Genomic DNA, 72,089 nt, shown 5'->3' with positions numbered 1-72,089 from the left:
CCCGGCCGGCGAATGTCTCGGAGAAGTTCGTCACGTACTTGACTGCTTTCTCCACTTTCTTATCCTTGGGCTGGGCCCTCACCACCGCTACAGGTGTCTTTGTGCCAGACTAGGGAAGCAAGAAAATCAACAACAACAGACATGACATCATAGCTTTTCGTAATACTGCAATGCATGTATGTGAAGCTGAAAACGAGATACAATAATGATATATAAAGATGTATCATGTATTATGTGTTTAAAGACACACATTAATTTGGGAATCTCTCCATAGTTTGGGTTGAGATGGGGATTTAGGCTTTAACTTTTACAATGTAATCAGAAACCACTTATATGAATAATATGAAAGAACATAAAATTCTCAGAGGAATTCACCCAAGTTCATTTTTTTTTTTTTTGGAAAATTGATTTTGTAATGAAACAAAGTGGTTCCGATAAATGGGCCCCACCTTTTATTTGGACTTCTTTGTTTCTGGATATCTCAGACATTTTAAATATATAGTAGAGTATATATACAATTCTTATTACCTTGTAAGAAGTCTGGATCCCCATCTCAACCTAAATTATATACCATCCCTTTAAAGCGAAATAAATAATTAATTACATTAAGCGATCTTCGTTATATCGATAGACCATGTGGAGAGATATAGGAACCAGTCTGGGCCTCGAACCTGCCACCTGCTTTAGAGTAAACGGCCGGGTAACCGGGCAAGGCGGGGATGACACCGTGCACTAGCTGCGTCAACGTTAATCCTAAACCGGCATGGACGCGATGAACATGTCTCAGAGTCTTTTACCATCTTTCTGATCTTATTATACAGGCTTCTGAAGGTAATTATGAATCATGAAGTTGTTATTATCATTATTATTACCATTATTATTATTATTATTATTATTATTATTATTATTATTATTATTATTATTATTATTATTATTATTATCATTATTGTTGTTGTTGTTGTTTTTGCTGTTTGGAAGGTTCTTACATTAACACCAATAGGCCCATCTATACTATGTCCGTTCCTACAACAAATTATTCTTCCATTCCTGAGATTTCTTGAAAACAACATAGTACTGTCCCTGATCATCATGTTGACTTCTATAAATATGTATGCATGACAAAAATAAATACACATTTATGACTCGTGTACTGCAACACGTGGAAACCACTTCGCAGTGCTATATCATGTTGCAAGACTGTGATATTGTTTGTTTGTTTGCTTGCTTGCTTGTTTACCCGTTCTTTGGTTGGAGTGGGTGGCGCGCTATTACCCTGCGCCCGCACCTTGTTTTTATTTCAGCAACAGGCGCTGTCGAGTGTTGGCGACATCGAATCACGTCACATGTATCACTCAAACGAACTGTAGGTCGCTTGGATGCACGAAAAAGACAAAAATTTATACCCCACTGCCCTTTTCCATCATCTGCGAACTACATGGCAGCTCGGAGGCGTTGGGGGTGTCACTTCCATGACGTTTTCACTCGCTTATTATGACGTCATAGTCAACATCTCAGCAATGATTTTTTATAACTATCTTCCTCGCGGTAAACGAATGACGCTTTAGAATTTCTAGTCGTAAACTAAAGGATGATGAAGTATCTTGCTAATTGCAGAATAATTCAGATGCTAGCTATTTTTATTACGTGGTTTACCCCCCCCCCCCCAAAAAAAAAAGGAATAAGAAAAAAGAGGGATATTTACTGTTCACACGCATAATTTACGACTTGCTGTGACGTCAAAGATGATATGCCTTGCGGCTGCATAACGCCGTCATTCTTAATAATAGCTCAGTTACTGCCTTCTGGCTTTCGAGTTGTCACCTTCAGCATTATGGAAATGATAACTACCATCATAGAGCTTCTATTGCTTATGAATAATTCTTGTGGCACAGATTGTTAAACTGGATACCTACTTGGCCCAGAGAGAGAGAAAAAAAAATCCTGCAATCTAGCTCTGAATTGTTCATGCCTTGAGCTGAAATATGATAGTTTATGTTTCAGCAATTTCGATAAAGGTCTCGCATTCTCGTGTAGTTACATTATTCCCTAATTATTGTGCTCGCTTTGCAGAGTTCTTTCTATAGCTTGACTCACATGTTTTGTTTAATATTTGTCTAATCTACTACTAGTATTTGTCGTGTGCGCGCGCGCACGCGTTTGTGTTGTGTACAGTAGGCCTGCACACACATGATCACCATCATCGAACCTGCTGCAATTGTTCAGCAAGCCATGATTCCAATCATATTCACCTCCAGTTACAAACAAACAAACAAATTGTAGTACCAGCAAAATCGTCGGTATATGCACTGGTGTGAGAGTAATGAAATAACCGGCGTGATAAATGCGAGAAGGACTTGGGCGAGAAGCGAGGCGGGTGATTCCGCTTCCCAAAATAAGCTTAACTTAAAAAGCATCGAATGATCATGCAAGTATACGCTTTTTCTTACGAACTTATGATATCCTGGTACACATAAATCACAGTCATGCTGCTTGATTTTCACAAGTCCTTCTGAATTATATTAGTTTCTATGCTTCCTTCAGAGTCTTTACCTGTCAGTAACGTATTTTACCTACTTTTGCGTCATTTGGCTTCTCCGAGTCTTATGTAGTAACATTGCTTCTTTGTTGTTGTTGTTGTTGTTGTTTTTTGGGGTTTTTTTTCTTTACATCGTTTTTCCTAATCATTTTCGTCAAAATGGATACCGGTGCTCCATATGCCCCATTACCTGATTTTGTAGGTCCCATCATATTTCTCCTACATTGTATTAAAGATTGTAGTCTAATACCACTGTGTATTATTATGTGCACACCATCAAGTGTATTTTCATATCGAGACAGCTTGTCATTCAGGTGAAAGTTTTCCCAAATTTGTACTTTGGAAGTTATGTACAAGTATTGTATAATTGTATTTTTTTTTTTTAAATGACAGTTTCTTGAGAAATATAAAAATGAATTGAAATTGAAAATTGAATTAGATTGTATATGACAAGAACAGAAACATAAGCGCGCACCAGAACACAACGCACATCTTCACTTGCTTTAATGACTCCATTTACTATTGATAACACACATACACACGCACACATACACACACAATACACATACACTCACTTACAAAGAATAACACTGACGGACAAAAATGTTTTCGTCTTTTCCATTTCGCACAGAAACATCCTCAATCTGAATTATATACATGGTTTGCCAAGACACAAGTCATTTACGTTTGTGAAAAAAAAAAAGATCACATTTCTTTATTTAGTCAATTCCAGTTGTGTGATGTGCAATACAGCATCCAAAGTGGCGACTCACATTGAAAAAGTTAACACACGTGGTGGCACGACATTTCCTATTGCGACAATTGCTCCGGTCTTATTTTCTCCAAGAACTTGGTGTTATGGTTAAGGTTGCGATAGGTTTAAGGTTCAGTTTGATATGAGGATAAGGATTTGGGTTAGGTTATGTTATGCGTAGAATTTATGTTTGGCTTAGCGTGCAGAAATTTCATGGGAGCGACTGTCGCAGGAGCAAATGTCATGGAACCAACATACATACAAGGTGAATATGAGCTTACTCCACTTTCAAGTTGCTCAATACAAAATTTTGTAAATTCATATCACACTGGCAAGGTTCCCCTTTTCCATGATATAAAACATACACTTCTTTTTTTAGTATGAAAGGTGTCATATATATATAGATATATATACATTTATAATAGATACATATATATCTACTCCCATCATCGTAAGAAATATTTATGCAACAGACAAGAACGAGTAAAGATCACCTGCAAACCTGCATACACTCATCATGACTGGTGGAAAATTTGCACACGCACGTGAAAAACATGTAGGAACGGACGACACATGAACACGTCTATAATACATGCCAATCCATGATGAAAGGCTAACCGACTAGCACACAGGTATGTCACTTTATCCTCCTCTTTCTTTTCCTTTCTCTCATTCTTTCATCTTTCTCTCTTCTCTCTCTCTCTCTCTCTCTATCTATCTATTAATCCATCTATCTATCCATATACTTATCTCTATTTACCCTCTTTCCCTACAACTTTTCCCTAATCCAAATGAAACACGCTTCATTTGGTGTCTAAAATGCTGGTAAACACGTTTGGTATCAGCTCCACAGATGACATATAGAACACATTGTTGCACCAATTCTGATTTCTGGCAAAGTTCACTGAGTTGATGGAAAATAGTTTCACTCCATTCTCAAACAAAAACTGGTGTCACAAACGAGATGTTAATATCTCCATTTGAGTACTATTAACTAAAGAAAATGATTGTAAATAGTTCATCAAGAATAACATATCAATCCATAAATTACATTGCATACATTTCCACATTAAAAGCAGTTGGCATATAATCACACAATAAAGAGAGAAATATTCATCATAATATTCTGAGCAAAGGCCACAAATTTCCCTTTCAATAGTATGTAGAAACCACATCAAGCATCTTACAGTAGCAATTCATTAAGACAAGTGTTGAGGGTAATCAAACTTAACAAACATCACTGGGATGGTGGAATGTTTCTATTGTGACTCTTTTAAAACAGCAGAGAATGCATTCAAGAGACAACGTAGACGAGAATAGTTCAAGAATGTTATTTCACAAACGGTTCCCTCTTTCTGCATTATTTTCCACGTTAATATTTCATACATTGGATTCTTTCATATTCATTTTCACTGCATATTTCACAAACATTATCTCCTCCTTCTACAAATGAAAAGATGTGTAGGAAGCATTATCGACGAGATATGATATACCTCCGTCGCGTTACAAAGAAAACTGTGCACTGCCTTAAGAAAAATTATATTTTCTTATTCTACACAATCTTGTCTATTTTCATGAAACACAAAACATGCTCATAAACAAGAAGAGATGTTGTTTTGAGTTGTATATGACTTATCTCTCCAATCTCCCATTTATGAGCAAGATGTTTACAAGGAATAAATTCAGAAGCATCAAGTAAAATTGGCAAGATCTATAAATTTCTGAATATGATTACGTCACACAAATGTTCCTACTGAGAAACAAATCAACTGAATTTTGCTCACTTACAAATTCTTTGTTTTGCGATATGCACACACGATTACATATTGGAAGAGACTCACTTACAGCCACTCTTCATCAATAAAACCATTTTCTGCTAACCCTGGAATACCCTGGCGTTACCATGCCAACTGCATCATCACCCTACTATCATCCAGCTACAATTATCAGTACAAGGACACACATAATACTATTGGAATCTTCAAAACCGAACAGTAGGGAATCTACTCTTTTTCTAAAAAATAAATTTTCACAAAAATTTCATCTCATGCAGGCTGAATTTAAAAGCCCTATCTCTCATTGCAATGAAAGTTTGCTTTTGTATCTCTATGAGCATGACATTTCTAGCAATATGTCTGAATGATATCCATGTTTACACCCAAAATGAACAGGACCTAAAAACATTGTGAACTACCCTGGTTCTTAAAAGAATTAGTAAATAAATGACTAACCTTCTTTCAAAACTACGGAGAAAAAATCAGGGTAAAATAAAAACACGGCTTGTGAACGCTCGACACCATCGAAATCAGCTGCAGGCAAGACACCCTTTGACTTGCACAGTTTTACCAATTACTGATAATTCATTTGGAAATAAAAGAAACAATTCTATGCACATAACATCTGTTACAACCAGTCACATATCTTACACTGTTAAGGAAGCATCTGGAAGAGGGCATAGGATTGCATAATACATGTACTTGATCCAATGGTACTTGCATGCATGATTACTTACATATCGGTAGTCTATATGTAAGTAGTCAATCCAGAAAAATATCTTGCCATGTGCACATACCATTTTCTGTTCAACTACACACACAATGATAATGAGCTTTGTGTTCTTCATGTACCTATGCTATCTGTTTTCCCCATGTCGTTTTTTTTTTTCTCTTCATAATCCAGCCTTGTTTTGTCAATGTTTTCATTGTTTTATATCTACACCTTTGTACAATTTGCTCATATTCACATGTATTTTATATCTATATATCGAATTGGAAATAAATATTATTTAAATTGAGTTGAATCTACAGAGGATAAGGGTAAATGTGAGGGGCTGCCACAACAATTAACATGGTCCAACATAATGACAACTTCACATTTTCCAAAGGTCAGTTTTGTGGTTGGGTGATGGGGGGTTTGTAAGGATCAATTCCATGATTCTCTGAGGTTCGAATAAAGTTTTGCAGCATGGCAACACAATGGTCTGATGACTGTAATGAGACACCTAAGAGCTGGAAGGTTTCAAGACCACTCTACATCCAAACTCCGAAAAATTGTGTGCGATAAGTTTTTGCCCTCCTTCATCCAATATCACTCACTCACTGCATGTGGCAATGCACAAGAACTTTAGTGACATCATGGCTGACAAATTGTCAATGTTTTGTGACATACATAGAACAACATTTCAGCGGTATTTCTTGACATTGGCACTTACAATAGACCCATTTGGAATCATATCCTTCAAGAATATTATAGATCACATCGATTTTGGGTGATTGTTTTTTGTTTTCTCAGTGCCATCGCTTTTAATTGATTTATAAGAGCCATCTTACACAAGTAGCATTTTCATTACGGCTGTCTTAGGAACACACACACACACACACACACACACATGACATACAGACATACATACATGACACACAGACTTACACACAACACACAGACATACATACATGACACACACAATTTAAAAAAAAAAAACTCTTTGAAACCTAGCGACATCACAATATGTAAATCTCATTTCATCTTTATAACAGAATGCTGGTTGTTGGGATTGAGCAATGGAGATCTGTAGACAAGTGCCTCCTTCCAAGAAGAGTGCTGGTAACCATAACATACAGGAGGTAAAGACCAGAATAGTTTTGTTGAAAATGATTTGTTGTCTGGCACATTTGTAAAGATTTTCTCTTCATTACATCACACGCAAATGAAAGGTAGATTGCGACCAGCATCCTTATCCCGCAACATACCAAGGTAAACAGGATGAACGACGGTTTAATTTTAGATGCATGAAGTACAACCAGGGTGGCCACTCTGTTGAAAGTGAAACTCACTCTCAAATATCAATCAAAACTTAAACCAACTTGAATGTGGAAAAACAGGAATCCACTACCACTTCAGAAACTGAGCACTGCAGACATAGTGGAAGGCGGCTCCCTCAGGAAACGTGTGAAGATGTGTGATTGATCGCATTACATTGTTCCAAAAACAATAGACAAATTTCAGAAAATGGTATCAGCTGTCACACGATTCTTGACTGGAAAATAAATATTGGGCACTAGAAACACACTAGGCTTTAAGATAATGACATCACTCAACCATGCAATTCAATTCAATTCAATACCATACAAAAAATAAAAGAAAAACATATAAGCTGGTACCAGGCATGATTGGGAAATACCCTTTTTTTTCAGTTTGAGCAGCATAATTGGTCTTTTCTTTTCACCTTACTCATTTAGAGTGGATGTCTGCTTGTCATTTGATATAACATGATCCATTTTCAGATTGAATTGAATTTAATGAAGCCTCAAATAGAAAATTACTTTTGTAATAATATTGTTGATCAGAAAGTGAATAGAACTGTACAGGCTACTAGTAAAATATGTCATCAATTATGGCAAAATTAGCGTATGGACTTGAGGAAATGTGAATATATATTGGTGGGACTAAGAGCATATGACCAGCTCAGAGAGAGAAAGATTTCCTGTATCACTCACATGCAAACCTTCTTCCCTATTGTAATGCTGTGGTGACCAGAGAGGTTGCAACATTTAGCATTCCCCAGAATTGATTATCTCCCATACTCCAGGCAAGTTTACAGATAACATACTTGCCCAGACATTCGCTCACACATTGCTACACTGGTGAAAATGGTTGTGTTTCTTCAAATGCAAACAAATGTGCAGGGAATTTCTTTCTTTCCCTTCTGACATTACGAAGCAGAGATGTGCAAATCAAAGCAGTGAGAGTGCACGTATAATTCTCAGCACGGACTGCACGTATGCTTTAACATGCATTCATCGGATCACTCACGTCATCAGACCATCAAAACCAAGATAGTAGCAACCGTTATCTCAACAGATCTAAGCATTACGACATAAGAGACGTTTACATCTGCTGTCTCCCGTGGCTTCGAGCCAAACAACGGACTAAAACATGTATCAATCTGATCATGCCTCAAAATGTGACCAGTGGTGCTCCTCGTTTATGCGATACTTCAATGAGTTGTGGTACACGTAGATGAATGTGACTGCCAATGTAGCAAAACAAGACTTGCAGAATGATGAAACCAACAATACTAACGAGTTGCATCCTAACTGAGTTCCGCAATAACTACTCGTGGCAAAGCTATGGCAAGCACTTTGTAGAAACATAAAATAATACAATGTAAAAAAAAAAAAAAATCCAATGCACCCAAATATTTGAAGATCTAAACAAAATGACAAATTAAGCCCAATGAGTTGCTTTTCATCTGATGTTGACTGATGTCTTCATACCCCTTGCCTCAGCACAACAAACATGGACCACTGTACTGCACTGAAAATATCTCACACAGACAACTTCTAATTAACTGGCAGAGAAACAATACAGGCCAACATAATGGTTGAACCAAGAACATGACTTTGCAAAACTTCCAAATACCGCTACCTCTCATAACTCACTTATGGTGTTTTGTGTATGGTTAGAGTGTGCTTGATTTTATCCAACACAACATGCTGATGTTCAAAAATAAATAAATAAAAATAAATGGTGATTTCAGTATGCATTCAGTGTTAAACTGCATACTGTTTGGCTTCTTTCCAGTCACCTTCACGAAAGTATCTGACACAATGCATGTGCTTGTGGAAACATTTTTCGTGCCAGCTTTCACACACTTCTTGATAGGTTGAAAAGGAGAAATTCTGCCCCTTTTCTGGAGATTTCAAGGAATATTTCCACTGTTCAGAAAATCCAGAGATTTCTGGAAATGTGCCATCTCTGACATAAAAGAGAGTTTGCAGATGACATTCTTCTGCCATAAACTGTGTATATCTCATACCATATTGAGCCCTTAGCTGATCATTCCTTATAATGATAAGCCAATGTCTCTCACTATAAAGTTGTGAGAATTACAACGATCACTAAATGTGATTAGCAACCCCAGCACATACACCCACACCAACAGTGCACTCATCCCATTCCCTGGAAAGCACTTGAACCGGGCTGACGTGTGACACACAGAGACTCCAACCCCAAGCACCTTCTGATCGGGAGATTCTCCCGCCTGAAACCCCTAGCAAACGGGAGACTCCAATTTGATGTGCGCAAAGCGCACATCACGAGCGCAAAGCAAGAAGTTCCTTGCGGCCGGCGTCCAGGGCCCGCATAAGGGCCCTGGAAACTCGGTTCCAGATGCTCTCTCGTGCTATCTAAGGCTTAGTTTTTAACATACAATGATATTAAAGTGAGAAATCATTTCAAGCGGGAGACACAGAGCCAGGGCAGGGGAAATTAAATCTCAAACGAAAGAACGGGAGATTTTGCAAAAATGGGCTTTCGGCGGGAGATCTCCCGTCGAAAACGGGAGAGTTGGAGTCTCTGGACACATTCAACCCATAATTATATTCGCTTTCTCGCTGTATACCCGTTTCTTTTTTTCAGACCTTGGCAAAGAAGAGCATTGCACAGAAAGGGATACATGTGTCCTGTGGGCAGGTTTGAACCCTCGCCCCCCCTTATCGAACGCACAGTGCAGAGTCTATCAAACCACAGGACCTCAACACTTCCATGACAGTGAACGTTGGGTCCATGGATGCAAGTCTGCTAAAAAGTTTGTCCGATTCCACCATGCATGTATTCCTCCATCTTTAACTAAGGGACCATACAGCATTAACTGCTCAGTCTTCACTGAACATGTCTTAAATTTACTTTTCACTGTTATGGCATACACATTTGATTTAAAAAACTATCAAATGGGAATCAATTTCACTGTATTGTCATCTCAATCACATACCTTGTTAAAATTTGTGATGTGTTGAAAAATAAATTAAGCTTTGAATTGAGTTGAATTGAGCTGAACTGTATTTGACACAATGATAAAAAAAAAAGGCAAAATGTTTAAAACAATGCAATTCGAGACATGAGTGTTGTTTCCTATATCATTCATAGCTCCATGTCACCAACATCATGGGACAGTATTTCAGATAGACTAATTTTTAACATTTTGCCTTCATTTGACTCTGTTTGCAATATATTATTTGTGGCAGACAATAAAATATGTGTATGCCAAAGTCAAAAACTTTGTTTGTACCGTGGTAAATTATGATAACAATACATGAACACATCCACTTTTTCTTTAAAAAGAATGAGATAAAGACAGAAAATCATTAATATTGATTGTCAAGCTCTTAAACTTAAAGTGCCTGTGGTTGCCTCTCCCTAAATCCTTTGAATTCCTACCGCCACTAAGCTTACATACCTAAGTTTGTAGGTGAACAGAGGTGCAGTGGTGTTATTATGTGTGTCTGTTCCACTGCCAAGTTTGTATCTTTCCTGTTCTACCCTAATTTGCAAATTGTTCTCCATGCATGCTCAATCAATATGTCTAAACCCAAGCAAATTAGTGTGATTTTGTCTACTTCCCTAAGTGCATAGAGATGGATGAAATGAAATGAAAGCACTAATCACGCATTGCCCTAAGCACACTCATGAGTTGAAATTCAAAAGAAGAAGCAATCTGCATAAAATTTGGTATCAGATACTGTGAAATGTAACTGATATTGAAAAGCTGCACTTCAAAATAAATTACAGCACGTGCTATATATTTAGTGAGTCTAATTCTTCACAAATCTGGACTTCCCGACAATTTCATCAGTGGTTAAATTCGCAAACAGGGAGTATGGTCTGAAAGGAGAAATGTATGCGTGCATTCCACATTCAGTTTGGGATCAGAGCTGAGATTTTGCATGTTTTTAAATTCACAAACAGTACCAACATGAGAAATTCACAAAAATAAAATCCTTGCAAAATATTTGGCAAATTCAGTACTGCATGGCCATCACAAAACTATACAGAATGTAAAGTTGAGTTGTTCTTGTAGTTTCTCATCTGGTTATGATTTGTTCATATTGAATGTTGCACATCTTCCCTTATCAATGGCACGGGACCAAATTCTTGTGATAACCTGGGATCATCTTCCGTATTCCATGATAAGCAAACATAAAAATGTATTCTTGTATTCTCCTACTGAATACGGATCATCCCAAAATCTCTTGGAAGAAGAAATTGATCAAATATATCTATATCTTGATATAATCTGTTTCCACTGGAAAAGCAATCATATCATTCCATCATTTCAGAGATCAACTGAAAAATAATCTAAATTAAACAGCAATATATGATTTTTTTTTTTCAAATTTTATCAAGGCTCAAAACTACAAAAATAGATATGTACTAAAAAAATCTTGGAGTCGTTACCATTTTTCTACAAAATATATGTACTAATTACACTGTAAGCTTTTCAATAACTACACAAGATTAAATCCCACTATGCACATAACTTGAGGCAAACATTGCAACAAACCAAGTCACACAACGCAACTTCCTCCTTCTTCATGGCTCATGTGTTTACCAATTGTTATGATGTCAGAGTATGGAGCACAATATGGGCCTAATGCATGAAATATTCTGTCATGATGTGACAGTGTAATCATAACAAAACAGGAAAAAAAAACAACAACTAGGTTTTGTGATGTCAATGAGTGACTTTTTTTTTTTACTGGGGAATAGAATTAAATTTATGTGCGTTTGTATTACAATCATATTTGGACTGGGCCAAACTCTGATGACACTAATCCGAAATATCCTACAATTAACCTGTTGAGGACGAGTCCCGAGTATACTCGGGCAAGTGACTATGAGAAATGCATGTTGTGGCAAAATCAGTCCGACCTCAACGGGTTCAGAAGAAGGTGTTGTCACCAGAGAAATAAAAGTGAGCTGTAGATTTGTGATGCAGACGTTAAAGAGAGAGAAAAAAAATTGTTCTTGGCATGCATGAGACTGCCAATCAAAATCGCTCTCAGGTCCTCTGAATTTACACTGAGTTTTTATTTTAGCATCTGCTCAAATTCACGACGCAGAGAGCTTGTTGACGTCATTACGACGAAAGACATATGGGTGCACCATTTTCCTTTGTATAGGCTGTGTCTTCACGAAATCTATGTGTACCGGTACTTTGCAACACAACACAAGGAGACAGGAGAACGGTCAACGCAATCATTGCCTTAATGTCTGCATCGCAAATCTAAAGCTCCCTAATGGTCCGCTGTGTGGATGTGTAATCCTGGGAGCCAGTGCTTAATCCTCTGTCTTGTGTCATAGCCCCAGCATTAAGATTTGCTGTAACTGTATGCATCATGCTTTCAGGCTTTCAAGCGGGATAATGTAAAAAAGTAGGAATAAAGTAGGAACAGAATCTCTGAAAAAGTAGGAAAAAGTAGGACATGAGAGGGGAAAAGTAGGACATTAGAAAAAAAAGTAGGAATAAATCAGGATATGTGCAGGCTTTTTGGAGTAGTTTTTGTCGATACTCACCAGAACTCTTGATGTTACAAATACATCTTAATTTGTACTCACAACCCTGCTGCCTCAGCCTCACTTTTGCTCCTGGGAGAGCCTGAAAAATACAACAAAGGCAGACATTCATTAGAACAATGTCAGGAAACAAACACAAATGCATGTTCAACAGAACAGGCGATATAAATCTTGATAACTTACTGCAATACTTGCATAGGAAAGACATCATTCTGTGATTGACATGAACACCTTCCATATACAATAGTATGTGACCCTGCATCACAACACCGACAAAAAGTCGCCAGACATGGATTTTTAGTTAAGAGCAGATTCTGAAGGAGCAAACTTTAAGCTTTAAAATGATGTATAACTCGATTCAAATTGATTCTCCTAACCTCTCCTAATATCGGAATGAAAGCACACACTCTGGAAAATGTGAACTGAGAAAAGGGGCTCTGAAGTATGGCGTTTTTTCAAGTGCTTAATCTTTATCAAGCCGTGCTAGCTCTGCAATGAATGGAACAAATAACAGGATGTTAACCACTGGAGCAACAACAATGAAGAGATTATCTGATTAAGCTGTGCATGCTTTATTAATATATTCTGTAGATGATCAATGCCAATTTTCAAAGCAGTATCATCATCCTTTCTAAAGTTGTTGGAGTTGAAAGTTAAGAGTATGGACAGAGTTTTTAAGAAATGAAAAGAGGACTCTATGAGAAACACCTAATCACACTATTCTACCCAAAAGTGTTCCAGAAAAAAATTGCTAAAAACACAATTTCCCTTTCTTTTTATGATCCCAAACTTCAGTATAATATAGAAGACTTGCTCTTCCAGAAACTATGAAAAACTCAAGATTGGTTGGGTTGGCCCATATCACCTATTTTTAGTCCTAACACAAAATCAGTGTGTGCGACTTATTGTTGATTTTGTGAAGCACGGTCACATATCATCCCACAAAATATGTCATTTAACATTCCATGATGTGTAAGTTATACATTAATGCCAAAGGTATGTTATACACTTCCATACTTAAAAGATGACATCTTTTATCTACATTCATTTGAATGTTTTGAAGTTGTGAAGATATGTGTTTCACTTCAAAATGTGAAAAAAGATTGGAAATAAGGATATTTGACAAAAGCAATTAAAAAAGATGATACTTTTATCTACACTCATTTGAAGTTGTGAAGATATGTCTCACTTCAAAGTGTGAAGAAGACTGGAAATAAGGATGTTTGACAAAGCTATTCAAATGATGCTTAAGACAAGATTAGTATGCTTTCAAGTTCCAGCTAAATGACCATGAGATAAGCAAAATACTAACTTTTCAAGAGACCTTCAATTTCAAATACATGTAAGCAAATAACATGTGTTCAAACATTTTAAAATAACAGGATAATTTTAACTTCTTATAAGTAGCTGTCAGTATTAGTCTCTGAGAGCATGTGTTATCATATTACATTTCTGGCAAGACATGCATGAGGAATGGGTTTTCCCCATGACAGTGAGGCCTTACGAAGTGAAGTTATATCTAACAATGCATTATATTAACATCTTTATTTTGCAAATCCTGGCCCACTACAAATCTACACACTCAAATACTGTGACTTTATGGCACATTGTCCACCACTGAATTTCCAATAATATAGATTATCTTGGTATAATCATATGATATAGATGGAAACATAAGGCAAGCTCAATTTGAAACACTTTAACAAATAGAACACAAAACATCCAAAGAGAGAGAGAGAGAGAAAAGCAAATACTTTACATTTCAGTATCAATCAGGGCAATGTACAAACTTGTAGTATTGTCACATGTAGAGTAACAGAAGACTAATATAACCAAATGACTCCACTTTACAATATGTGAGGAGCATGTATGTACATCTGCTTTTTGTTTCTTATTGTCTGTAGTCTTACCGAATTTATAGGTAGCAAAAATGACTCTATTTTTTTTTTTCTGTGGATAACAAATAAATCAGATTTCATTTCTTTGGTGTTCTGTAGATGCTACATTTTATTTATTCTTGAATGAACTTACATTTGTTAATTTAGAAAGAATGGTAGAAACTTATCATTCTGTACTTTGCAATGACTGTCTACTGTTTGCAATCTTTGCCAAATTCACTGCAGATAGTTAATAATTCTTTACATTCAACTTCTTTTCAGCTCATCATGACCCTTTTTGTGGAATACACATACAGCTATTTGATCTTTTCAGGAAGTTTCTCCATTTTGCAATATCATTCCAGACACTTTTAAGCTCATTCAATATTCTTGAAATCAAACTTCTTCATAAAATTTTGAGAATATTATATCCTTTGAAATTTTACAAGGTTTAGATTCTGCTTTTCATTCTCCAGATATTTTGGTGGCTCAGTATTTCAGCTTGTCAATTTTATAAACTACTCTTTGCAAAATCTGGGGAATAAACAGTGACTGTCATTATCATGTAAGTCCTTGCTAGCTTCTCTGATTTCTCAGCAAATTCCAATTAACAAACTTTTTTGGCCATTTGATAGCAAATACACTGTTAGATGATCTGTAAATTTACATGCATTTCTCACCTCCCCCCCCCCCTTAAATACAGTGTATTTGTGCCCTTTCAATTTTGATACTCTCCACTATTCTTTTGCTTTTCACCTTCAACTTACAGTTTTGTAAGTTGACACAAAAAAATTGGCATACACATCCATCCATTTTTGTCTTCTTTAAGAAGTTTTCCTGTCTAACATTTTACCAAGACTCTTTCAAATGGTTCAATATTTTGGGTATGTCACTTCAAATGATCCATCACATTTTAACCACTTATAGGGGATTTCTGTTCTACCATTTTTTCGCATCTTGTTCAAACTAGCTGGGTAGTAAAAAGATGTTCAGCCTTAACTAAAATTTGCAAGATCTGTGGAATAAAAAGACATCATGGCTTCTAATTTTTCTGCAAGTTGGTTCCTCCAAACTTAACAAACTGATCTTGGCAGTTCAATTTAAAACATTCACACACTTGATCTTATTTGTGGAATATACATTCATTATCTTTCCTGATTGTTTGGGTTCTTTCAGGTACACCTGTATGCTTTAGATGGCTTTTCTCTATATATATTTCTGATAGTTCTGTCTAAGTGTCTCCAGGAAGTGGACCTCAACGTCCCATGGTTTCAACTTCAATCAATCTTTAAACAATACTGAAATATTGTTTTTGTGTTTGTTTTCCATGAAGTTCCTCCATTTCCTACTTTCTTCTTTAAGTTCTTCGAGGTAATGTATGTCTCACCTACGATACAATTCAACATCTTAAACAATCCTTGTAAGATGTAACAAGCCATCAACTTTTAAGATTGTTCATAAAGAGGTTTCTGCTCTCCTATTAGTCTTTATCTTTCAAGATCGCTAAGTAATCACTGTTGTTCTCACTCCTTGTTAACAATATGTGGGATCTGTTAATTAAACATTTCTTCTTGTTCATCTGATTTCTCAGCGACTAACCTTCCTCAGCTGTTTAACTTCAGATGAATTAAGGAAGATTTCTAGTAGTCGTATCTACCACATGCCCATGATTCAAATGGATATCACAAGTCATATGTCTCATGTTAAACCTCATAAGTCTTCAAAGTTTTTTCTTTTGACAGATTTGGCAACTTATATTTTCTTTTCTTGAACTCTTACCAAAAGATCAAACTGATGTAACCGGAGTGCTTTTGATTTAGCTTCAGTAATATGCAAGTTTCATTCAAATGGGTCCCTACCGATCTATGCTTTCTTGGGCATTACTCATCCTCACATCAACCAGATCTAGTTTCTGTGGTGAAAAACTTACTTTCCTATTAAGTTTGTCATATTGCAATCATTGTTAATTATTATCAAAACATACAAGTATATTATTGAAGGATTTCACGCAAAGGGGATCTGGAGGTGTATTTTCTTGTTTTAACATGACCTTTACGACTGATGTGGTAAATCATATTTTAGCAAAGAAAATTTCTGGTTTCTGAGGATTTGCATGCCAGCACATGCATGAGACATGATATGCTTGAACTCTACATCCATTAAAACTGGCTGTAGGTGGCATTTTCTCTCAGTTGTATTCTTTGGAAGTCACATGTCAAATTCTACTTTTAAGTATATGGGAAGCTTACCTGGTAATTTTGAACGATGATGAGAGCTGGTTGAGCACTGCTCCAAGTCCTAGGTTGCAATATCAGTGGGATCAATCACATCTACACAGGAGCAAAAGCTGAGGCTGGCAGCAGTCTTGTGGTTGATTGGTTTGTGTTATCCCTCTTTCATGTTGAAGACAGACTGAGGCTCTTGCCACCAGTAAGCATCTGCAACTAGAGTCTACTCATCATTTCTGAATGTAAACTATTCAAGTAGCCTTGCACGTTTTTTTTTTTTTTTTTTTTTTTTTGCGGGGCTTTTCACCCAAAAAGTAGGAAAAAGTAGGAAAAAGTAGGATTTTGAGCAAAAAAGTAGGAAAAGTAGGAACAGCAGTAAAAAAGTAGGAAAAAGTAGGAAAAGTAGGAACACTTGAAAGCCTGTGCTTTGCAAATCCAAGTTTTTTTTCAGGAATCAGGACTTTCCGACAATTTTGTAAGTGGGGTTAACTTCATGATTGCGGAGTATATAGTAATAACCGGGAAAAAAATATATATATATGCGTGCATGTCATGTTTATCTCAGGATCAGAGATAATAATTTTGAGTTATGTTAAATTCACAAATAGCACATTCAACACATGAACTATACAGCATACAGTAGATGACGAAACACCAACACAGTGGGCAGGTGTGGATTTGAAGGCTTTTACGAGTCTGCTTCATGTGTGTGTGTTTCTGTGTGCGTGTGTGCATGTGAGTATACCACGTCAAGAGTTGTCAATGTGCATTAACTCCCAAAATGCAGAACCATGGAACAAGTGGACAACAAAACATTTTTTTCACACCAGCCAAATGAATGGAATGTTGAATGAGCCTGTGCTATGATGCCGACACGTCAACCTCACTCCATTCAATTCCCTGATCGTGCACTTCCTCAGCCTGATGTAGCTCCTCCTCGATCTTGGCCACGATGACGTCGATGTCCTTGAATTGCACAGCGTTGTGGCCCTCGAGATTCGCGTGGAGCTCGTCCAGGTCATTGATACCCAAGCGCTGACCGTACTCGGTGGAAACCCAGGCCTTGTTGAGTCTTGAGGGTCTGCCGTTCTCTGACAGCCCACCCATCCTTTCCAAGTCATTGGGTAACAAATGCTCCTTGGTTTCATTCAGGAGGAACACTTGCTCTCCATCCACTATTATATCCTGAGAGGCAACTTCTGAGACAGTCCCTAACTTCACGCTAGATTGTGAGATGTGAGATGTACCTCCAGCCTCCTCCTCCTCATCCTCATCTAGGGTTTCCGAGGTCCCCAAGTCCGTGACCAGCAGCCTCTTGTGCCCACACCTCTCCCCTTCACAACTACCACCCCTACAGATACAGATGCAGGTCACCCCTGCTCCAAACTCCACTGTGGCACCCAGTCTCTTGTCTCTCGGCGAGACGGGTGCTTGAGTTTGGTCGATGGGTTCGACCTTCTCGTCCTTGATGATGACGATGTCTGTACTCCCGCCACCTCTCCCATCTAGCAGCGCTTCGGGGCGATCCCCGTACGCATCTGCCTCTGTGTCTGTGTCGACATATCTCGGCATCTGGGGAGGCAGCTGCGGCACTAAGCTGCTGCAGTTGTGGAGGGCCAGGCAGTGCGGGTGCAAGCCGCGTTCGCAGGAGGAGCATGCTGTCTGGGTGGGGTGCTGGGACCCGGAAGACGAGCAGACACAGCAGTACTTGGGAGCCCCACCCTTGACTTCCACCAGTCCGGGACTCTCTTCATCCTCCTCCTCCTGCTCCTCTCCCCTCTCACTGTCATCATCTAGAACAATGACTTGAGAGCGTGCGTTCTGGAAAGGAACCCAATGTGGAAAAGCTTATTACAGTTACATCAAAGTAATCTGCATTGAAACTAATGTTTCTACATTCATATGCACTACTAATCATCAGCTCCCAGAGGACACAATATATACAGAAACTGCCTGACCTGAAATAAGTGTATTAGAACTGAAGTGCAGTGGCACATTCGTGAGAAACACATGAAATTTTATTTAAGCTAGCATAAATTGTCAGGATTGTGCTTGGATGCAAAAAAATTGCAATCTATGTAAATCATTAATTGTGGTTTGTACTTCTGAGAAATAAATGGTCTAACATGTCCTAACCTCAAACTTTGCACAAGCATACATCTTCAAGAATTTAAAAAAGAAATATATATATATATATATATATATATATATAAACGCAATACTTTCCCCCATTGCATTTGTAGGAAACAATATCTTTTGAAAACAATATTCAGTCTTGGCTTTGCAAACAAATTTCCACAATGGATTATCAGTGGCCAAATCTTTAAAAACAAAACAAAACAAAACAAAACATGGTTGGTTTTATCTATAATTCATATGACAGGAATGTGTAGATGCCTTCCAGAAGACATGTTGAAACCCCCTCCGGCCCACGTTGAGTCTTACGAGCTCACAAGCTCCGTAAACCTTGACCACTGCACTGACCTGAGGAGCCCTAAACATCGTGCAGATGTGCTGGCGGGCACACGCCCTGTGCAGGCCCTTATCGCACTGGGGGCACTTGGTGTTGGAGCGACTCCGGCGCCCTCCCCGCCGGTCCGAGCACACCGCACAGTCCTTCTTTCTCGTCTTGATCTCACTCGCCTCTATGGGGACAACCTCCCCCGTGAACGGCATGCCCATTCCCACCTAGAAATGTAGGGACAGGCGAGATGCTCACTTGTCATGTCATAGTTTGGTGTCATCTTCCACACATACTAACTCTGTATGCGCCGCGTTGTAAACCCCGTGTGTGTCACATTATTCTGAGACCACAACATAGGCATGCTTTGGGTAAACATTCCATGTTTTAAATCTATGTAAGTTATCATAGATTGTTGCTATGCGGGATATGCCATGAGCAAAAGTGCAAAGAAAATGCGAGGCTTTGATTTGCATGTAAGTTTTTATTACAAATCTATGATTATTTTTCATTCAAATGATCAGTAGCTACATCATTGTGCAGGCATGACTTTTGCACACAAACAGCATCAGAAACTTAGAATTTACTCGCAAATCCAATAGGTAACATCGCTTAATATCTAATCACATTATGCAAGCAACATGTGACATGAAAGGAATCGCAATTGACGCTTCTATTGTACTGTATCATTTGGCGATTCATTGATCAATTCGAGCTGGTTTCTGCATTTGAGCAAAATATGCAAACTTGGCATGCTGTCGGGCGTGCAAATGTGGCACATAAAGAGTTACAACAGAATGGGACATAGAGAAGACTAGCAATTTCTCCACTCATGTTTTAATTTATTTGTCAACATCACCTATTGTCTTATGTATTGCAACATATGAGTGTTTTGTCCGTATCAATGATTACCAGAATATACTGTATATACAAAGGCTTTGCTGCACAGCTTACCCAACCTGACAATACTTATCATTTTATTGGGCAAGTTAACAAACATACATGTGCTGTTATCACACACACACAAAAAAAATGGATAAGCAGTATTTGCTATATCCACAAATTTGTCTACAATGATGCAAAAATGGAATAGATATATATACACATTTATCATCAAACTCACATCTCAGGCAACAATTGTCTGTTTCTTTGTTTTTTGTTTTTCGGATACAGCTTTGTAATATTGTCCATGAAGGGCTTCCCTTTCTTTCTTCCTTTTTTCTGGATTAACAAAACCAAATGGGAAGATTTTGGGAAAAAAAGCAACTTTGAGACAGCAACAGTTTAAGACAACGATGATGAATTTGCAACATTTTTTAAAAATTAATATCAAAAGCCCTATCAATTGGAGTGGACATTACCATTCCCTCGGTTGAAGCATCCAAATATTGGCACTGGTGGTTCGCTTCACAGCGAAAGTGGACATTCTGGGCACAGCCCGGACAAGCCATTCTGGTCTTCTGAGGGGAGTGGCACACGCAGCAAGTCTTCTCCTTCCCCTTCTTGACCAGGCGGGAATTTTTGAGCCGCCGGTCTTTGAAATGTTTGGTCAGCTGCGGAACAAGCACAGAAGGCAAACCAGCATGATTGTTATGGGAGAGCAAGGGGAATGCACAAACTGTCTTTACCTACAACGTGTTTAATAATGAAGAGAATTTATGCGGAAGAGATGTAATTTCCACAAACATCTTTCTCTCCCAAATTCAAAATGTAACTAGGGAGAACCCAACAGCAGCTGAGACAAAATACATTTATAAATGTGGAAATAAAGAGTATTTCAGACTGCCATGACTGCACCCAGCAAGTGACTTTCACACTAACACCTCCCCCCCCCCACAAAAAAAAAGAAGAAAAAGAATATGATATACACAGGTATGTATTTTGTGTATCATGTAGAATATAATTGTATCTGCAATTAAAGCAATTTCAGCAATACTGAATTTTTAGGAATTGAAGTTGGATCAAAGTAGAGACAAGGAAATAATTCTCAAGTTTGGAATATTTTTACAAAAACAGCGAAGGCAGTCACAATTCCATACACACAATAGACGAGGCAATAACGTCATGGGGAGTGTTCTCCGCCAGTACATACCATCTCAAGCTGTCTGACGTCCTCTGGTCCAGGACATATGTGTAGTGCCAGGCACCACTGGTGGAGCCCTTTCTTACAGATGGAGCACTGAGTCCTTGACCTGTTGCGCCTTCCATTCCCAGCCCGCCCAGAGCAGACTTCACAGTTCTTCCGGCAGTCCATGACATCACTGATACGGATAGGCTCTACCGTGGGTCTCAATCCCCCAAACATTCCCGTGTGCTGCCAGAGTGTCGATGGAAAGAATGCAAATTTCATGTCATCATAATCATCATCATCATCATCACTACCATCACTGTGGTTACCATGATCATTTCCTTTTTGCCATTAATACTACTACTCTACTTCTTCAACTTCTATAACTCACTACTGCTACTACGTTTACTACTACTACTACTGTTGCCGCAGCAACCACCACCACTACCAATGCTACTATTACTACTACTACTACTTTTACTGCTACTACTACTACCACTACTATTACTATTACTATTACTATTACTATTACTACTACTACTACTACTACTACTACTTCTACTACTACTACTTGTAAATGAAGACAATTCATGCAGCATTATAATGAAGGGAAATATTGTCTCGGCGGATTTAGAAAAAAAGATAAATCATATTATTTTTTCCATATCCACAGTGTATTTCATCATTTGCCAGAGGGCAGTCAAACAAAAACCCAAACTTGCTTACCACTGGAGCAACAGCCTCCTTGGCAGAAGTTTGGGGAAGGTTGTTGGAGTCACACCGCGCTACCTTCAGCGCCACTGGCACAATGTCTCCATTGTGGGGTGCTAGTTGTGTCTCCTCCACATTCGCATTCTTCACCTCCTCCTTCTGCCCATGCCCCTGGCCCTGCCTCTGCCCTTGCTCTCTCTTCATCTCCTCCTCCTCATCATCTCTGGGCTTGATGACCACCACCTCATGCTGCCACAGCCGGCCCATGTCGGCCGGAATGGCCGCCGCCTGGACCGAAGAAGTAGGCTCCGCACGAGAGTTCTGGGGGGAGGGGAAAACACTGAATGACGTCATGCACTAGTTTCCTCTACTTGGAGGTAGTAGTGGGGGGGGGGGGGAGTGGTACTGAACATCAAAGCTTGTAATGAAAATCAAACATGAATTGTCTCTTCCGAGGAAAGCTGAACAAATTTTGAATTATTACTCAAGCAATTCTGCGACAGATTTCGGAAAACATGCCCACCTAGCATCACCATTTGTAATGGCAAGCTAGTATAAGTTTCTTCTGGAGAACAGGGAACAAATTTTTGATGAATGCTTAGTCAATTTTTACAGTAGATTTGGAGCATACATGCCTTCTAGAGAGAGAGAGAGAAAAAAATCTATTCTAAATAGGATAACTCTTTATAATGCAAACACTGTACTTCAAGAAACGCTTTGAAATAATACCTAAATACTCCTTTACAAAAACTATTCAATGTAATAAACTGAAACTAAAAGATGAAAAGTTCAGTGCACATCAATATCACGTACTCATACACTATCGACTGCTTTTTTCTTGTCAACAGGGCTAGCACCCTGCTCTTTGCGATGAATGAATATAGAAGGATATTTTACGTGCGACAGTAGTGGGTAACTCACACGTGGGACCTCCATTTAATGTCCTTCCAATGAACAGAGAGCTTTGCCTCCTTACTAGAGGGTGTGGAATGACGGAACACACAACACTGCTCAGTGAGACTTGGGACTAGAAACCGGTCCCTTAGATCAGAAGGCAGACGTGTTGCGACTAAGCCATATTACCGCCCATTACAATGGTAAATATGGACTTGTCATACTTAGGCACAGTTTTTGTCACTTAGAAGTTAAACCAGGCACTCTATTCCATGCTGAAGAAGACAGCGATGGGTGTAATGAAGCAAAAGAAATGTTGAATTTTTTAGGAATTAAAGTTGGATCAAAGAAGATGCCAGGATTAGTAGAATTCTCAAGTTTAGAATATTTTCACAAAAAACACTGGAGGAAGTCACAATTCCACACGCATTTTAAATGAAGCACCTCAAAAAAGTGTATTGTACACGCCATATATTTAGCAACTCTAATTTTTTGTGAACCGGGACTTCCTGACAATTTTGTGAGTGATTAAATTTGTAATCACTCACAACGTCACATTCACGTTGGGGATGAGAGTTAATATTTTTGACTGTTTTCAAATTTGCAAATAGGACATAACAACGAAAAAAATAAAAACCTCGCGAAATTCATGAAATATTCGGTGTATACAGTATGTCATGAGGATTGTTCTCCGCCAGTACGTACCATCTCATTCTGTCTGGCGTACTCCGGCCCGGGACATATGTGTTGCGACAGGCACCGCAGGTGAAGCCCTTTCTTACAGACGGCGCACTGAGTCCTCGACCTGTTGCGCTTCACGGTCCGAGACCGCCCGGAGCAGACTTCACAAGCTTTCCTGGAGTCCCTCATCTCATCGTAAGAAATAAGCTCTACCGAGGGTCTCTCTCCAACAAATGTTCCCGTGTGCTGTCAGAGAGTCGATGGAAAGAATGAAAATTTGATGTGTTGTCATCATCACCATCATCATTATCATCATCTTCATCATTACGGTTACCCTAATTTTTATTTTTTTTTTTTAATGCCAATACTACTACTATGTATGTATTACTCCACTACTACTTCTACTACTACTACTACTACTACTAATACTACTACGACTACTGCTACTACTACTTCTACTAATAATAATAGTGAGACTCTTATAAAGCGCTCATTTCTACCTAAAAAAGATACTCAAGGCGCTATACATAGAACAGAGTACATATTGTATCACGTTACAACAGTATCACAGAAAATGATAAGACAATAAACCAACAAACAATATATACGTACACATATACATACAGGTATGGTCAATTGAAATTGAAAATGTAGGTCTTGAGATTCTTTTTGAAACCATCAATGGAAGATGCTTCTCTAAGAGATTTTGGTAGGCCATTCCATAGTTTTGGGCCCATATATGAAAAAGCCCGATCCCCCCAATTATCACTGCTATGAATATTACTCTCTTATTCAACATTTCATACATCTCATTAAGGCGTTCAAACCATTTCAAAGCCTCAGCTGATGAACCCACAATTATTCACAATATACATATGAAAGCACTGATCGTGTCAAAGCATGTTTTTTTACACACAACTATTGTAAACAAAGTGTACTTCAGAAGAAAATGCTTCATGGAAAAAAAAAGAAGAGACACATGAAAGTCTGTACAGTTATGTGCACCATATGAACATCGATGACATACATATGTGACCCGCTACAACAAAATGATCCTAAAGTCGGGCGAGGTCGATTATTTGAAAATTGCACAATATAATCCCCTAATCTTTCTGCTTCAGATTGACATATAACATACTTTATGAAAATAATCGGCTGCGGAGATATCGATGTTTAAAAGAGAGCATGTCGAGACGTCTGGAAAATCACTGTTTCGAGAAAAGCGCCCTTAAAGTCTTCCTTTCGACGCAATCGCAATCAACGGACACGCAAGTCAGTTTTCACCTCTGGACAATAGAAGGTAAGCCCTAGCAACCCCCGAAGAGTTCATTCAAGCACATCAGCGTCGGCGGTCTCCTCACCAACCAATCAGTGACCAGGATGTGAGAAGCGGCTGAGCATAGCGCACCCCGCCCGCAGGCACCAGTCGACTGGGCAGTGTGCGAGCTTCACGCTTCGGTTAGCAGCAAGCAGCAAACTGACCAATGAGATCACTCTGGTCGTTGTTAGGGGCGGGACCTATCTGTGGCGCTCAATCCAAATTTTCGAACCAGTTTCTGCGTCGTTGAAACGCCAAAAAACATGGCTCAGAAAAACGCTATTTTTTGGTCTTTCCTTTGATCATTTTGCTTCAAAATTTCGACAGATGATAGAAGACATGTTAGACTCCAATAATATATAAAAATCAGAAAATCGTAAGTTTTGACCAATTTTAATGCTCTGACTTCAAACTCGATTTTCACGGCTTCGACCGTGCGCGACTTTAGGACCTTTTTGTTGTAGCGGGTCACATATTATCAATGTTCACTGAAGATAATAATTTCAATCTTAATGTCATGTTAACAACACGTGTCATAATACAAATCATTTCTTGTAAACTCATCCACTCCCATTCTCAAAAATAAATGTTATAACACCAAAGAACAAGCAGGCACAGATGAAACACTAATAAAAGCCAGCATTTTGACATGGAGGTTAAGTTCATGGTGCGATTGGATCTCTTTGGGGGTATGGTCTGAAGAGCACAGGGCAACCTGCCTTACCTGGACCTGGGCATCGTTGCCAGAGTTGGCGTCCTCTTCCTCCATCGGGTCCCTTCTCTTGCCGCACCGGTGCCAGTAGTGGCACTTCTTGTGCACCCCTCTCTTGCAGACGCTGCACATGAGGCTGGCCTGCTTCTTGAAGCCGTCGTACAGGAAACACTCCACACACTCCTTGTTCATCTTGTGCCCAATTCGGATCAGGTCCGGGAGGCACGTCATCGTTTCCACCAGCGGCACCGATGCATCGGCGTCTACCCAGCCCTCCTCCTCTTCCTCCTCTTGCTCCTCCTCCACCTCCTCCTCATCCTTCTTCTCTTCCTTGACCACTATTTCTGCCTCCTTCTCTTCCTCTACCACCTCCATATCGCTCTCCTATCACAGACAAAACATAAGTTTTTCTTTTATTGATTTTAATGAACATAGTGCATGATTAATAAAACAGTTTAGTAAACAGAAGTCTTGGCAAATGTTCAAATTAATTTATGTAATTACAGTAAAATCAAACAGACAACAAAGTGAAAGTTCTATTCAGATCTGACATAAAAAAGAGAGATAAGGAATTTTAACATTTCAAATGTTCTCCCAGCGCAGTGACATCAGTAATTATCTCACTTGTAACAAAGGCCAAAGTGACAAAATGATCTCTTTGCAATTCTCCCATGGGTTTATAGATTTAAAAAAAAAAATACATATATAATTTCATTTTTACAACAATGCAGCAAGGATGCCCCCGTCCCAATACACTGTTAGTATTGCTTAATCACGACATCTCTGGAATGACGAGGACATATTTTTTTTTTTTTTTTTAAGTCTATTTAAAATAATGACAAAGAACAAAAATTGGTCAAGATTGGTGTGCTGGTGGAAAAAGACTTGTAAGACCATGACATTACCATAGTAGAACACATGTAAAACATTTAAATTCCTTTGACATCCTTCTCATGTGTCCATATCCAGGGATTCCAACCTTGTAAAACGGCATTATAGCATTCTGATGGCTGATAAAAACCCATTCTTGGTTTTTTTAAAAAATGCATTTTTACCTTTCCAGCAATAGGCACATGCAGTAGTACAATTTTGAAAAAAAAAAATTATTGGAAATTAAAAACAGACAACAGTACTGCCATGAAACCTGCCATATTTTGTGTGAAAACAAAATACTAAACCCTGCACAAATGTAACAGCTGGCATCTATGAACATTTAGCAAAACTTTGATTGACTGATTGATTGATGGTGAGGTCAACTTGGACCGGAATTTTGATTACTTACCTTTACTGGTGGGACTGCTCCAGCTGAAGGCTCAAGTACCGTAGAATTCACATTCGGAATATCATACTGTGAACAAAGAAGAGACATAAACGTTTACATTCCATGATCAGCCCAAAAACATATGTCGACACTCATGCTGTGAGTAAAAATATTCATTTCTATTTACATGCTGAAATCAGATGAGGAGTTTTTTTTTTCCATATTTCTTTTTTTTTTTTTTTTAGTTTTTCTCTTTTAGTTATTGTGTTGATATTAACTGGTAGTTCTAGTTGGTTTGCAAAAATATTTGTTGTGGATTCCAGCATCCCTGAAACAGTGAACAATTTCTGTGAATCAAACATGCTCTGCCTGCTTAATATCTCTGCACATTGCTTGTGCTGAATAAACTCGGATGTTAAAAACCACTACAGCCAGAACAGAACACCACAGTTGAAGTCTAACCTTTTCCATCTAGATATGAAGAGGAGATATAAACATGAACATCACTGCACAATACATGTACCCAACTGAAAAACTCACACAATTCCAGTGAAAATCTGAGTTTTGTAACTGTTGACCGATATATCAAACCCCTACTACCTATCCAACCTCCCACTCCCCCCATCAACTCCCCAAAAAGTTACATTCGGCTGATCAGCTGACCTACTAATGACCCCTCCCCTCCCAGGCATCTTCAACCAACTCTCCCCCGACCACACTCCCGTTACAACGAACGTGGTTATAACGAAATTCCGGTTACAACAAAATAAAAGTCTAGGTCGCAAAATTATCAGCTGTATGTTTTTTGTTGTTATCTATTCAGTTATAACAAAATTTTGATATAACGAAAGAAAACTGCCGGTCCTGAGGATTTTGTTACAATGGGAGTCCACTGTAATTACCTTTGGATGCAGCTTGGTCAGTCCGCACATGTGGTACTTCAGACACCTGCTGTGCAGCCCCTTCTTGCAGATGCTGCACATGGTGTAGGACCGCTTGCGCTGGCCGCCGTTTGTCCGGCTGGAGCACACGATGCAGTCCCTGCGGCCGTCCCTGTTCCCCAGGAGTCTGACCCGCACAATGCGGGGCTCTGCTTTTGCATAACTTTCCGTGCGAACCTGTCATAAATTAACCAATATAATGATGGCCTTGTCAATCATATTGTAATGTCTGCAATGATCATTCATACCCAACTTTGCACTCTCCAAGACATACATACGCAAGAGAAAATGCAGAACACTTTAATATTGCCCACTTCAAAGCCCTGTGAGCATATCTACATGTGATGGACTTGCCTTTGCTACATCTATTCTCCTGTCTATCATGACCAATGAAAGACTGGTCCTCGTCTGAGGGTAACAAGGAAATCTTGCCTGTCGCTATCATGAAACTGCTACATCTAAACGAAAGGCAATGTTCATTTTATGTCAAAATCCACTCCATGTTAAAATAGACTTTACTTCCTCCGCCAAGAAGATTATATTTTTGTCGACATTGGTTTGTTGGTTTGTTTGTCTGTTTGCAAAATAACTCAAACAGTTGTGAACGAGTTTAAATGAAATTTATGGGAAAAGTTGGCAATGACAAAAGGGACAGATGATTAAAGTTTGATAGTGATATGGGAATTTTGATGAATTTTTGAAGGGCTTGCTACGCGCATTTGAGGTTTGAATACGTGCACTAAAGCACATGCTCTGCTCACGGCGATAGATATCCAAAAACAGTGTAAAACAAAGTGGTCCTGACAAAAGGTGGGACCCACCTTATATAACAACCTCTTTCGTTCTGGATATTTCAGCCATTTCAAAACCAATTTTCATTAAATAAACTTTTGATTCCTCTTAGCATTGTATACTCTTTGATGTTTCATATAAGTGGTTTGTAATTATCTCACAAAATAAAGTTAAAACCTCAATCCCCATCTCTTTAACATTGGCTTGTTTCATATGACTGCTATCAATGTCTTCTTTTTGCTAAAAATATGTCTGACTGCAAAATTTATTTTTTTTAATTTCATTTGTCTGAAGTTAATGAAATTTTATCTGTTCGGTTTGTCCGACTTTACTAGGCTTCTTAAAATCAACTTGAAGTCAGTGGTGGAGTGTCTTTTTGAGGGGCAATAACCGAGAGGAAAGAGAGTGATTTTATATCAGCAAGGTTAAGGTTTCGAACAGGAAAGGGTTAAACTCACCTCATTTGAGGTGCCGGAGTTGATGTTGTTTTCCTCCTGCGAAATCCCGGGAACCGGCTTGGTCAAGCCGCTGCTTGTCGGTTGGCCCTGGGAGGGGTAGACCATGCTCTGACCCTGGGAGGCGTAGACCGTGCTCTGATACTGCACAACTTCCAGGGACACTGCTTGGCTGGTGACAGGGGCGACACCTTGGTGGCTCTCCTCACTGGAGAAGGGTTGCAGGGCCAACCCCCCTTGGTTTGGCAAGGGGATATCCTTGTGACGGGACAAGGCCAACACTGTCTTCATGCCTGCATGTATTCCGCGTCGTTTCTGCACTTTCTTGCCTACCGTGGCGTTCACATTTTGTTGGTTGGGCTTGCCGGGGGGCAGGGTGTGCTGATATGAAGAGAAATTGTGAGACAAATCCATTTCACCTTTTCCTTCTTAAAATTTTGTAGAAATAGCGGCACTTCCTCATGAAATATTTCCCATTAAAAACATGATCATGAAATATTTCCAGGTGGAATCATGATCACAAAAGACCCAACAGAAAAGACAACTTTAAAACACACATACTGAAGCTCTGATGGAAACTGCTCTGGAATGTTTAATAGTTGTAAAGACTCCAAATGAAAGCAAACACAATGCATGTATAACTATTGCAATCATCAACAAATATAAAAATCCTTTCAGATAAAACACAAGTTACTTGCACCAAGCAACAGGACAACTGTCTTAGGAATATGAGACTATGGCTACTTTTCACTGCTGTCCTTGTGTGGTTTAAACCTGTACATTTCTGTGGCAAGCATAAGAAGCAGACATCACGCAGCATACTCACGTTGGCCGCTGCCCCCGTTTGTATCCTCTTCCGCCATACACACATGTGCAGGTGCTCGCACTTACGGTGGAGCCCCTTCTTGCAGAACTTGCAGATGGTGCGGGCCCGGTGCCTCTGGCCCAGCCTGCGGATCGAGCAGACGCAGCAGTCCCTGCGGCCCCCGTGCCCGCCGCCCCCGAGGCTGACCACAATACTCTCCCCGTCATCCATGGGCTGCTGATACTTGTCACAAGAAAGAGATTGAATACAAATGAGGTTTGACGTGATGACTTCACGAGGTCTTCAATCTCATTAATCCATTGAGGATGAGATCATTTTGCTACAACACACATTCCAACAGACACCTGACTGAGCCTAGTCTCCAGCAGGTTAAGGTACAGCAAAGTAATAGAGTCTCATTCCTCTGGACCTTGCACTGGAGACTTGATTTGATTTGAGTTGATCCTACTGCTTGAATTATCCTATCCCATAGGGAACAGCACAGCAATGATTTTGTTGCTACAGGCCATGTGTTTCAAGATACAACTGTATGAAAATTGGCTCTCTCCTAATACAGCCTAAGGCTACAGGCTAATTTATCCCATATTTCAAAAAGTGTATCTGTACCCAGAAATTTATTTTTGAGAAGTGTGAAAGCATGTCTTAAGAACCCTACAGAAAATTATATCCCATCACAAAAAATGCCCAAAATTGTGAAATATTGATTTTAATAAATCAGCACGCACTAGTGCATGCTGCAATAGTAGGCAAATCTGAAAATAGTAGTCGCGCGTCAACCATCGGTGTGTGCACGTTTCCTTCGTTTGCCTCCGTCCACACACAGCTATATCGAATACTGTCTATCGGTATCGTGTGCCTTAATGCCTGTATAGCGTGACATGTACCGAAAACTAGAAAGTATCATAGCAGCGCTAGCCCGGCCTGGCTGGCCCGCCCACCAGACGATGCATCCGGTATAACTAGCATTTGGCGATCACGACTCGATCGACTCTTGATTTACGTTAAAGATGCCTATTACCTGCGTTGCACCACTTTGCCGGAACACCACTCCGAACTTTGCGACATTCAAATTTCTGGGGTACAGATACACTTTAACATGTTGAGGACATACTGGATTTTGCTATAACACGCATTTCCCATACAGTCACTGTTCCCATACACACCTGCCTGAGTATTCTTGGGACTCATCTTCAACAGGTTAATGTAGCACAATTAAATTGACCATTTTGAAATATGATATCTGATTACAATGAGAAAAACAAAACAAAACATGTGAGGCTACTTGATATGGAATAGCTGTGATGATTCCTACATTCTCAGACAGGGTCAACTGATGTGTGGATGAGTGTAATATTTCTGTTTACCACACAACTGCCCCCCCCCCAGAAAAAAAAAATATTGTATACATAGTCACAACCATCTTCCCTACATGCTGCCACAAATATTAATAACAAATGCTTGAAAGTAGATTTTACTCAAGCACTTCCTTTTCTGTATAATTTGATACGACTTCCCTTTTGGCAATGTGTACAAAATTATACAAACAAACATCAAAGTCACTGAAACTTTTATAGTGCTTGTCATAACAAGGGGGCCCCCATCAGCATTTCAAATGCATAAAAACCATGGCTAAGAGCCCATTCAGACACCTGTAAGTACGAACATGGCACACTTTGCTACTACACTTGAACCTGTTACATGATTTACCTACCCACTGAGATGTTACTTTCTTGGCTTCTTTCAATAGGCATTACATCATATCTTCTCTAGCTCAACCACAGTGGGCCAGACCTACAGGTTATTAAGAGATGTCCGAGTGTAACAGCCTCAAACTACAACAAGGTGACTGTGATGACAGTGAATATGAGGATCAAGTTGCTTTTATTTACCGAGTTTTAGTTTCAGAAGATCGGTGCCGATGATTAAATAAAGCGTAGTACTGCATGTGCCAATCCCCCCATCCCCCAGAAAAAGGCATCATATGGCAACGCTGCACACTGGCACTGGTCTGACGGTCCAGGACCAGTAACTTATGCAGGAATGGACCAGTAAAAAATGGAAAAACTGGGTGCCTACTAGTCCGAAAGACAAGTTGGACCAGCAGAAAAAAATAGGTAAGTGTGCAGCCCTGCATATGAGCTAACAAGTTCCAGCTTTGCGAAATAAAATGCCTCTCCCCAAGACCACAGCCCTAAAATTTGATTAGACCCAACAGACATGTCAAGCAACACTCTTTCACAGAAACAGAGTCCCCTTACCTGCACTGGTTCCATCCCATACATGTCGCAGTCATGCTTCAGCCTACAGTCCCAGTGCAGCCCCTTCTTGCAGTAGAAGCAGACCGTCTGGGTGCGTCGGCGTATGCCAAGCCGCCTGATCGAGCACACGCAGCAGTCTTTCTTCTGCCGGTATCTCTCCAGGCGGAACTTCACCTTGTGGTTCCCGACCCCCATATCCCCACTGAGGTTCTGCAAAATATAAATCAATACATTTTCACCAAAACAATGATAAAAAAATTGTAATTTCATGACAATTCAACAGATGGGAGCAAAACCAGTAAGCTGCTCTATTTTTTTTCTTTGTGCAACAGCAGTTACTACACAAACACACACACATTCACAACGGAAAGCTTCCTATTATGTATGTTGTCAAGGCAAGGTGGTACAAAACTCATTTGCCTGCCTGCCCACAGCAATGGAAACTTACTGCCGGGCAAGAAGTACGAAAGGACCACTTGCCTGTTGGAATTATGGGGCTCTTGCCCACATATCCATTCAGGCAAGTGGGTGAAATACTATACAGATATCTCCTTTTTAGGGGTGCAATAGAACACCAAAGGAACAGTCATGTTGTCAAGTGTTATATTGCAATGACAGACAGGTCAATATTTTACTATATTATACGGTCTACATAAATACACATCATTTTATTCTAGCCCCATCAAGAGCCAGTCAAATTCTAACTATATAATTATATAATAATTCTGGAATTATAGTACCTGATGTTCCATCAGCGGAGGCAATATAACAATTTCTATTCTCGCTGCATTAGTCATGTGATTGCATGATATACACGTACCGTTAAAAGACCTTTCGGCATCCAGTTTGATTCCAGATCACTTGTAAAATTTCTTGTGAACAAACACTCTTTAAACATCTGGACCATCTACTTTAGTTTAACATCTTGAATACCTAGTGGCCTGATAATCTCTCTCTTTTATAAATATAATACACATTTCCTTCATAGAATTCTCAATATGGATCTCAAAGATCACATTTATAAAAAAAAAAGAAAAGGGGGTAGTTTTGTTGACAACTCTGTAGCAGTAAAGATAAAGTGCAAAATAGGTTGGAGGTAGAAAGTATTACTAAAGAAAGTGTAAAACATTGAAAAACCCACACCTGTGTTCTATTGCTCTGATGTAACACTTTGGAAAATTTCCCCTGGAGCAGCTGACTGAGGGTGGGGCGGGCATGGGAGCGGGCAGGGGGACAGACGTGGCTGTTCCTGCACTCCCAGTGGACGTTCTGCTTGCAACCCCAGCAGGGGCTCACAGAGCCCTCTTTGGAGCACTCCACACACAGCTTGGTGGCTTGCTGAATGACAATGCAGGATGCAGAAGAGCCCTGGGTGGGGAGAGCAGGGACAAGAAATCAATGCTGCAATAGACACAAGTTTCTAGGAATTCTAAAAAAAAAAGAAAAAAAAAAAAGAAACTGTCCTTAAGTTTGGTTTATAAAGTTTATACCTTATACACTGCACTGAGCAAAGGGAAAATTTTTTATTTTTTATTTTTTTTTTCTAACCATGCTTTCCTTGGCCTGAGTTGATATTTTTTGCCTCCTCAGTGGCAAGTTATTTGTATGAATTAAAATAAGCATGTGCACCATGAACAGGGCACTTAAAATGTCCTCACTAACACAAGATGTGACTACAAAGGGATAGCAATAATAACAACAACAAATCACCGCACGCCAAAGTTGCATAACGAAATCATTTTATATAGAGCTCATTTCATGCACTCTGGGTTCATTCGTTTGGCACTCTGCAGTGAGATCGCAGTGGGAGTATGCTTTTGGATAGTCATGTAGAATGAAACATATTTCATAAAAGCACATGCAGTCACAGTGTAATAAGATGTGACCATCCACCACTGCGCACTGACGATGGATACTCACTCCTGACGAGGCGTAGGACACTTGCGGCTGGGAGTTCTCCTGATTGCCGGGCTCCGATCTGCCCAGATCGTCGGGGCCGAGCCGACACTGGTGCATGACGGAGCATTCCTGGTGGAGACCCTCCCCACAGCTGCCGCACACGGTGGTGGCGCCGTCACTCCCGTCGGCTGCCGCCGGCACAAATCGGCACACGCAGCACACCAGGTAGCTCTCCTTCTTCACCATGCTTGCACTCTCGAAGTGACCACTGCCACTGGACGAAGGGTGATACTGCGAGCCCTCGTTCGGGGTGCTGACCACATTCCGTTGTTCTTCCTGCATGCGGGGGGAAAATGATGGTCGAAATTCTGTTTTGGGGGAAGAAAACTTGTTGCATCTGCAGCAGAAGTGCAATGACAATATACACCTCACTGCTCATGTGTTGTACACAGTAAATGTTGAATAAATACTTAATGCCAAAACTTAATCACACATCTGAGAGAGAGAGGCATAAGTACAGTCCTGTACATGTACTCGGTAATGACACTACAACTGAAATTGTTACAGTATCACTTATTTGCCTGCTTTTTGGTAATTTCCTAGTCTTAAGACACATTCATATGGGACGTGATGTAGAATGTTTTCCCTATATAAACTATGCCAAATTTGACATCACATTTGCTACAAGAAGATGACTCTATTTTGACAGTATCTACAAGTTAAAATACACAATGGAAGGATGATAGAACATTGGGTGACAGTACTAGTATGTCAACTTGGTTAAATTGTATTCATGACAAAATTTAGTATTAACATCACAGGGACTCACTAAAATAGAACATAGCCTTAGACTTTCTGCATGTGTACTGTAAGCTTATTCTGCGAAGCTGTAAAGATACACTGCTTACTGTGCCTACTCTATCTACATAGCCTACTACAAGCAAATCAATGGTACAGTATGCCTTTACTGATGGCACTTCCATAGCCTAGGATTATAAACACTGTCTCTCACATAAGATAAAACATAAATGAATAGACTATAACTGAATTCTTAAAAGCACACATGGTTCGTTTCAAGCATTTAGGACACTCCCACAAAATGAAGATTCCAATGAATGACTCACAGTCTATATACCCACTTGTATGTTTCATTTACATTTGCATACTGAAGAAGTAAATGCGAAAATGATGAGACAGTGGAATTCTACTGGTCTTTACCATTTGGGACATTTGGTGTACGTGGAAATGTTTTATGGACCAACAGATGAAGATTTCTTAAAAAGACAAAATTATTGGTAAGATTGGTGAGTTGATATATGTTTAAGCATGATGAGTATACTGCCATGGATTCAATTCATTTCAGTGGTAGTGCCTTCTTCTTGAAAGATATATCTCTACGGTTTGTTTTGTTGTACAAAGCTATCTTAGCACGTTAGGCCTACAATGTACAATGGTACACACACACTGGATCAAAGTTAACTATTTAATACCACTACATCTTCATAGAAATATACGAGTGAGACAGACTTGTGTGGCACTAACCTTTGGTCTAATCGAAAACGATTTTGGATGGAGCAGATTTTCTCTGGAGATCGCGTCTCGTGAGCTACTCGATCATATCTTTGAATCGGATTGAATTTGAATGTGCAGTTAATATTTGCAAATGCACGCCTACACTGTAAATCCCTGACTTGGGTCACTGAACCCACCCACACGGGGGTGATTATGTGCAAATGTATCGCAACAATGCATACAAATGAAGTTTCCTACAGAAATGAAAAGATGAATTCTAGCAAACATCTACCACACACACACACACACACACACACACACACACACGTATACATACATTTAAAAAAAAAAAAAAACCCTCAAGTTTATTGCAACCCAAACCAATGCATCATAAAAAATGAATTGATCAGGCCACTCTCAAATCTTTTTGATCAAATAAAATCAAAAGAACTCTGCACTGATGAACAAATCAGTCAAGGAGTCAAGCTTTTGAACACCTTTTCTCACCCTCTTTCACACTGTAGATAACAGATATTTTGGAATGAAATTTTGGTAGATACATTTTTAAACTGTAAAATCTGTATCTACAATGTATGGCATAATATATATATTGTAGAACTCATCACCAACAACAACAACAACCACTTTTCAAGGCAATTAATCTTTAGTGAACAATCCACACAGAAAGGTATACAGCTCTTTCATTACTATAAAACATATAATGGCTGTGAGCATAATGCACAGTGTAGACCTTCATGCCTTGGCCTTACATGAATGTAAATGAAACACATAATATACTAAGAATGAGTCTGTCATAAAGAATACTGTCAAAATAGAATCTACTTCATAGGTAGCAAGATGGGCACAAACTAAAGACAAAGAATGAACACGAGACCACACAAAGACTCATCAGTCCAAATCTTGTATGGATGAAAAAAGAAAAAAATGTTATATAAGAATTTCAGATGTTGTTGAGCTTTACAAAAATTAGCTAAAATGAAGGAACTGGCAGGCATTCTTAATTATCAAACAAACCAGCATTTGCTAACTTCATAGATCTTATCTTATAGGTATTTTTTGGAAGAAACTGCAGGAGCTACATACAAAATAGTATCAACTGTATACTGTAAAGATTGTTTAATGCCTCAAACATTATCGAGAAGGTAATATGCTTCAATCATCAGAGTAGAAAATAATATAATCTCCCTTAAGTCTTGCAATGATTTTCAGGGTGATGGTAACCATTAATTTCATAAAGACATTACTGTTTTTCCTTTACACAATCAAACTCTTCACAAGTGAATTATTCCATATTACCCAAATTCTACAAAGACACACATATATGAACATGTAGGGTACGTTATGTACTGAAAGCAATAAAAAAGAATTGACAGAATAAATATAATGCCATTTCATCTAATAAACTCATAGTCACAACAATATGTCACAAAGATAATTAAGAAAACAAAAATATTCACTTAATAAATATATAACAACAACAAATGATTGAAATTGACAACACTGAAGGCAACAAAGTAGATCTATACATTTTTCATTTACACTACAGAAAAAAAAAAATTATGCTTTGGGCGCACAATATGTGGACTAACCTGCCTAGCCTGACGCAAGACCTCTTTGCTGGCAGCAGCAGTGTCCTCTGGGGCAGGGGGAGTGGTGTCTTGGGGTGACTCCAGTTGGATGGTCACCGGTCCATCATTTTGGATTTGAACCTGCATGTACGCTCCAAACCTGCCATCTGTGAGTCATAACGTATGCAGGCACAACGAGAGTCATAACCTTGAGAAGACCCAGGATATGGTTCACAAAAATAACATAACGCTATCACAAATTATGTCTTGATAAATAATGGCATTCATATAACATGTTCACATTGTCATAACCCCATGGAAAACTGTGCAGTAAATGTGATAGCAGTGAGAAAGCACTAGCAGCTTTGCAACAACAACAACAACAAAAAATGCAGTGAAGATGTAACAAGACCGAATGTATGAGTTTTTATCCTATATCAAACATCCAAATCCAAGAGTCTACTGAATCACTAATTTTTTTTTTGTACTGTCTTATACCAACTTGCTACACATGCATTGATTTCACTATTCATTGTTGTTGTTGTTGTTATTGTTTAGTAATGGATGAGTACACTTTATTGGTCATCATTCACTTGTCACATGGCTCCTGACATTGAAGGGTGGATTCTAAATACTCTCTGAACAAAATGAAATTTGACTAACTACATTGCTACATTTGGTAATCCATTCAATTCTCCCAAATTCCCCCTTTTGTCTCACAAGCAGAGTCTACTTTGCCACACAGATCTCATGGACATGAGTTGGAACACGATGTCTGCCACTGAAGTCACATTTTATGTGTGTGTGTGTGTGTGCAATGACCCTCTTTTTAATTATTTAACAATATTCCCGCCATGGCATCTCCATGCACTTGGTTCTCCAGCATGAAAAATCTGACATACACAACCGAAGACATTTAAACTACAAACAACAAAAAGGATACACTCAGTGAGACAAAGTAATGTGGGTGAGTTTATCTCTGGCTCACAAATATATTATATGTTTGTATGTGTATATATTTTTTGTTTGATTCATAGGAAGCTAGCGACATAAGCTGATGTGTACACAGTGTAGACATCCTCCACTATCACCATTGTAAACTAACAGGTAAACTCTGCCATATTTTCTCACAGCAATTTCCCCCAAACGTCCCAAAACACCCAAACTTGAATAAAGTAAAATTTCTCAAGGACATTATATACTATACATCTTTCCTGGATATTATACCTTTGACTTTGTCTGCATCGTAGTCTTTTCTGAGTAGGGCCAGGAACTCGTTGTAGAACGCCTGTGACTGCTCCCCGGGCATGGCCTGGTGAAAGTCCGGTTTGTTTCCCTTCAGAACCGAGTAGAGCGTGAACTGTAAAAATACGCAAGGACAAAGACAAGCTGTGACAACCAGGGCAATCAGCAGGTACCTTACAATAGCACACAAGCTGCTGTACGAATTTCACACAATCCATCTGCCCAGTTGTATTTAATGCCAGAGACAAATCCCACTGATCATATTTCTGACCTGCTGAAGCATGCTTTCCTGACCCCTCACACTGTCATTTCTCATTGTTAATGAGTTATTGGGTCATCTAAATTACTGACATCATTTCATTAGGTTTTGGACCAACAGGATAACACAAGGCCATTCCATTTACACCAACCACGGTTCTAAGGAAACTTCACTACCATGAAGTTTCTAGTTTTAGAGTAACATGCTAAAGGCATGAACACAAACAAAAGCAGGGGGTGGGTGATGCAACTCCCAGCGGTGGCCCCTTGATTGCATTAATTATCAAAACGCAAATCATAACGACCTCTTCAGGGGCCCTTTGATCAATTGTAATTCTTTACCCTTCGAGATATCTCGACAAAGTACAGTTTACTTGTTCTACTGGGATGTGTTTTGGCCCTCAGTAGCCTTGCCACAAGGATCACCCTCCCCCCCCCCCCCCCCAAATGAGCCTTTTGAATCGGTTGTGTGAACTACAATGTTGCATTCCCTATTTTACCTTTAATTTCTGTCAAAACTGATTATACATGTACATCTTGAGAAATAAAAGTGAAAGGGTTAACTAGAGAAACACTCTGAAAGCACAGACCTCCACTGGCAGCTCATTTCACGACTGATCTTATTCTTCCATTGAGATCAGTGATTTCCACTCATATGGTACATGCATGCTGACAATTTAATCACCCAACATTTCCCAATATAGAAGCCTTTTGTTTACATCATCAGCCTCCGTATAACTGGCACTTCGTCCGAGCAAGGCACACACTTTAGTGCACATATATATGCAAACCTCAAATAAGTGCAGCTTGAACTCCCAAGTTCATTGACCCTATCTGCAAAAAGACCGAAAATCCTTTAAAAATTCATAAAAGTTCCTAAATCACTTAAAAAATCAAATCATCTGTTCCTTGTATCATTATCAACTTTTGCTGCAAGTTTCATCCAAATTCGTCTGCAACTTTTTGAGTTATTTTGCACACAGACAAAATGGACAATCGCCAATGAAAACATATAACCTCCTTCCTTGGCGGAGGTAGAAATAACACTACACTTCAAGCAACATTCTCTTAATGAAGTAGTTATGAAGCATACTCATCTAAAATTAAACATTGGTATACTTAACCACAGAGTAAAATCAGCATGCACAGATGTGTACATACTACACTGCCATGTGAAATCTTGTTTTGCAATGTCTGCTGCAGTTAGTACACGCACTTTGTACAACCAACATTGCAGTTGGTTGACGTAAGGCCCGAAAGTGTCACTGTGAGCTAGCTATCAATGGAAATCAATATGTGTGTAGGGTAAAAAGCTCAACTGACTGCATCTCTACCAATATCAGTCATTCCTTCTGTAATAAGCCAGTTCGGAGTTCCACTTTGCGCATGAGCAGAAACAAGGTCATTCGGACCAACAGGCATGTTGGTTTTTAAATTTACTGGGATAAGCATCTGTCATGTAATGATTATTCATGTAATCCTTATAAATACCGCTTGCCAGCACATCCACCTATCAGCAAAAGTGGTATTTGGCAATATCAATAGAAAGAGATTGTCAATACATCCAATGCAAAATAATGAAATGGATGCTTTCTCAAGTGTGAATTGACGGATCATTCTGCTCATCTGGTCTACGCAAGTTTATTCTTTGTTTGAACGGGATTGATGAATCCAATAAATTGTTACGTAAAGCTTATGCATTATGTCGCTCTGAAAACGAGTGAAGTGCCCCTAACCAACTGAGAAAAAAGAAAGGTCATTCGTACCAATGTGCCATGAGCTAACTCCGAACTGGCTTATTGCAGGCTCAGTGTTTGTTTGTTTGTTTGTTTTTCTCCTTTTTTTTTTTTGAAAGTGTCTTTTAACCTGGGAGTGCACCTCATACACGTAAGTATCTTGATTGACTGACAGTTTTGAGATTGCAACTGAGAAAGCATAGTTTTGTTGACACAAATGTACTTGGTATGGAGGGCCCCATGCATTTTTCAATGTAAATGCTCTCAAAATGCAACATACATCATTCCCACATGCTCATAAATGTGCATAATTTATATACTATAAAAACTGCTGGCAGCATGTCACCGTTGCTAAAGCAATATTGATGTACAAGTGTACTGACATAGGCTTCTATTTCATAAATTTCATAAATTTTTCGGGGCAAGGCCACTTTAGCCTTGGCTGTCTGGAAGTGCCCCATGCCTCCCCTTGAACCAGAGCCAGCCCAGTCGGAAGGCACTGAGGCCACAGCGGATCAGCCATGTAGGGGGGAAATCTCCCCACGACATCCAATCAAAGCACTCCAATCGAAATGCTTGATCTCGTCGCAAATAAGTGCCCAGAGGGGGCCAGGGGGTGCCCGCCTAGCTGAAAAAGAGACCCAATTTTTTATGTTCACAGATATTTGTACAGTAGTCCAATGCAACAAAATGACTGTCTGGGAGAATTCTAAATGAGGTGTGGCCAGGTGGACTGAGAAAAGGGGACACAAATTTCAGTCCAATAACCTACAGTACCTGGAAAACGAAAACTAATGGAATCTTGAGGGAAAACATGTGCTATGGTGTTAAACTCATAAGACTGGCCACTGCCAGACATTTTCGATGGTGACAAGAGCCCACCATACAATCAAAATTAGGGGCCCCAAACCTGAACTGGGTACTGTGAAAGTGGAAATTTTCGTGGTGTTGAAATTTTCGCGCATTTCGCGCAACCCAAAACTAGTGAAAAAATAAAAGCATGCGAATATTTTTGTTTGCCATATGTTCCAGTAGTTGATGTCTCGATTCTGCAGAATTAAAAACAAGCAAAACTCTTCTTACCCCAGAAATAAGTCATATAACCATGGACAACAGTTAATATTTCTTGTGGGGGGTTGAAAGGTTTTATTCAAGATGAGCATTACTATATAACTGGGGGTGGGGATGAGAACAATACATTGGGTGAGAATGATAAGGGCGTGAATGCCTCAAACACTATGGCTTTAGAGGCAACTGAAGACCATTGTCAGACGTGTGACTGCTAGGAGAGGAAAGGGGCTGAGGGTGATCTGACAACCCTCCCCCCTCCCCCCCCCCCCCCCCCCCCCCCACCACCACCATCACTTATGATACTCTGGTAGTAGTAAGTCATATAACCATGGACAATAGTGAATATTTCTTGTGGGTGTTTGAAAGGTTTTATTTCAGCGGAGGTTTAATACATAATTGAGGGTGGAGGTGAGAATAATTAGGTGTCTGGCAGATTCCATCCTCCATATCAAGTGTGTAGCAGAAGCTGGTGACATACATTGCCCATACATTGTATACAGAGCTCTGTACAACTTTGGACCATGCTAGATGATATTTCCTGAACATTAGTTTTAAGAAGTTGCATTTCCCTAGTTCAGTCTGGGAGTGGGGCATGTATTGGCAGGTGTTGGACTATATGCTGAATACAGTGTACATGTACCTTCGTTTCCCATGAGTTTCACATCAAAGAACATTGTGCATGTGTCTCAGATTTGGGCCCCTAGTTTTGAAAGCATTGTTATAGTGTAGCTGGCACTCCCTCGCCACTTCATACATTCTTTGCAATCTTGAGTAGTGGCCAACTACTTGTGTAACTTGTAACAATAAACATGCAGCATCTTTCCAAAAAGTTCAATCTAAAATGTCAATTCAGTATTTCTCCTGGCCCTCACGGCTACATTTATCACAGAGAATCTACCAATGTTCTTACCTTACTTTAATCTACGTCTGTACAATCTATACATAACTATACAACAACTACAAGAATTTTTCTCCTTTTTTTTTTCTTTTTTTTGGGGGGGGGGGCCACACAAGTATCTGACTGCTCATTACATGGCATTCACTACAAAATATGATTACATGCTTCCCTTTGAGTGTGCAATGCCATTTATGTAGCAGTTGTGGATACTGGTATTATTATAGCCCAATATGGCATCACTAACCATGTAATACTGTATACAGTATTCTCATGGGCCCTTCAACAAACTTGCAGTTTCACAAACAACAGCCAGTGAAAATTTTTAGTATTTTTACTCTTTTTCAAATATACACTGGTGTAGATATCTTAAGTCACAAACCAGCAGGATATATTCTTTGATATACAGCTGTACGGGTACTTGTACAACAGCATCTACCAGTAGACCAACATCAAGTTCTATTTTGTATTGGTCTTCCAGATGGACAAGTACACAAGACCCTGAGGAGGCCCTCCCATTTCAATTAATCATTATAGACTCCAATGTTGGTTTTGCCAGCTCAAGGGAATATCCATACTGGTACAAAGAAACGAAAAACCCTGACTTTGAACACTACCTGCAGACATGTGACATGAGCTTGCTGTATGTACAACATGTTCAGCCAATGAATAAAAATGTTGGCTGTACTACGCATTCACTTCCGGTGTGAAAGGATTATGACACACAGCGGCATCAATGGCATTTCTTTTTCTTTTTTAGGCAAAGATGGATTGCATTGGGCATATGTACACGTATATATGTAAGTGATTACTGGACACATGAATGGCTGCAGATGTTTAGCGGCAGTGTTTTTGTTATTTTGTTGCTTTGTTGTGTGAATCCATTCTTGAGCATCTTTCATGAACAAAACCAACAGAACATAGGAGCTCCTTGCTCACCTGACAGTCATGGTAAATTGGACCTTGATGCAACCTCCCCACGGTGCCCCCTAGGGTGAGCCATTTAACCTAATTGTATAGAGCTAGCTCTCCAGGGGCCCTACACATAATCATTATTCTTAGCATCTATGTCTTTATGAGACAAAGTACTGTACAACCAGGGAGGTGGAAGCCCCAGGGCAACCTACAAGACCACATGTATGCTACCAGTCAATACCCATGAGAAAGAGAGATGATGATGATAAAGTGGTTACCTTTCAAAATGAGGTCTCCCCCCCCCAAAAAAAAAAAAAAAAAAAAAAAATCAGGCCCACAGGGACCAACACTGGAGCAGCTTCAAACATGTTTCATCTTTGCTCTCTATCTGTATCAACATACAATCCAACAGAAAGATACAAGTGTACTTACTACTTATGGACATGAAGATGTTTATTGCTTTGGTCATTTGGGGCCCTGCTACAGTATGGGGCATTGCTTTGAGGGTTTTGTGTTTGGGACTGCCATGAGGAACACATTCAGGAACAATAACTTTGTATCTACTGCCCCTGAGAAAGATTCCTTTCAATGTAAAGTTTGGGGTCATCCCACGAGCCCTAAACCCACGAGTCATACAGCCCAGGAGTCACACAGCCCAGGAGCTTGACACTATGCAAATAAGGTCCATGAGTCTGACAGTAGGCAAACAAGGCCCACAGGTCTGACACTAGGCAAAAAAGAAAAAGGCCCATGGGCTATATGACTTGTGGGTGTCGGACTCGTGACATGCACCCATTTACGAGACCTTTGCTAAAAGGTTTACCCATGCACACAAAATATCTTGTTGCATAAAGCACACAAACCAAAATCATTATTTGTTCAATTAAAATGATCAACAGTGATGGAAAAAAAAAAGCACATGGTATGTTGCAGTGGAAATAATCTGTACTTTCAGAGCCATGATTTTAAATGCCCCACTAAGTGAAAGACATAAATTGTATGATCCCTACTACCCCACAGATACTGTAGGTTTACCTGTTCACACATGGTGCAACCAGTATACTAGGCTGTGCTATTTTTACTGGAAGCTTTAAGTCTCCCCCCCCCCCCAAAAAAAAAAACAAAAAAACAAAAACAAAAACCAAAACCAAAAAAAAAAAAAAAAAAACCCAACAACAACACAAGCATTCTTACCAAAATTTTGTGATACTGGCTATGAATAACTCATTGAGATTTTGATAATAAAACTGACCTCTACTGTATGAACTAAGATATGTACATTTATGATACATGTGTGTGTGAATGTGTGTGTGTACATGAACACAGTATATCCCCCAGTGTCAGGATTTTACCGTTTTTTCAACATATCTCTCATTCAATGAATACAATCAGGGCATATGAAGATGCCCTGTGCAATTCAAAATCCACACAACTCTTCAATTTTATTTATGAGCAAATTTAGAGAAGAAATGTAGATTTGTGATTTTTTTTTAAATACATAATTGTTGTAGCCATACTGTACATAGTATAAGTACATTAGCTTCATCCCTACTGCCTCTGACAAAAAACAAAACCCAAAACAAAACAAAGATGAAAAGATGCATTTCAATATAATTTCCATGGGTAGCAAACAAGAGCAATACTCCTTCTGTGTGCAATTACAATACCTTAATCACCACTCCAGAAATGTATCTTTTGTGTATTTTATCCACAAATCTTTTTTTTTTTCTATCTGTTTTGAAGAAAAAAAAAATAATTTGTCAAAGAATATTCTTTTTGTAACAATGCACTTCAAATTCATGAAATTCTTCTGTCAGGGTGCTTTCATTGCAACTGACTGACAAGTTGCCCTATGTTGACGTAAATAAGCACTGACTTGATCAGTGTTTTACAAAGTTGTAGTAGTAGCCATGATAAAAATCATGGGCATACATACTCGAGCAGGATTCGAACCTACATTGTACGACCTCCTGTCCGGTGATCAGGAAGTCGTATGTTCGAATCCTGTTCGAGTATGTATGCCCATGATTTCTATCATAGCTGCTACTAAAACACTAATCAATTCAGTGCTTATTTACTGTACAACGATGTAGGGCAATTAGTCAATCAGTTGCAACAATGCACTTTATTACAAAAGTTTGCTCTGGGCGCCCTATTCCTAACCCATCATTCATTGTACAAAAACAAGGTGCTTTTCATTTCAGTTTTGGTATAAGAATTTTACCCCAGGTGGCTGTGTAAAGAAATGCAGTTACCTTATGCACACAGCACCTCCAATTATCAAACGTATGGCCCAAGTATATTTTCTGAAGTAAACATATCATTTTCCCTGACCTCTGCATTAACTGGTGCCAAAATATTTTGGGCAAATCTTTTGGGTAAGTATACAGAGAACTATAGGACAATAAGTAATTCACAAACCCACGAGACATAATATCTCTCCAGTATAATACAGTACATGTAGATATTCTTCATATCATGCACACAGGGAAGTTCATACCACGGTAACAAGCTATTTAAAAAAAAAAAAAAAAAAAAAAAAGTGTCATACATTGTAACAGGGCCCATTGGCACAAGGAGTACTGACCCTGTACTATCGATTGAATAGCAAGTTATACAGTGTCTCTGGGTTGCAAGTACAGTGTAGGCATGCTACACCACACAAAATGCATCTGAGCCAACACTATCCCCTGCACACACTGCAAATACTATACCACAGCTCAAAAGAGGGCTGGGGGGCACTAATGCCTTAATGCTGCTACTGTGTGTGGGGGTACCCTGTCCCGTGTTATTTCTCAGGGGAAAGGGAACTGCCTTATTAGGGACGACACGTCACAATTTTGTCCAGGGGCACCACAGCCAGTGGAGAAGGGCATTAACTTGAGCTTTTGTAGCACAGGCCATTCACGGGTTTGTGCTGTATACAGTGTACATAGGGCTGATAGCACAGCTGTACTCACAATGCTACAGTGTACATACACTACCCTTGTGAGTACTACGCAGTGTAATGACCACCCCCCCCCCCCCCACAAACACACACATATAATACAAGACATTGATATACAGCTGTATGGTCCTTTTATTATAGTGACATGTGTACTCTTTTGATAGCCCCTTACAGTGCATTGTATGTACTGTAAAACGAGGAATTTTCATGTGCATTTTAATTTCGCGAATTTCGCGAGCGCCAAGATTCGCGAAATTAAAATGCACGCGAAAGTTCTTGTCTACACTATATGCACTGAATGCCAGTGGCAATTCGCGAAAATTTCACGCCACAAAAAAGGCCGTCAGCTCCAATTCGCGAAAAATTCATGCCGCGAATATATCATGTTTTACAGTATATATTTCTTTCATCAAAACTGTTTAACATTGTTTCCACACAAAGAAATGTGCTATAAATTCAACTGAGTGTTAAATTATGATTGGTCACTATTTCTATACCCTCATTCCTGCTTAGTCATTCTGAAAAAAAAAGAGGGTGGGGCTGTTAAGTTTTATTTCATAGAACATGTGCACCTTGACACCTAGAGATAGGCACTCAAGTTTGCTGATCTGTCTGCACAGAATACGATAGAATGGCAATTCTGTAATCTTGACACGATGTCTATTAAATATGAGCATTGTACATGAGACTGGCAACAACAGTAACAACGTGAATACATACTGATTACCCAAAGCAATAATTGTACCATAAACATTAGCGATTATTTCTGTGGAAACTGCATGATATGAGGAGTGTTAGTTTTCCTGGTATGCCATCATTTCCATCAATCTCTACCAATGCCAAGGGTAGTGTAGCAGATTCCCATCTGAAAAGATTTCAAAGAACTCATTCAAGTTTTGATTACTGTATTTTAAGGACAAGGCAATCACTCAAAACCACTAAATTTCATTGACATGAACTTTGTAAATGGAGGCCATCCTTTGCAAAAGGTGGAGGCATTCCAGGCAATTATGAATGGTACAAGTAGGAGTGCTTTCCTGAGTTTTCTTTTTCCTTAAGAAACTGAAATATTTTTAGCGAATTGGAAGTATTTTTTGCTCAGTATTTGCACTGCTTAATCATCACCGAATGCTAATGTATGAGCGACCCCTAAGGACAATTCCAAAGAGGCGCCCATATCCTCTAATCATGCAGCTTATAAGAAAACATGACTATTTAACAAATTCATGGTAACCGGGGCCCCATCCCAACTCAGTACCCCCTCCGGAGCCAAGGGGGGGCCACCACTGCTGCTGTCATCAACGACTAATGTTCTTATACCTCCAAGAGTAACTAAATATACTGGTTGTACAGCTTGGCTATACTATTTGTGGATCTAGGGGAGATGATGCAAACATACAGTTTATGGCCCATGGGGCCCTGCTCTTGAGCTATATGTGCTATTGAGGACATCTGTACCACATGAAACAAGTGGGTATTTCCCACTCACACAAATGACTCCTGCTCATTTTGGTCCAAATCTCACCTTGGGTTTGAAAGAATATACAAATGTTGAGGAAAAAAAAAAGAAAACTCAACAACAAAATGAAAAGCAGCAACAAAACAAGTAAAACATATTTGCCTCCCCCCCCCCCCCCCAAAAAAAAAAAGAACAATTAATTTTGAGAAACTCTGAATATTTCTATGCAGGAAACGCATTCCTACACAACAACCCACTGTAACACAAAAAAAAAAAAAAAAAAAAAAAAATGACACTGACTACCACCTGTACAACGAATGACCCACCTGACTGACACACAATATTTCCAGCTGCTTATCTTTGACGCTCTTGGTCCATCTCTTCTCGTTATCATCATCAAACAGCCGCAGATTCAAAATTTTCCTGGCTCTGTAAAAATACAAACAGCATTAAAAGAATATTAACATTGCACAAGATGAAATGCCTCCTCATATTAACATGGTGTATACTGGAGTATTATGTACATTAAACGAAAGTATTCCTTCACACTCTCTATCTGTACATTGTGTTACATTCTTTCTCTGTAATACTGGAAAGAAGGTTGAAACATTGAGCTATTATCCATTTAAAAATATCTAAAATTGCTATTAACAAGTCACACTACTTGTAAGATGCCTCAATGAATTCATTTTGTTGCTATTGGTAAAATGTTACCCAGCCAATTCCATTCAACAAGCTTTCTATGGAAATTATGCTGTATGTCTTTATATCATAGCTGTTTATTTTTCTTTTTACTATACATGTAGCTGACATGTGAATAGATTGCAAGTACAAAACTGACAAAGAAACACATCTCTGTATATCAAAAGAACTTAATTCAAAACTAAATTTACTTTTCAGCAAAGTACAAATGATTTGCTGGACAAAATATCCGGTGACAGATGTAAGGCGCCTCCTGAGACTGAAAGAAATTAATGAAATAAGGAGATAGATGAAGAGATATCTAGATATTTAGAGCATTTTAAAGTTGAACTTACAAGTACTCTCTTTCTTTTGGCGAATCATCTCTGGATATGCCCACCAGTATACATAGTCCTCTTCCAATGCTACTAACCAGCTCATCATCAACTGCAAGAGAGAGAAAAAAAATGGCATACAATATATTCAGACAGGCCCTTACATTATTGAAAACTATTGCTTTACTTTGCCCTTTTTTTTTTTTTTTTTTTTTGGTTTTTCATGCCAGTCTGGGCACTTCAATGATGGCCTCTGCTCACACTGGGTCAGGGTCATTAGCATGCAAAACTGAGGCCCCGTCATACATGTTCTCTCCAACGTTGAGCTCTGCCGTGCATTAAGCCAAATGGGCCAGAATAAAATATTACATGTAACAGCATGTACAGTATGCTTTTAGGTTTCCCTGCAAAAACACACATTTTTTTTCTTCATGAGTCAGATATTACAATAAACAGTACATTCTGTATGTGTTTGGACATACAGTATTGACATCCATTTACAATTGTATCCAGCACAACACTGATTTAACACACTCTCCATTAAGGGAAATGTTATTGTAATATTGACACATTGTATGGACTGCATTTTCATTAGAATTGAAAGCATAATATTCAGTGCAATACAGACCTTTGAAGCATTTGCTGTCTTATCACTATTAAATGCTTCAGGAGTGTGATTATAATCTGAACAGAAATTATCCTCTACATCTTTGTTAGATTCGGAAAAATTGTATCATTCTAGTACTGTCAAAACATTAAGAAAGCTTTTTGGTGTGTTAACCCAGACTTCCCAACTTTTCTAACTAAAAAAATAGGGAAAATTTGCCCCCCCCCCCCAAAAAAAAAAATAAATAAATAAATAAATAAATAAAAGGGAAAGAAGAGCAATTCCATTAGAGGTACAGAGTAAAATCATCAAGAAAGATAGGAAACTCCTCAAAACAAGCAGAGAATGGTCAAAATTCAGATTCTTTCCTCCAAATTCGGAATGGTTGGGAGGTCTGGAAACCAGATCAAATGCAGAGTGAGGCTCTAGAAATCAGGCGCTAAGCACACAGGTGTGTACGCAGAGGGGGTCATGAGGCCACTTGAGAGCAGCAGCAGGTGATATGAACCCGCCCGCCTCTTCAAGATGGCTCGCGCTCCTCCACCATCAATCAAGCCGGTGTCCATATCTCTTATAACAATGACCCTTGACCATCTTCATATACACATGTATGAACAATGTACAAAGTTCTTTGATATCATAACTGCTATCAACTGGACACATATTTCTCAAAGACTGCTGAGTTATTTTTTTTAATTGAAATGATGAAAGATTTCATGAGGCACTAGGGTCTTGCTACTGTAGAGGGAGCACATTTGAACTCAATTCCAAGATCATCCACAGAGCCCTAGTATAGATTAGAAATAAAATCTCTACAAAGTGCATGCAAATACAGCTGAATGCAAGTCTGTCAACAGTGAAATATTTGATTCCATTTTGTATGTGCATATCCTATGTGTATATTGTACATTATACAGTGTACAAATGCTGACCACTATTTTCTTCAGTCTAAGATGTGAGCAAAACCACTTTTCTTATCTTGCTAATAATGTACATAGAAAATAGCATGCTGTATCAGAAATTTTGACTTCAAAGAAAACAAAAATAGTTTGGGCAAATTACATGCACACTGGAGCTTCCAAAGAAATTAAATTTATTATACACTTACTGAATACGTTTAGCAAATCAAATTTTTCGCGAATTGGAACTTTAAAACAATTTTGGGAGTGGTTAAAGGGACTGTACAGTACTGGTTGAGGTGGGGATTCATGTTTTGAACATTCCCAGGTGAGATAATGAGAAACCTAAGTACGAAATATGAAAGAGCATGTAATTTTAAAAAGGATTCAATGTTTATTTGATGAAAATTGGTTTACACATGGCTGAGATATCCGAAACAGTGACAATAATAAAAGGCGACAGGCCACGCCTTTATTATGTTCTCTTTGTTTCACCTTGTTTTTGGATATCTCAGCCATTTCAAAACCGATTTTCATCTTGAAATAAACTTTTGATACCCCTTAGAATTGCATGCTCTTTGACATCTCATAGAGTGGTTTCTGAATATCTCTCAAAACATTAAAAGCTAAATCCTCACCTCAACCAGAACTGTACAAACCCTTTAAATTTGGATTGTGGGGCACACTGACAGTACTGAACGGAGAAATGCATTCACATTCATGTCAGCTGTAAATTTGCAAATAGCACCCAACTCGCGAAATTCTTGAAAATAAAAAATCACGAAATATTTGGAGCATACGGTACATGTACCTTACGCAATCTCCCAGTGATGCTCCTCAGAGGTATACAGTGCATACAAACTACAGTACAGAACAGTACATCATATCAAATTTCAACATGTACACATGTACACAATAAACGTATTTAGAGGCCCCGGGAACATTTGTCCTGGTCTACCTACAGTGTATACTACAAGATTCATCTACATGTACATACGTATCTACACACTATGGAATTCCTTATCCTACTTTTGTATGGAACAAATTTATGCTTGGTATCTATCAGGCAGCAGCTCTCAAGAGCCCCATCCCTGGGCCCAATTGGGACATCCTGTATACATGTTGTTTAGTACAATGTACATCCTCTGTCATACATAATGTACATTGTGTACCTACCCCACTGGATAATTCCTGCCAAGTTCAGCTGAAATCTGGTCATACATTGTGGAGATGATGAAAAGGTACCATATACATAAACTGTGCATGGTTTTGTTTTTTTTTTTTCTTCTTTTCCTTCTTCTTTTGACTTCCCCTTGGGGTTCTATGGGATACCCCTAGAATGACCAGAACCAATACAAAGTATCTCATCTTTTACCTTCCATCAAGTTGTACAGTAGGTGTCTACACTATATTATATGCAGTACACATGAGGTAAAATACTCATGGCACACTGTAATAAGAAGAGGTGCACGTCACAAGTTCAACACCCACATATCATACGGCTTGTGAGTCATACAGCCCACAAGTTATACAACCCATGAGTCATACAGCACATGAGTTCAGCACTAAGCGAACAAGGCCCATGAGACCGACACATTAAGCCCTGTGTTGTAATGTTGAACTCATGGGCTGTTTTTTTCCTAGTGTCAAACTAATGGGCTGTATGACTCGTAGGCTATATATGACTCATGGACCTTTCTTCAACGTCAAACTCCTAGGCTGTATGGCTTGTGGATGTTGGTCTCCTGGGATGACCCCATAGGCAGATAGAAATGTAGATAACTACATGTAGATTTACATGTACAAACAAACCAGTGGATAGTATTCCAAAATTGACACAATCACTCTCCCCAGCCTCACTTTACAGTACAATTTGTAGGTATACAAGTGTGTAGGTTACAGTATCTTTATGGAAACCTGAATCATGCATGTAAATCATGATCATAATGGAATTTTCCACTATGACAGTGAGTGGTGAGAGATAAAACGACCCCCCTCCCCCCCCCCCCCCAAAAAAAAAAGAACTCCAGTGGGTCCAAGACTCACCTGAGTATCGTAAGTTCACTTCCACACATTCTCTTGCAGACTATATCAAACCTAAAAAGTAGAATGTAGCAAACTTGGGGAGCTTTTTTTTTGGGGGGGGGGGGGGGTTCCTGGGAGACATGGTGTCCTTTTGAGTTGATTCTACATGTATCACACTGGCAATAATACTTGCTAGGTTTGTAGAAAGAAAATGTATGCATTCTCAAAAAGAAAAAGATCAAAATGTGAAAACTGTTCTGCAATTTATTCAAAGCATGGGGGCACCCCTTGATTTGCCATACAAAACAACAACAACAACAACAACAACTTTACACACACCAATGTCATAACTTGGACTAAATCATTTCTTGTTATAATGATCTACATTTTTCAAAAGATTCTCTAATTCTAGAGCTTTGGGCACCACAGGGGTTCCCAGACTGCATGGCACCCATTTGGCAGTCACCATGTGCTTTGTTTGTTCCATCATCCGCTACTGTTTGGTGAAAATTTGACCACACACTTGTCAAACCTTAATTTGGTACTGGCCCCTGAGTAATCATCCCTGGATCTGCCATGAATAAGCTTGAAAGTAATGTTATGCACTGAATAATGTGTTGCTAAAAATATTTCTGCTTCAGTAGAAGAACATTTGTATTCAAGGTTCTCTACTTTTGGGGCTTTGACTCTTGTTCAAATCTGTTATTACCCTACTTGCCATGTTGAGTGACAAAATCTGAAAATGCCATTTCAGGAAGATGAAAAGATGGAAATGTGAGAAAAATGGCCACCTCTTTGCAGGCCTCGAATTAAGCGACGGCCACCGACGGCCATGGCCGTCGGTGCCCCTCTCGTTGGCCGCAATGCCTCTTTTTCCTTGATCAAAGTTACGGCCAAAAAAAAATGTGCCCTTTTTCTTGTGGCCGTGGTGCCCTTTTAGAATGAAAGTTATTATTTATGACATATAATATGCCCTTTCTCAAAGTCTACACTTTAATAAGCTTGAACAACTTTCCTGATCTCAAATATCATACCTTCAGTTCACTCGCGTCCCAATATATCTGATTCAAACTCAAACTTTCCGAGATACGAGACGACGTGTAGAAGTCTACGTACATGTACGCCCGACCGGCTTTAACCGTCCCAACTGCCTCCGCAGCGCAGCGGCCATAGAGTTACTAGCTAGGCAGCGGCGGGCCGGAGCAAGTGGTCACAAGCCAAAAACAAAAAAAAATGCCAGACCTGTCGGACGGCTGCGAGCATTGCCATCTCTCTCACTCTGCATTCATCCGCCCGCATGCTCAAAGCAAAATGGCGCTGGAAGTGCTCCAAAGCGAGCGCGGCGTACGCGTTGAGAACATACTGTATTACAGAACCTACATCGTATTGCGTATGGCCTACTGCCTAACGTCGTCTGCTGCGGAGAGATCTTATGCGTGCGTGCGCTGCTGGAGTGTAGCAGCACGGTCGATAGCATACAGCTCTATGGGGCATTCACATCACGTATAAACACCCAACATGCCCTTTCCAATGTGGCCTTGGTGCCCCTCTGACTGACCGAAGTGCCCTGACCTCTTGGAAAAAGTGCCCTTTTCTAAATGGCCTTGCCCCTCCAAAATCCTATTTCGAGGCCTGTCTTTGTTCCCCCAACCTACCGTGGTACATTGCAAGCCTCCTGAAAGACACTCCTGGATGTTGGTAGAAATAATCTAAAATTGCACTCATAAATATTGTAGTATACAGCTCCATCATTTCTAGCTTTAGAGAACAAGGTGTTAAATTATTCTTTAATTTGTGGTCTTGAGGGCCCCAACTGCACTGTGCACATATGAACAAACTGTGATTCTATCACCCTAGGACTGCTAAAACTGCAACAAATCCAAAATAAGCAATGACCCTGCTGAAACTTTAGACTAGACAATAAATTTATGAACTGAGAGAATAGTCTGGAAGTCTGCGTCTACTCGCTGTAGGACAAAAGCTTTGATCCCTCTGAGCTACTGGGGCCACATTTGTTATTAAACAGTGCATGTCAGCCTGATGCATTCAAATGGGTTGGACTCAAAGGGGCCTCTTGAAACGCCCCCAGCCAGTTTAATTTACCCCATGGAGCCCATCCACCAAACTTGGTCAGTTGGGTGCACAAACATAATAGAGATATGAAAGCTGACAAAATATCTGGCTGGGGAAAAGAGGTGGCAGACTGCTCCCCTTGGACCCCAAAAATACCCCGATGGGCATAATTTACCCCATGGAGCCAATGGACAAAACCCGGGCAGAAGACAGTAATATGGGTGTACATAATAAAAATACCAAAAGCTGATAGAATATCTGGTCAGGAAAGCAGTTGCCCATGGTTAGGGCCATGAGTCTGACATGAGGCAAACAGGGTACAGTATAGAGTCTAACGTTCACTATAACACACGGCTTAATGTATGCAGTTTCAGTCTCATGGGCCTTTCTTGTCTACAAAATGTGTGTACATAGTGTTGGACTCATAGGCCTTGTTTGCCCAGTGTTAGACTTGTGGGCCATATTTGCTTACCGTCAGACTCATGGGCCTTATTTGCCTAGTGTAGAGCTCATCTAGACTGTATGACTAATGGACCTTTTCTTTAATGTTTACAAACAGTGTAGCTCGTGGGTTGTACAATGTATGACTTGTGGGTGTCAGGCTCGTGGAATGACCTAACTTTAGTGTTTCTACATCTTGTACATGTACTCGGTATGTGCAGAAGAGTTCAACTTCAAGCAGCAAATTCATAGAAATTAACAGCAATGTACAGTGTTTAACTGTACATTGGTATGAGATACTGGTAGGTCACTTTCGATGCAAGTTACGTTTAAGTGGCAATGAAATTACCTTATCATTTCCACAAGTTTTACTGTGCAGGAATTTGTTATAATGGCAAACCAATGAAACTCCTTCAGTGAGCCGGTTCTATTGATGTCATTTTTTAATCATTCAAGGTTGTCCTGTATAGTCTATTCCACTTGGCTGATTGCATGCCTGTCTAGATCTGTTTTTCAGTCATTAATTTTATATCATATTTATCTCATGAAAACCTACCTGTATTACAGTCAGTGGCAAAGTTTTAAGTTTTCATTTAGTTTGAAACATCAGACAAATTCAGTCAGTTTAATTGAATATGTCTGCCCCATTTGGGACAATTACAAATACAAAGTTCAACTTGATTTTACATATAATATATTTACTTCAGAGACTTTGAGAGAATAATGTTTAGTGTTTGATTGTACACAGAAGTTGATTGGGTACATGTTTATGTCTATGGTATCACCTTTACTGTTTACTGAAGGCAATTAAGTCAGGCATCTACATGTATGAATGCCTATCAAATTGCAGAAGATTAAGAAAAACAAACAAAGAAAAATGAAGCAAAATCAGGGATTTGTTCTAAACTCAGTAATGCATTTTTAAAGATCAAGGATGTGCAATGAATGAATTGCTTTATACAGTATACTAATGACAATTTTTTTTCAGTTGTATTCTACAAGGTAAATTCATACGTACAGTGTAGAATTCAATTAGAATTCAATCAAAATTCAATTAGAAAGCTTATTCCCATGAAATAACATACATTGTACCAGTTGAGAATTGCTAAAGAAGAAACCATATAATTTATATCAAACATGAAAAGACAGTAATGCCACATTTTTTCCATTTTACATCAGGTTCATTTGTTCTTTGAATGGAGAAAATGGCATAGACTTATTGTCATTAAGACTATTTAAAAAGTGGTATTATCCCCATAACAAATGAAACACTGTCAAAGTGGGAAATAGTCCTACATAAATTGAAGCATTACAGCTTGTTCATATTCTAATGTTTGTCTCCCTAAGACTGTAGATGCCGTACAATGATATCATATTCAACAAGAAATGCTACAGAAAATTCACTGCTTTGTCACCGGTATATCGACAAACCTTGAATTACTGGTATGATATCAAAGCTGAAAATAACTCTGAGACCTCAAAGTCAATTACAGTGTACACGCTCGGATATCACGATACCAAAACCAAGAGACGTACAATTCACACATACAAGGATTTTTTTTTTTTTCTGACTTGTGCTTATTCAGTGGGCAGGCAAGAAAGTCAGTATACACTGTAAACAAAAAAGGAACAAAAGTTGATCAGAGCTGCAACAACCAACATTGAAAAACGTGTGAGAAAGTATGCAACATGGAAGAATGATGATAAACTTCTGGCACATTCAAGTTGTTTGGACTTTGTTATCAAGGAAGTGAAATATCACGGAATTTGCCATTCAAGCTCTCACTCGGAGGCAAGGGCAACACCTCTTGCTATTGCTGAACTGCAATTACGGAAACAGAAACAACATGATTCCGCACTTGCTGACAGACATCAATGTTCAGTATCGAGCACTCTTGAATGAGTTGTTTGGGGAAGATGATTTTGGAGATGCTCCAACAACGGCACAAATGTTGGGAGTTAAAAGCTATCAAAGCAATTTGATAATTGCATCTTAGTCACCAGGACAGGGATGTCTAAGAGGGGAGACATCATCTACCACTAGAGTTCTCTTCTATAACTGAAGAGGAAGCTTTCCTTTATAGGCAATCTGATCAAGTCTTGCATAACCAAATCAGAAATGTATAGCTTTCTGCACTTTGAGTAGCTACATTTATATCTGTAAGGCTACAAAAAGAAATTTATCTACCTGAAAATCTGACTCCGGCAGAGGGTACAAAGGTGAAGTGAATGTACCCAGATGAAGTCACTGACTTTTTCAAAATTTGATTGATGGCCTTGAGCAAGGAGCTACAACCTATCTGCTATTTAAAACCAATAGTGAATCAACTCTGTCAGTCAAGATGCTGTATGTGGTATAACTTCAGGCCAGAAGAAACCAAGGACACACCTGTTGATTGGCATGGTATGTATACCAAGTAGTTAAGAGTCTTACTGAGAGCAGGAAAGTGGAAAATTAATGAACAGGCTTGGTCATTGTATTTCCTACCATGCAGCAGAATATTAGCATTGGAGTTGACATTTGGAGCAAGTAAAGATGAGAATATAACTCCCAACAGAATGGATGTGGAAACTAATCGTGGAACAGGTACTGCATGGGATAATTTTGACAGATTCATTGAGACACATAGTGGCAAGGATGCGTTGCATGGAACAGAAGGTGTAGTTTATCAAATAAAGTTTGATTCTACCAGCACAAGTGAAATCACTAAATTCAAGTGAAATCACTAAATTTTTGCCAGCTGAGCCTAAGATACAAAATTGTATGCCAGTTGCATCCAGATCCTCAGCCTCTCCCTGAACTCCTATGTTTATCATCTGGCAAAACATCAAACCTCTAAGCACTAGCATTCCACACATCTGCCTCTGACTGTCTTGTCATTGCACCCGGTTGCTGTCAGTTCTTGGATCTTATGCTGAAATTTACAAAGATACATCAGTATGAAACAGATGTACACAAAACCATCGGCACTTCACTTTGTACAGCTCTACCAGGCTACATGTGTATCATGCCTTTACATGGTGTGATTATACTGCCTCATTCAGTCGAAAGAATAAAGTAAAACCACCGAAGCATCTTCAGGTAGGTCCTCAAACTCACTCAGTTTGCTTTGAGACACCTATAGGACAAGAGACTAAACTCAAGGACGACACTGCTGTCGAGAGAAGACTAAAAAAGAGTCTGTTTGTGAGATGCATGGCCAGAAGAAAGTGAAACCAATGAACAAAGCTCCCTTCCAGTTGTTCTTGGAGAAGGACAAACCAGAGAAAGAACAACAACATCTTTTCAAGTGTGTAAAAGTTGGACAGGGCTCTACAGAGTTGTAGATACCTCCATGCTCTGAAGTACTCCTGCAGAAGATAAAACAAACCCATCTTGTTGCAAAGCAGTGGCTACCATCAACAGAGAGTGAGTAGCCATCACTAACACAAATGTGGAAAGGCGTATTTTACTGGTTCATACCACGTCCGGTAGTTTGAAGGGATACATCGATCACCATCATTTAACATTGTTTGCAAAGAAGTCGAAATTATGGAGAGTGATGGTGAAGGTGTTGTAGGTGTTCAGAGTTGATCAACACACAATCCTTCCTAATGAAAAGAACAGGTTCGAAAAGGACTGTTCCCATGTCTATGAAATGTTGAATTCCTGTCAATAACTTGCTACTTTTATAGTTTAAATTTATCTACTAAAAATTAGTATTAAAAAATGGAAGCATAGTCTCAGATTGTTATTATACAATTGTTGTTTTGAGTGAAGTTTATGACACATTCATGATCAATCATTTTTCAATGCAAATAAATAGTTTGTAGAAGAGGTGATGTTATTCACTGTTTCTGTACTTCTACAAACTGAAGATTAACTTAAGATTATTTTGGAGTCACATACAATTTTAGCAATCACACTGTATTCTGCATACAAAGTACTGTAGCACTTCATGGAAAAAAAATGGAAAAAAAAACTATTGACCTACACTTTATGGCTTTGGCACTTCTACATCGCAAAGGGGTCAAGATTTTGGGGTTTTTTCATTGGTGTTCCTTTAGTTCTGTTTGTTTGTTTGCTAGCTTGTTTGTTGTTGTTGGTTTTTGTTTTTGTTTTTGTTTTTGTTTTGTTTTTGTTTCAGAAAACAATAGGAGATGTGTATTCAATGCATTACAGAAATATGAAAGGCCATCATGCCCCACCCCAAGATGAAAAAAAAAAATGGCAATAAAAATCTTGACATTTCTTCTGTATTTAGTATTTACACTTCCAAAATCTACTTATCTATCAAAAACCTTATTAAAGATCACAAATGTAAACTGGTTATTAACTGGATTTCACTGAATCTGAATTAGAGTCCCACAAAGAATGAGTTGTTTTAAAATTAAAGCAACTACATGTACATAAAATATTGATGTCAATATCAAAGCTTCCTGACATTAGATCTGATTAAACTTTACATTCAGGAGTGATTGGAACTTCTTTTTATTTCCTGTGATTTAGGAGCAATTTGGTTTTGTGGAATTCTGCTGAGATATCTACATGTATATGCAAGAACATTGTACATTAGCACATTTGTTGTTGTTGTTTGTTGTTGTTTTTTTTTGGGGGGAGGGGTATTTAACCCCCCCAAGAGGAGTGTGGTTAAACCTTTAAATGGGGTAAATTGAGTAGGTCACAGGCTCTTGAGCTCTCACTCTTTTTACTGCATATTGTATAGACAGAAAAATCTAGAGGTCTAGAGGAGTATTACAGATCGTAATAAAAGTTTTGTTTTTACTTTAACAGTCGTCCTCCAGAGACATATCAGAGGGAATTACATGAAGCCAGACATAGTCTTCATCGAACATATCCCCAGACGACAAGATAAAGACAGATCTTTTGGTCAAACCACGATAAATTTTTATTGCAGTAGCGCTGATTCTGTTTCAAGTTGCAAGCACTAAATGTTGAATACTAGAATATATCAAACATTAAATACTAGAATATATTAAAACATTAATTACAATGGACTAACGTCATTTACCACAAGGTTGTCACTTTTTATAAATACCATTAAAGATTACAGGTAAAACTGATAATTCATTCTTTAATGATCCTGTCATTTTGAAAGTTACCATTTTCACCTTTCTATTCCATGCAGTTTGTGATGGAGACAACCCATAAATTTATGGGGAAAATCATGTTTTGGGTATGATCTTCCATTTGGTGACCTCACGAGAGTACTTCCGTCGGGTCACCAGCATGCAGCTTACACGTTTCAATAATGCACCTGCATGAGCTGCATCAGCCCCGCATGCACAGCTACATGTACATGCGTGCGTGCCTTCAGGTTCTCAATCTAGGATCTACAGCTGTAGCTCCCAATGCACACATAACATAAGAAATTCACCAATCGCCAGTACTCTCATCGGGTCGCCACCAGACCGTCATGTTGTCACCGTCGAGCTGCCACCCTCATTTTCTCTCATTTTTTTTCAAAACACACCAGTCATTAAATGGTTCCACCCAGGGCCAATGCCGTACATGCCAAAGTTCAAAATGATATGTCATCTGACTTACACTAAATTTACATGTAACATAGCTTCAGAATATTGCCTGCTTGCCCATCCCATTTAAAAATGCTGTCTCATTCATTCAATCAACTCTCCATGTATTCACTATTAGTTAGCCCAGTCATCCACTGGAAATTGGAAATTGTGGAAGTTTTCGCGACAATGGCAATGCACATTAAAGTGAAAACAAAGTTCTGGTAAGGGCTTGAGAACCTGTCTGGCACCATTTCATATTTGCTTGCAATATATCGAAAGAGTCTACAAAGAAACTTACCTGGCTGACGCGGTTTGCCGGAATGATGAGTCGTTTTTGGAGTATTTTGAGAAAAATAATAAAAGTAGGTAGACCGACTTTTACATGTATTCCAGAAGGCTCAAGACTAACTCGGTCTCAGGGAAAACTCGACCCTATTTCAGACAATTTACACACAGTTCGTGATCGCCATTTTCATCAGTACTCTACGGGTACCAAACGAGGCCTTACTGAGCAGACAGGAAAGTGCGTGCTAATCCTGTACAAAACAAATGGACAGCGCGTGGTCCTCAAGCTTACTACTTTGAGTACTAGTATGTAGATACGCACATCACCTCAGTTGCTGAGACGCGCGGTCTTTGAAATTTTTGTTGTTGTTTATCAAGCGTCTTTGCTTGTTTTTAGAGGTGCTTGAGAGGCGCACACTAATTTTGCATGAGAGGCGCACACTAATTTTGCATGCGCGGCAAAGAGGTTTTTGATGCACGCGTTGTAACAACTCGGACCATTACTGCAAGTAGCCAGAACGCTACAATGTAGTTTATACAGGGCGTTCCCATATGCATAGAGGTCTAGTACATATGTACAACACTGTACAATCCAGAGGGACAACCACTACCGATACAACTCATCCCGCCGTCAACCAAAGCGAGGCCGAGTTATCCCCGAGTCCGAGTCTAGCCTGACCCCGTTCGGGTAAGTTCTGAGACTGAACGTTCTTGGTTAATATTTCCCATTTTCGTTGTTACCCTTCGAATATCTTGTTAGTTATTACAGCATTATTCCACACATTTCCTAGGCATACGTTCACATTTTGGAGCAAAACTCGACAACTTTTGCAGGCGTACCAGAACTTTGTTTGGGCTTTAACTTGTAATTTACTCTCAAATTTATTCAGTGTGTGGGTTAGTAGTGCCTAGTGGACAGCCCATTAAAGTTAATGTAGTCTATGTCTGATCTCTAACTTTAACGTTAGAATATTAGATAGAATCTAGGGCCTATGTGACATCCATTCATTATCATTAAAATCAATAATCACTGCATTATCACTAGACTATCAGGTAGGGCCTACATGCATGCTACCTACGTACACAGTCGACCTCGACAGTCAAGTCACTGTAGGCCTAGACTAAATGTAAATTAATGTAGGGAGTCCTAGAAGCCTCGACGTTACTTAGGCCTAGCTTGTAGTTGTAGCTACTACACCCACCCTCAGCCCTTGTCCTTGTACAGAAGTTGTAGTTTACATTTTACGACCGTATTCCTCGTCACAACCAACGGCTACAATAAGAAACAATCACTTGATACTTACCGGATACACTCGCTTTAGTGACCCGTTGTACAATCGCTCTCATCCTGAAAACGTTCAGTCTATAGTCAGCAATTCAACACCGTTATTTAGCAGCACATTTTCCAGTCAAAAGAACATCTGTTCATCCCCGTTTTAGTTCTGCCGTGTCCTTTCCTTACGCCAACATACCGTGTACAAATTCATATGATCGCGGAACAACAACACACTGTCGACGGTCGGTCTATCATGTACAGCTTGATAGTGTACTATCCATAGAGCATTTCACAGCTTGTAGCGATGTATTAAAACGCAACGCCAGCCAGTCGCGCTGCTGGCGCTATCCTAGCTTGCAGCATGGGAAACCTTGCACGCTTTATACGTATACGCACTGTACTGAACCATACACGCAAAACTGTGGCCAATAGTTCCATACTCTCACGCCATTTTAGGAATTAGATCTCTAAATCAAAAATTGATATTCACGGACAAAAATTATTGATATTTTTTGTATTTTGTTCGGTGAAATCGGTTTGAAAATTTAACTCTTAACCCAAAAATAGTTAATATGAGTAAGATTAATCTTGGTTCATCGCGGTTGTGTTGTCGGTTATTGAATGTTGACGAGCGAAATTTTCGTCGAAAACATGATTGAGTGATGAACACGGAAACATTTTTGCAGAAGAGGAAAGAAAATACTGGTAATTACATTCAATCAATTAAAATTTGCTGTTTGGTTTTGTTTTGCAGTTTTACTTACCTACTAAACTTAGTTATTTTGTTTGTCTATGATTGTACTGTTAACACCTGCCTCCTTATCTTAGTCCCATATGTGCTAGTTTACGTATCGTAAAGTTAACAGGGGTCGAATTCGGGATCGGATCGGAGACCCTCCAGATTCTCTCCCTTTTAAGCGGTGCTCCCGCTTAAGCGGTGGCCGGTATTATGGTTTAGGCCGTTGTGTGTGCAAGCCACACAACATGAAGCCCATGTGGGCATTACACTAAACCATGCACAGTTAATATGACCTAAACTTTACTGTCCTGATAACTACACGCAGCCGCTGTCGCGAAGCGACGCGGCTGCACCTAGTCAGCCTGTATTCCTTCGCAGACGTTGTCATTTTTCAGTGTGGTTGTGCGATCGACTCCTTCATGAATATCTTTATTATAAAAAATCATGGAAAACTAAAATACAAGGAATTATCGTAATCTATGATAATCATTCAATAATTGGTATGCGATTTTTTGTTTAATTACGTCAAAAACTCACCGAAATTTGTGGCTGAAATCAGGTCTGTAAACGTCCTTATTGCTTCACTCCTCATCTGCGTGTTATTTGAATGGCATTCACTCTCGTATACTAGTACTACAACGTACAACGTAGGTAGTCGGAGAGCTAGAGGGCGCCTCTCCGACTACCTACGTTGTACGTTGCAGTATACGAGAGTGAATGCCATTCATAATAACACGCAGATGAGGAGTGAAGCCATAAGGACGTTTACAGACCTGATTTCAGCCACAGATTTCGGTGAGTTTTTGACGTAATTAAACAAAAAATCGCATACTGATTATTGAATGATTATCATAGATTACGATAATTCCTTGTATTTTAGTTTTCCACGATTAATAAAGATATTCATGAAGGAGTCGCACAACCACACTGAAAAATCAACGTCTGCGAAGGAATAGAGGTGCAGCCGCTGTCTCTACAGCGGCTGCGTGTAGCTACTGTCCTGATAACCGCACAGCAACAAGCACACATGCACATGCCCTACATTACAACAAGCAAAGTAAAAAAAAGGTGATAAAATAGCAGTCTCAATATTGCCATCTGGCAAATGCAACATCGGATCAAACCTTAATTTATATTTTGATCTACAAATAGGGTGTCTGGAGCATTTTTGTAACTTTTGAAATTCTGTGAGAAACGAATTGTGAATTATTTCATATGAAAGAGAATTACATCATTAAGACATATTTCAAATTTCATGGCGAAATGATGTTTCTATCTTGAGAAATTTAACTTCGAAATCACATCTTGTCATCAATATCACCCCCTTTTTTTACGAGCGCACATGAAAATGTGTCCCAATCATGTTTGCAAACAACGCCGAAAAGCAGCATTCGCGTGTGGATTTCCAGCGATCAGATAATGAGCGTACAGTGGTTAGAAAATACGCGTAACAAGCGCAGAAGCCACTTCCCCATGTGTTGTCATACCCTGTGTGTGCTGCGTGCGTACATACGTGCTTGGTATTCAGTTTACATTCGATTCGCATGTACCGTATTGAGCGCCCTACAGCATGTACGAACCCGCGTATGTATGCAGGCGCAGCTAGCAGCAGCTCAGCGCATGCAGCCCCGCCAGTAAAATTTGGGGAGCTGAGCGGAGAGCATTGCGATAGTCAGCCAGGACAGCCGGCATGGCGAGCATGGTTCGAAGAAATATGCAGTCGATTGTCGAGAGCAGGTGCACGCAGCTCGTGTGAAATGTTCAAGCTACAACCTGTACAGCCACAGCTAGGCTTGGAATTGATGCCACATTACCACTACACTACGGTTTGCACTCCCATCATGAGCGATGACGTTGTGGCGGTTTCCAATATCTCTGTATTTTTTACTGTCTGGCTGCCGTCAGTTATGCTGTCTGACAACTCAGCATTCTGTCAACAGCCACGCGAACTTTCTTTGTGCGCCGGCACGAGACAGGTGAGCACTACATTCTCCGCCTTTGTCATCGTGCCGAGGTACGCGTATTTCACATTCCAACAGTAGTCGGATTTTCATAAACACACCCCTTGTTTTGCTGTCACGGAAACAAGCTACCAATTAGTGGCGAGCTGTGCATCTTCATCAGCCAATTAATGCTGTCAAAGCTCCCGTCCGTGACACGTTTTCTCCGACCACGCTGTTTCATTTTCCACGCTTCCTCACTTCACGATTAGCTTTCATCCCGAGAGCACTTCCTAATCGTTGGAGTCACTCACGTCCGCATACCACGTCTTCTCTCGCTGACGATACCTCGCGCCGTGGACTGTCATTTCATACGGATTATACTCGATACGGATTATTACACTTTCCCGGATTTCGAACTTCGCGGCATTCGCTACTTTTCACATCGCGACTCGCCCTTTCTTCAGGTTACACTCCAACCTGGGGATCTTTACATCGCTACATTCAACGCGATCGGCGCCTCGTTACATCGCTGCATTCAACGCGATCTGAACGCGATCGGCGCCTCGTTACATTGCTGCATCGGCCCTGCTAGCATGCTGCCGGTGGTGTGCAGACTCTACCAGGGACCTCGCAGTTCTTCGACCCAGCGCTCCAGCGGTGGACTCTACCCTCGCTTGTGCTAGCCATGGCACCCGGAGGCTACTCCACGCTGCCGCTGGATCTTTTGTACATATTTCTATGGGACACTGTCGTCTTCGGACACCCTAAGTGCATTCAGAGTTAGTCCATATTCTTTCGTATCAGTTCGGGAAGTGCAATACCCATTACAAGGACACTGTGCATCTCTTCTGGTGCCCTAGTGTATTCTACCACTGATACGGTCGTCTACCACTCCTGCTGGTGGTGCCTTCAGCTCTGTTGCGTCCTGTTAGCCATTCGGTGAGTAAAGTTAATTCAGTTAGGTATTACATAACAGGCCCACACCATAATACAGTGAAACCCCGTTATAACGAGTTCGGTTATAACAAGGAACCGCTTATAACGAGGTGATCGCATCGGTCCCGTTTTCCTTTGCGTGTAAACCTATGGCAGAACGAATCGGTTATAACGAGTTCGGTTATAACGAGACTCCGGTTATAACGAGGACAATTTCGGTGCATCATGATAAAGAAAAACATAAGCAATTCGATCGGATATAACGAGGTTCCATTTCTTGACTAAATTGCCGCTTTCAAACACGCGACAAACGAAACACTGAAAATCGAATTCACGCTATCTACGTCTTTTTCCGCTTTGCAGAGAACCGTTCCATCCGTATTTTCTTCTAAATCACGCGATAAGACACAGGAATGCCTTCCGATGTTCCTACTAAATCATTCAACATAATCATTCGATTTTCTTTTCCGCGAGATACGCGTGCGTGATATTAGGGCAGACCACACCGCAACGAGAGAGAGAGACAAAAAAAAGATAACGCATTCAAAAACTTTTCATGTAGCGACACTTGTGGCCAAAAATGGACGATTGGAATGCGTGTGCAACTCATTATTATATCCTTTCTAGTTTTAGTTCCGACTTCCAGTTCTTTTGCTGCTTAGCAAATATGAGTGTGGATGATTAAAGCCGAAATAATTAATGAAATCATCGCGATCCCGTCGGGTGAAAGTAGCGTAAAAATAGTTGAATAAAGCATGTTATTACCTCCTTAATCGGTGTTCAGAAAAAGAAACAAACGCATTTATTAATTTGAATAGATCTGGATTTGTTCATTGTCATTTAACAAATGATAATTTAAATATGAGTGTGTATGATTAAAGCCGAAATAATTAATGAAATCATCGCGATCTCGTCGGGTGACAGTAGCGTAAAAATAATTGAATAACGCATGTTAACCTACTTAGTCGGTGTTCAGAAAAAGAAACAAGCGCATTTATTAATTTGAATAGATCTGGATTTGTTCATTATCATTTAACAAATGATAATTTAAATATGAGTGTGTATGATTCAAGCCGAAATGATTAATGAAATCATCGCGATCTCGCCGTGTGACAGTAGCGCAAAAATAGTTGAATAACGCATGTTAACCTACTTAATCGGTGTTCGGAAATAGAAACAAACGCATTGAACAGTTCAAGGATGTACAAAACACGAAGAGATTTTCGAAAGAAAATAAAGAACGCATTTTTAATCCCGTCGGACGCAACGATCATATATTGTATAAAATTACAGCCGAAATGATTCATGAAATTATCGAATTCCCCGCTGGGCTCCAACAGCGTAAAATACCTCTCAAGTTAACGGTAAACAACGCATGTATCTTACTCTGAAATTACTCTGAAATTATCGCGATCTCGCCAGGTGACAGTAGCGTAAAAAATAGTTGAATAACGCATGTTAACCTAAATTAGAAAAAGAAACTAACGTATTTATTAGTTTGAATAGATCTGGGTTTGTTCATTATCACAATTTTAACACTGCATTTCACAATGAAGATTTTTCTTTCTTTCAGAATGGTCTATGAGGTACAGATTTGCGTAAAAAGGATCACAACGTAACCTTCCACATTCAATCCTGTCGCATATTTTTCAAGAACGGATGTACAAAACGCAAAGAGATTTTCGGAAGAAAATAAAGGACGCATTTTTAATCCCTTCGAGCGCAACGATCATATATTGTACAAGATTACAACCGAAATGATTCATGAAATCATCGCATTACCGCTGGGCACCAACAGCGTAAAAAATACCTCGCAAGTTATGGTAAACAAAGCCTGTATTTTACTTTATTTGCGCTGGTGTTAGGAAAAATTAACAAACAAGAATTACAATAAAGAATTATCTCATTTCAACCCCTACTTTTTCGTCTAATTCACAAATAAATTTCCTTTATTATCTCAATAATAATGATCCATAATTGTGTAATAACAACGCAAAGGAAGTTCTTAAGTTTCTTCCATTGATGGGTATATTCCGATGTCGTGCTTATGTTTTTCTTTGTTTTTGATGCGTACGGTTATAACGAGGTACCGGTTATAACGAGGTAATATCGCCGGTCCCACGGACCTCGTTATAACGGGGTTTCACCGTACCTACAACGTCATGTCTCGCTCCGCACTCTGCACGCACCGTGCCGTTTCTCCCCTCGTAGCAGACGAGGAGAAGCTAGTATCGGTTAGGTGATCGGCTTGCTATCGTTTTCATTGTGGAAAGGCTCTCCCTCATTGGTCGGATAGTCCTCCCACAATGCTTTTCGAAAATGACATCATCGCTTTCTTCCATTCATAAGCTTTCCATTGATACCAAGCAAGTCTCACTGGCGATTTGGAAAATGACCTTATTTTTTCTCGTAATTTCGCCCTTTCTTGTGGAATTTTCCGGACATTTGTACCAGCAGTATGTCATCAGAAGAGTGAGTTTGATCATACATGTAATTTTTTGTAGTTGTCGAGATATTTTTTTCTGAATTCTCGAGTGTATTCTCAGTGTTTTGATCGTACTTTTATCGTGTGCGAGTGTGTGCAACGTTTGTGCGAGGATGCTGCGCATAGATCAATGTTCAAAATGTGTGATTTCTGCAGCGAACGACCTAACCGATACTTTTGAGGTGCGCACCGAGTGCGAGCGTCGCGCGGAGCTTGGAGTGACCTTGTGGGTAGGCTATTTTTAGACCGAACGTGATTGTGGCCATGTGGCGTGGGATCGGGATGGGTGGAGCGAAGCTAGCTGGCATACATGGCGTGAAGCTGCGTGAGTGTGTTGAATGTATGAGTTGCAACGCGATGATGCTGTGATGTAAATGTTGAACATTGTATAAGCACCATTGTACTGCTCCCTGCCCTGCTAGCCAACAGAGTAACTGCTGCTGTTCTTCCGTGTGTTGTGTGACTGACGCGTGTTACAGTATATTGCATGCAATTTTGGTGGGCAGTGCAGTGCAGTGCATGCAGTGAATGTATGTCTGTGGCATGTGTTGTGACTCGACTGGCCATGATCATGTGCAATAAATTTTCTGACAGACTTTTTCAGCTCAGTTTACAGGGCCACAGGGTGCCTGTAACAACCATTTTGCACTCTGAAGACAAGTAGAACCCATAAATGTGTGTGAAGCTTGAAGTTGATAGAGTATAAAAAGGGAAACAAAGAAGATAACAAAAGTAATACCAAAGTTAAATAACACAGTGTAAAAGAAAGGCTCTATTTGATTGCATATTTAGGTAACATTTAGCAATTTGTGTAGGGAGGATCCAATTAATAGTAAACTATCCACATTGCATTGTAATGCAAACTCTTTGATTCAGTCTGAATAAACCCTGTCCGGTCCCTGCCTCTAACTGTTAACTGATGAAACAAAATATTTTTAAAGTTACATAGCAGATAGAGCTAACGCGTTAGTATCAGTATTGAGGGGTCTATAACGTTATGAATAGTATCTACCGGTAAATAATAATAAATAACGTTAAAGTGAAGATCTTTGTCACTGATGTTGACCGCCGGACATGTGATGTGAATGATTCAATAACGCTGACAATGTTTCTAAAATTCTACAAGTGCTGTAATGCCAACGGTTAGTAGGATTATTAGATTAAGTGTAACATTATACAATTGTAGTCTATGTTATTAGGCCAATCAATATTAATTACAGGTAACTGGTTAGAGCATATTTTAAATTTTTAGTCTCGATAAGTCTATCAAGATCTCCTTAAACACAGATGAAAAATCTATCGTTACCGAGTTCTGGACATGACATTCTATTTCTTGTTAATAATTATTAACAGTAACACTATTAAACATACTTTGATGTCGGTTCTATATGAACACTAGATAATAGTATTAATATATGTATCTCTACATCAAGTTTGATACTTAATTTGCTAATAGTATTTTTTGTTGTAAATTTTGAGCATTTAGAAGATAGAATTTTTAATCAACCTCAGTCCGGCTTTGCATCGCTCTCCTTAATTCTTCTAATGTTACAATTGTACATTAGCAACCAACCTTTAATGTTAACTTGTAAATTTAGGTGAACTTTTCCATCTTCTTTGTAGACTCTACACAAATATAGCAGTACTGTAAATAACTTAAATAACACATGCAATTAAATTTCTAGTGCCATCAGATCAGCCGATCAATAGTCACTTTATTCATTCATTTTTTTTTAAATGTTGGACTTCATATACATACATTGAGGTCTATTTTTGCAGCTATAATGCTACAGGATATGTGGGTTTTTTTTATGCCTCCGCCATGAAGTAGTGCTGGAGGCATTATGTTTTCGGGTTGTCCGTCCGTCCGTCCGTCCTTCCGTCCGTCCGTAATGAATTTTGTGGACAGGGTAACTACCAAAACTTTTTGAGGTATCCTAATGAAACTTGGCATGTATGTGTATTAGGGGGTGAAGTTGTGCCTATCAACTTTTGGGTGCACATGCTCAAGGTCAAAGGTCAAAAGGTCAAGGTCAAATGCTTAAAATTTTACTATTTCCCCCATATCTATGCCATGCCTGAAGATATTTTCTTGAAACTTAGTGTATACATGTATTACTCAATCAAGATTCTCTAGTGAAAGTTTGGGATCATGCGGTCAAAGGTCAAAGGTCAAAAGGTCAAGTAAGAAATGTGAAATTTAACTTTTTTCTCCTTATCTTGGAAATAGTTCAAGGTATCTTCATGGAACATAGTATGTATTGACTGGCAGTGATTAGCTAGGGAATTTGGGGTTCATGGGGTCAAAGGTCAAGGGCAACCCTTCAAAATTTTACTATTTCCCTCATATTTGTGCAATGCCAGCAGGATTTTTTTTTTAAACTTGGTGTATGCATTTTTAACCTGATAGCCTGATTGTTTTTTTGCCAAAAAGGTCAAAAGGTCAAAGATCAAGTGAAAGTGCTGAACTTACTTCTTCCTCCCTATCTCGGAAGTGGCTCAAGTTATCATGAAACTTAGTACATATTTATGCATGTTCTGTCTGACAGTAATTCTGTCAATTAGGGTCAATGGCCAGATGAAAATGGTACCGGTAACAATTTACTATTCAATACAGAAATTGCATTTTTTTTCTCCATACCTTGAAACTTACTCAAGGCATAAACTTATGAAAGGGTCAAAGTCAAGTTAAAGTCCTTCAATCCCCAAATACGTGCTCTCCTATTCGTCCAATTAAACCTATACACAAGGAAGGTGAACATTCAACACTTTTGTGACAAACATGTCATTTTGATATTTTACCAGTTTTGTGAAAATGTAATCACACATTGTCCACATGTACTATAGACCTATTAAGAGAATCATGCATTATGGCGGAGGCATACCAGTCGCCATAGCGACATTTCTAGTTAATCTCTAGAATCTTGGGAAACAAAAGTTGGGGGCAAGGCAAGGGTCAGGTCCATATACATTGTAGTAGAGCTCCCAGAAGTTTTCCCACAACTTTTAAATTATTAAATGCTGAATTCTGCAGCTGCTTGCATCCTGTGATTTTTACCAACTGCAATTAATGTGATGAGATGATTGATTGGAGGAAAATAATTTCCTTTTATTTTTTCCTGCTCCTATTTAAAGATAATAAAAAGTTTTGGTACCTCAAAAGCTCCCCTGAATTTCCTTGTCTTGGTTTGTGTTTCGGGTTAAAGTACGTTGTCTGTGAGAATTACTCGCCCCAAAGTGCTCTCATGTCTTAGTAATCATGCAATAATGGTTTCGTACCAGAGCCGACGCTGTACAGCGTCGATAAATACTGTACGAAACCACTGCCTGCGACCAGCAGCGTGCAGCCCATTGTACGCATAGCTAACTGCGACCAGCAGCCCCATACGCAGAGCGTAATGGGGCTTCGCATTGTAGCATTCAGGATCATGACAGAATTAGTATCGCGGGTAAATGTCAACTTAAAATCCAAAAAAATTCTTCGATTTGAAGACTTACCAATTAAGTTGAAGTATTGAAAACAGGCTTCGAACAACGTTTGGTTCTGCCAATAGTCCCTTTCTCTTCGAATTGATGACTGAATGTGACTCGGTCGAGAGGACCTTGGGAGAGCTACATACACTGGATACTATGGCCAGCGCATGCGCACACAAACATCTTATCCGTTCATGGATTTGAAATTTGTGCGCATGTGATGTGTTCGCAAGCACTGGCTGTAGTATTCAGTGTACTGTATGTAGCTCTCCTAAGGTCCTGTCGACCGAGTCACATTCAGTCATCAATTCGAACAGAAAGGGACTATAGGCAGAACCAAACGTTGCCCGAAGCCTGTTTTCAATACTTCAACTTAATTGGTAAGTCTTCAAATTGAAGAATTTATGGGATTTTAAGTTGACATTTACCCTGCGATACTAAATCTGTCATGATCCTGAATGCTACAATGCGAAGCCCGATTACGCTATGCGTATGGGACTGATGGTCGCTATGCGTATGGGGCTGCTGGTCGCAGTTAATTGCATGATTACTAAGACATGAGAGCACTTTGGGGCGAGTAAGTCTCACAGTGTTAGTTATATGAAAGGTACTTAAACCTGAAACACAAACTAAGACAAGGAAATTCAAGGACACTTTTGAGGTACCAAAACTTTTTATTATCTTTAATTTCAGACCCAAGATGGTATGGCTGAAAAGCATGTG

At 39.4% G+C, this 72,089-nt stretch overlaps 1 protein-coding gene across 1 annotated transcript; it reads right to left on the bottom strand.

Moving 5' to 3' along the window:
• Positions 1–17,606: 17,606 nt before the first annotated feature.
• On the bottom strand, positions 17,607–61,994 carry LOC140235887 (uncharacterized). Its single transcript, XM_072315907.1, has 20 exons — positions 61,818–61,994; positions 48,688–48,778; positions 47,977–48,079; positions 38,352–38,484; positions 37,146–37,291; positions 36,379–36,404; positions 34,045–34,420; positions 33,268–33,492; positions 32,125–32,334; positions 29,867–30,088; positions 29,044–29,421; positions 27,755–27,970; positions 26,874–26,939; positions 25,604–25,885; positions 23,586–23,807; positions 22,002–22,307; positions 21,300–21,521; positions 20,569–20,760; positions 19,231–19,434; positions 17,607–18,567 (listed from the first exon to the last, which is right to left on the bottom strand). The coding sequence occupies exons 1-20, from the start codon at positions 61,858–61,860 to the stop codon at positions 17,608–17,610; spliced, it is 4,623 nt and encodes a 1,540-aa protein (XP_072172008.1). The 5' UTR covers positions 61,861–61,994; the 3' UTR covers position 17,607.
• Between the last annotated feature and the right edge of the window lie 10,095 nt (positions 61,995–72,089).

The sequence above is a fragment of the Diadema setosum genome, chromosome 1, assembly GCF_964275005.1.
Source record: "Diadema setosum chromosome 1, eeDiaSeto1, whole genome shotgun sequence".
Taxonomy (NCBI): Eukaryota; Metazoa; Echinodermata; class Echinoidea; order Diadematoida; family Diadematidae; genus Diadema; species Diadema setosum.
Note: the sequence above shows the minus strand (reverse complement) of the source record. Positions and strands in the feature narration are given on the sequence as shown.

Coding starts and splice junctions, on each gene's coding strand:
- LOC140235887 (XM_072315907.1), bottom strand. CDS start 61,860: ATGAGAGCGATTGTACAACGGGTCACTAAAGCGAGTGTATCCG. Junction 48,080..48,687: donor CCAAAAGAAAGAGAGTACTT/GTAAGTTCAACT, acceptor GTATTTTTACAG/AGCCAGGAAAATTTTGAATC. Junction 34,421..36,378: donor CCCATCTTGCTACCTATGAA/GTAGATTCTATT, acceptor CTTCTGCTGCAG/ATGCAACAAGTTTTCTTCCC.